The sequence below is a fragment of the Miscanthus floridulus genome, chromosome 19, assembly GCF_019320115.1.
Source record: "Miscanthus floridulus cultivar M001 chromosome 19, ASM1932011v1, whole genome shotgun sequence".
Classification (NCBI taxonomy): Eukaryota; Viridiplantae; Streptophyta; class Magnoliopsida; order Poales; family Poaceae; genus Miscanthus; species Miscanthus floridulus.
In genome coordinates this window covers 89,611,074-89,683,162 of record NC_089598.1, presented here as the reverse complement: position 1 = coordinate 89,683,162, position 72,089 = coordinate 89,611,074, and the positions used below count along the sequence as shown (strand labels likewise).

The window sequence follows — 72,089 nt, the reverse complement described above, 5'->3', positions numbered from 1 at the left end:
AGTGTCAAACTCTACCACCACAACCCTTGCCCAAGCATGCTAGACCCTTTGCTTTCAATGCTCACTACATGCTTAGAAAAGATTCGAGTGGAAAGATGAAAGTCATGTTCTTAGGTCCCCCCAACAAGAGTAGGCCTAAGAAAATTTGGGTGGCTAAGTCACTTGTTGAGAAGGTGAAGGGCCCTCAACAAGCTTGGATCCCTAAAGCTTGAATTTCTTGTGTGTAGGTGAACTACAAGACCGGTGGAAGTCATTGGGTTATTGATAGTGGTTGCACTCAACATATGACCGGTGATCCTCGTATGTTCACCTCACTAGATGAAGAGGTAGATGGACAAGAGAAAATAACATTTGGAGATAATTCAAAGGGCAAGGTTAAAGGATTGGGCAAAGTGGCAATATCAAATGATCATTCCATCTCCAATGTGCTCTATGTTGCTTCATTGAGTTTCAACTTGCTATCCGTTGGGCAATTGTGTGATCTTGGCTTTCAATGCTTATTCACCGAGAAGGAGGTTGTTGTATCCAAGGTAGATGACAATCAAGTGATATTCAATGGATTTAGATACAACAACTTATATCTAGTTGACTTCACCTCCGAAGATGCAAACTTGAAGACTTGCCTATTCACCAAAACAACACTTGGGTGGCTATGGCATAGAAGACTTGCTCATGTTGGGATGAGCTCACTCAAGAAGCTTATGAAGAATGATTTGGTGAGAGGATTGAAGGATGTGAAGTTTGAGAAGGACAAGCTTTGTAGTGCATGTCAAGCCGGAAAGCAAGTTGCAAACACTCATCCAACCAAAGCTTTCATGTCAACCACAAGAGTGCTAGAACTCCTACACATGGATTTATTTGGACCAACAACATACAAGAGTTTGGGAGGAAATCTCTATTGTCTTGTGATTGTGGATGACTATTCAAGATATACATAGGTGTTCTTCCTTCATGACAAATCCGAAGTTGCATCTTGTTTCAAGAAGTTTGCCAAGAGAGCTCAAAATGAATTTGAAGTGAAGCTCAAGAAGATAAGAAGTGACAATGGCAAAGAGTTTGACAACACAAACATAGAAGCTTATTGTGATGAAGTTGGAATCAAACATGAAGTCTCCGCAACCTATACTCCTCAACAAAATGGTGTAGTTGAGAGGAAGAACCGGACTTTGATCACTCTTGCAAGGACAATGCTAGATGAGTACAACACCCCCGAAGCTCTATGGGCGGAAGCAATCAACACCGCATGTTATGCATCCAACCGCCTATTTCTTCAAAAGTTCTTTGTCAAGACACCATATGAGTTGCTCAATGGGAAGAAGCCAGACGTCTCCTTCTTTAGGGTGTTTGGTTGCAAGTGCTACATCTACATGAAGCGGCAACACCTAGGGAAGTTTCAAAGGCGTTGTGATATAGGTTTTCTTATTGGTTACTCATTAAAGTCCAAAGCATATAGAGTATTTAATCATGCCACTGGCTTGGTTGAAGAAACATATGATGTGGAATTTGATGAATCTAACGGCTCCCAAGGAGCACATGAGAATCTTGATGATGTAGGTGATGAACCATTGAGGGAGGCTATGAAGAATATTCCGGTGGGAGACATCAAGCCAAAAGATGATGAAGATGATGTACAAGTCATTAACCAACCCTCTTCATCAAATGTACCACAAGACGGTGAAAAAGATGGAAGAGTAGAAAATGAAGATACTCATATCTCCCATGAGCAAATGGTGGTACAAGCACAAGATATTGATGCTCCACAACCTCCTCCTCAAGTGGTCAATAGAAGAAATACACCTCTCCTACAAGATCATCCACAAGATCTCATCATAGGGAGTCCAACAAAGGGGGTGATGACTCGATCTCAAAAACTTACCTCATTTATTGCTCATCACTCTTTTGTCTCTTGCTATGAGCCTACCAAGGTAGAAGAAGCTCTAAAAGATCCGGATTGGATCAATGCCATGCATGAAGAGTTGAACAACTTCACTTGCAATGAAGTTTGGAATCTTGAAGAGCGACCAAAAGGTGCAAGAGTAATTGGAACAAAGTGGGTGTTCCGCAACAAGCAAGATGATCAAGGTGTTGTTGTGAGGAACAAGGCAAGACTAGTGGCAAAGGGGTTCTCTCAAGTTGAAGGTTTAGATTTTGGAGAAACCTTTGCACCGGTTGCAAGATTAGAAGCCATCCGTATCCTTCTTGCATATGCATCACATCATGAAATGAAACTATATCAAATGGATGTGAAAAGTGCATTTTTAAATGACTTTATTAATGAACTAGTCTATGCTGATCAACCTCCCGGGTTTGAAGACTCTAGATATCCTAATCATGTTTATAGGTTGTCCAAGGCACTATATGGGCTTAAGCAAGCCCCAAGAGCTTGGTATGAGCGCCTTCGGGATTTCCTTATTGAGAAGGGCTTCACCATTGGGAAGGTCGACACCACACTATTCACCAAGAAGCTTGATGGGCATATCTTCATTTGTCAAGTATATGTTGATGATATCATCTTTGGATCATCAAATGAAGACTCATGCAAAGAATTTGGTGAATTGATGTCTAAGAAGTTCGAGATGTCAATAATTGGTGAGCTTACATTCTTTCTTGGTTTTCAAGTCAAGCAAATGAAAGAAGGCATCTTCATCTCTCAAGAGAAATACACAAAAGATCTTCTCAAGAGATTCAAGATGGATGAATGTAAGCCAATCAAGACACCAATGCCTACCAATGGACATCTCGACCTAGATGAGGGAGGTAACTCGGTTGATCAAACTCTCTACCGTTCTATGATTGGTAGCTTGTTATATTTAACCGCATCTAGACCCGACATCATGTTTAGTGTGTGTATGTGTGCTAGATTTCAAGCTAGTCCTAAGGAAACACATTTAATTGCTGTAAAAAGAATCCTTAGGTATCTTAAGCACACACCAAGCATTGGCCTTTGATATCCCAAAGGAGCTTTATTTGAATTAATTGGCTATTCCGATTCGGACTACGCCGGATGCAAAGTTGATAGAAAGAGCACATCCGGAGGGTGCCATTTGCTTGGTAGATCACTTGTGTCTTGGTCCTCCAAGAAACAAAATAGTGTGGCTTTGTCCACCGCCGAAGCGGAATACATTGCCGCGGGTGCTTGTTGTGCACAAATATTATACATGAAACAAACTTTACTAGACTATGTAGTAGTTCTAGAGAAAGTACCTCTTTTGTGCGACAATGAAAGTGCGGTAAATCTTGCAAATAATCCGGTTCAACACTCTCGCACCAAACATATAGATATCCGCCATCACTTTCTAAGAGATCATGTAGCTAAAAATGATATATCAATAGAAGGTGTAAGATCCGAAGATCAATTAGCGGATATCTTCACTAAACCGCTAGATGAGGCTACATTTTGTAGATTGCGGAATGAGCTCAATGTACTTGATTTTAGTAACTTCACTAAAAATTGAGCTTGTGTTGTCCCTTGCATTCATTGTAATATACAACATGTTTAATTTGTGGCAATGCATATAGGGCTTGTCTAACATGGTTAAGATAACCGCCGAGAAGCATGTGAAGAAGCTTAACCTTGGATCAAACTTGACAAGCAACTAGATTTACTCACAAGCATTACATATGCATGAATGTTGTTTTGTCATTTTATTCCATTTGCCCTCTTGTTGCCTATTTTCTTAAAAAGAATTATAGCCTAAGGCAAAATATTTTGAAAAATATGAGGGTTTGAGAGAGGTCACTCACATCAGTCCCAATTGGTGTTTATTTGGATCTTATTCAAGTTGGGACTTGATTGGGAACAGGCAGCGCGAAGAAAGTTTGAAGATTTGCTGGAAAAGGTGCACCGGACGCTGCTGTCCAGCGTCCGGTCAGTTCACAGGAAGTGAACTGCTGATGAAGGAGTGACCAGACGCTTCGTCTGTGCGTCCGGTCAGGAAGGGTTCAGCGTCCGGTCGATCGGAGGAAGATCAAGTTGTACTGATCGGACCCTGCCTGCGTCTGGTCATGGACCACCGGACGCGTCCGGTCCTGATTCTAGAGGATTTGGACCTCTCTGGAATTGACTGGACGCTGGGTGGTAGCGTCTGGTCGCTACCACCGGAGCGTCCGGTCAGTGGATCTCGCACGTCTTAAGGACTCCTTTCCCGTTTCCTTTTCTGTCATGATTTGGGGGATTACTTAACCTGCCCGCAACCTCTGTCTCCCGTTGTACCCTAGCCCGAGCCGCCGCACTGTCGCGCCGTCGCCTCCTCGCGCCCGCGCCGTCGTGCCCTCGCCTCGCCGCGCCTCCGCGCTCGGCCCCCGCTCGCTAGACGCGCTCCACCTGCTCCGGTCACCTCGCGCCCGCGCCTCCGTGCCCCTGCCTAGCCGCGCCGCCGCAGCCTCGCCGAGCCACCACCTCCTGTGCCTCCTCCGCTCGACAGCCGCCATGCGCCACCGTCCCACGCGCCACCGCGCTCGGCCCCCTCGCTAGCCAAGCGCCGCCGAGCTCTAGCCCTACCTCGCCTCTGCAGCACCGCGCCGGCCACCTCACACCCAAGCTCACCGCTCCACCGTTGCCAAGGCGGCCAATCTTCACGCCGGAGTGCCCTAGCCCTACCATCCCCTTGATTGGTAAGGCAAGCTTTACTTTTCAATCTCCAATGGTGACCTAGATCGATTTGTAGTCTCTGATTCACCATCACATTCAGGACATTTACCCTAACCCTAGCCCGGTTCCGAGGATCCCCCGCGTGATATCTTATCTCTTCTTGGATCGCTGATCGTCAGGTAGAAAGCCACTCGATTCAAATTCGCATCTACATTGCTTTCTCTATTAGGGTTTCGTATCTATTAGACATATGGTATTTATTTGTATATCCATCTATTCTTTCGTGCAGCGAGTCGGTTCCGTTGTGTTTCATCTGGCAGTTGGCAGTCAACTCAGAGCCAAGCTCGTGAGTAAGGATCGAGGCCAAGCCTCGAAAGCGGCAGTTTGACAGTTGATCTTCATCAGCGGTAGTTCACCATCTTGTCAGTTCAGATGGCTCGCACCAAGAATGTTGGTGGTGGCCCAGGTGATGATGATCGGAGGCCCCCGCCTCGTCAGCCAGCCGGATCTAAGGGCAAGTCAACCAAGCAGGTAACATCCAAGAAACGGAAGTACCCCGACGCAGAGATAGCGAGAGCTGCAGCTGTTGTAGAGGCCGCAGAGCATGCCGAGAGAGATGGCTCCCGCAGTGGAGTTGTCATTGCAGATCAGCCAGTTTCACCCGTAGTCAGAGCTATGATTGAGGATGTTGAGCGTCGTCACGGTAGTCCAGCTAGGACTGCCATGCTTGCTGGACAACGGGTTGCCATTAAGGAGGGTCTGTCAGCACAGCAGCAACCCCCACTAGCAGAGCCTCAGCCAGCCCAGGAGACTCAGGAAAGTCAGGAGACCGAGCCGGCACCTCAGCTACGCCGCTCGAGTCATACCAGTGCTGCAGTTCCACCGAGGCCAGTTACACAGCGCAGGGGTTCACGCCCTCCGCCCAGACCACAGGGTCCGCCTCCAGTGGTACACCTCGACTTGAGGGCCGCTACAGCCAGGCAGGTTCAGCAGCTGCGGTTTGTTGAGTTTGAGGTTTGGTTTCCTCCGAGGAGGGATGAGAGAGCAGCTGAGGGGTTCTACATGCCACTGCAGGAGGATTTCTACAATGCATATCTTAACAGTGGGGCAGTGTTCAGATCACAGAGGGTCTGTCAGATAGAGTCCATTGTGGCAGCAGCCGGAGAGAGCATTCGGCAATACTTGTCATATTTGCCAGGACTGACAGGTTTGATTGGACGGACGGGCATATATGTACCTTCTTGGGTCCATCAGTTTTATGCCTTGCTCTACATTGATCCTCATCACAGATTCATTCACTTTGCTTTCAGAGGCAAAGACTATAGAGTGACGAGTGGCAGAGCCAGGGAGATACTGAGACTATAGGAGCAGCCTGTAAAGATGCATGAGGTTTGCTATGGACAGCAGGGACCTCCTAGGCGTCCCCATGGAGGGATGGTGCCCCCTACAGATTTAGTGCGCCATTGCTTCAAGGAGCCCTTTGGTGAGGGGTCGAGCAGGAACCCCAGTGACTTGACTCCTACAGCGAGGATACTAGAGGCCATCATCAGGAGGACACTGCTTCCTAGGTTGGGATACAGGGAGGGCCTGACTTGCTTACAGCTCTGGCTTCTCAATGCCATCATGCAGATGACAGTGTTTGACATCTAGGACCTCCTTCTTTCAGAGATGGAGGATACTATAGCTAAGGGATTCAAGGGTCGTAGGCAGCTTCCCTATGCTCACTGGATCACGTTCCTCATCCGTAGAGTAGTGCTTGATAAGCCCCCTGGCATGATGGATGAGTATACAGGTGCCACTACAGAGTTTCCAGCCTACAACCTGTCACAGAGGATCAGACACACCACTCCTCAGGCACCCAGACAGCCTAGCCATCGTCTCGACGTGCCAGAGTCCGCAGCTTAGCAGGATGAGATCATCAGAGGGATTGCAGCTACTGAGGAGGAGGAGCTAGAGGCACAGCAGGAGGTGAGCGAGTACAGTGACAGCTCCGACGACAACTACCAGCCTATACCTCAGATGCCTCCACGCAGACATGATGCAAAGGCCGGTAGCTCTAGTTCTGCTCCACCTGCTCCACAGACAGACCCCGCTCTCATTGCTATTCTTGAGCGGATGCAACAGGATCAGACACGACAGGCACAGGAGACAGCTGCCAACTTCGCACAGTTTCAGGCTCGTCAGGACGAGTTTCAGCGGCAGTAGCAGCTTCTTCAGCACCAGCAGTTACTTATGCAGCAGCAGCTCATGGGATTCATTCAGCATGTAGTGACAGCCATTGGGATCCCACTGCCACAGACTTCGCCCTAGCTTGCACAGCCGCCTACCACTTCGACGACTCTAGCAGTATAGCCCATCGGGCTTCAAAGTCAGGGACAACCTCTGGCTCAGTTCACATCACCTCCCGTATAGGTGTCCTAGTGGTTAGCCTCACCTGGTGTAGCCCCGCAGTTCACTCCTTATCACACGGGTTTCTCACCAGAGCAGTCTTCCTCGCTATTCGTGCCTGAGACGTCAGTCTCTAGGAGTCTTGGAGCATCATTCAGCGAGTTGACCGGCATGCCTACTCCGCCTCACATGCATACTGCCGGTCCGTCTACAGCAGCTCCAGCTATCATGACTACTTAGAGGCTCCCCTCGTCTGTCGCCTTGTTAGATCCTACGATAGACATACTTGCAGCTTCACAGGTAGCACCAGCTCTAGCTCAGACCCAGACCGCTTCAGCGACACTTCTTGCTTCAGAGGGTCAGTCAGTTCAGAGCTCAGGGTCAGATGATGATGGCGCCAAGTTCCATCTTGCTCCACGTACTTCAGCGCCCGACTCATCCGCTGCAGCCCCGCCGTCCGACCCCTAGGTTTTGGTGTTTGACGCCAAAGGGGGAGAGGGTTTGAGTATGTAGACTTAGGGGGAGTGAGTTTTAGGGGGAGCTAGTTATCTAGTATTAGCTTATTATATACATTTGGAGTTTTATTTGTGTGATACACTATTACTTATGCATTCGTGTGTTTACTTTCATGCATACTATTATATATATGTGATAGTGCTATCTACGTGGTTGTGATATTTGACATGTGTGACTTCTACTTTGCTTTATCTATATGTCATATCACTTGTGTAATGCTCATTTGCTTTTGCTTCCGCGTTTATACTTCGAAGCAAATGAGCTTTGTTATTTGTACTCATGCTTAATTCATATCCTCTGAGTACACTGTGTTGGCTTGGGTCATATAAGCTTGACTAACTCTTTTGTTCTTATTGACAAAAGCTTATATGAACCAAGCCCGTCAAAAACCTCACTCCATAACATACTCGAGGTGGTATTGTTATCAATCACCAAAAAGGGGGAGATTGAAAGCATCTAGGTCCCTAGTTGGATTTTGGTGATTAATGTCAATACAAGATTACTATGACTAACGTGTGTTTTGCAGAGACAATTAAGTTAGGTCATGGTAATGGAGATCGATTGGGCAATCGAGGTTGTCATGCCCCTATGATGGAAATCATTTCGGTTTTCAAAGGATGGACGATAAGGTTAAGGATAACTAGTTCTAAGTGTCAATTAGAGTTGGAAAGACACTTAGAGTAGTTTAGGACTTTGTTTTTTCTTTGGCCGTACTATGAAGGGGGGTATGAATGGGTAGCTTGACCTAGTTGAGTCTAGTGAGTTAGGTGTAGTGCACACTTGTTAAAACTAGCTCTAGGTAGCTCCCATGAATGCCTAAGATCCTTTGGAGCAAACTTCATTCACATATGTTCGAAAGTTGGAAGTGAATGGAGGGTCAAACACTGACCGGACGCTGGCTCCGGTGCGACCGGACGCTGGCCACAGGGTCCGGTCAGTTCATTTGACCGTGAAGATCAAGTCTGGTGTGACCGGACGCTGGAAGGTCGTGTGACCGGATGCTGAGGGCTAGCGTCCGTTCGACTCCAGTAAGGGTCCAGACTTGGGAAAGAGTGACCGGACGCGTCCGGTCAGTGGTGACCGGACCCTGGGTATCCAGCGTCCGGTCGTTTACAGTAAGCATCCAAGAGCGACCAGACGCGTCAGGTCGGTACTGACCGGACCCTGACAGCGTCCGGTCATCACTTGAAAACTGTTCGTGGGTTGAACTGACCGGAGCGTCCGGTCAAAACGATCGGAGCATCCGGTCATCCCGCAGAAGCTCATAACGGTTCGTTTTTCAGGCTGCCTTATAAATAGAAGCTCCACTCGTGAGTGGAGAATCTTTTGCTCATTCCAACAGCTAAGAAACACGTTTGTGAGTGCCAAGAAGAGCAAGGTCCTAGTGAGGTGTTTGTGATTTGAGAATCCAAGAGAGTAGCCTCACTAGCAAATCAAGAGTAGCAAAGTGTGCATCCATCTTCTCATTAGGCTTCGCGTGGTCAAGTGAGAGTTTGTGCTTGTTACTCTTGGTGATCGCCATCACCTAGACGGCATGGTGGTGATTGGGAGTTTGGTGTTCACCTGGCGGAGCTTGTGGGTGACCCAACTCAAGTTGTGAGCGGCTTTGGGTGATTCACCGCGACGGAGTGTCGAAGAATCAACCCGTAGAGAGCACTTGATCCTTGCGCGGATCAAGGGGGAGCTACACCCTTGCGCGGGTGCTCCAACGAGGACTAGTGGGGAGTGGCGACTCTCCGATACCTCGGCAAAACATCGCCGTGTTCCTTTCTCTCTCTATTTACTTTGAGCACTTACTTTGAGCATTTACTTTGAGCAATTCAATACTTGTTTTACATCCATAGAATTGCTTGCTAGAGTAAGTTTGGAACTTAGGTTGCGAGGTTGTTGTGCATTAGTTTGATATAAACACTTGTCTAGGAACAAGGGGTTAATTGGGCTATCCGTAGGATTTCATTATTGCAAGAGAATTTAGAATTAGCCCAATTCACCCCCCTCTTGGGCATCTTGATCCTTTCAGCCGTCTCTCTCGGATAGTGAGAAACTTGGCTAGCCCTAACATCATAGTAATTGTATTATGGAATGTGATGGTTCGAATAAGCATGGAATTACTATACCTGCTATGGTTACTATTGTATGCTCTAAAATGATATACCACATGTTTGGCATAGGATAGTTGCTAATCTAGAGATGGATAGTTATAATTAACTTGATGACAGAATTATAATTGTATAATTGAGTTAATCGCTTTTTATGCAAAATGTTATCAAGCTACCTCCACTTATAAAGCCTTGCATACTCCTTGGAGTCAATTTTATTTCTGGTTTATGACGGGTAAGTCTAGCTGAGTACATTCGAGTACTCAGGGTTTATCCCACCATGTTGCAGGTGAAGTTCTTGGCCTGCTAATGATGCTGGTTAACCGCCGGTGGGCTCGGTGACTCTATATTTATTCTCATCTATATGCTTTTATTAGATGATGTCACGTATGCTAGCAATGTATTTAGAACTTATATTAATGTAAGCATTTGAAAGCTATGTTGTCTTAAGTGATCGGTTTTGAAACCCAAACTTGTACTATTATTTGTGAACTCATTTGTAATATTATTTCCGCTGCAACTATGCATATGTGATGTGTATTTGCTTAATCACGCGATCTTGGTTGTGATGTTGATTTACCGAGGTCCTGCGTGACACTCGGCGGACTATCGGGTTTATATAAGTGAAAGTACGCGTGTGTCAACATGTTAGCGGGGACAACCGTACTTGATCTTGTATAAATTGGGCGGTTCTATCACAACCCTACTCCTATGGTATGTTGGTTTGTATTAGCTATCGTATAATATTGCGTGAGTTTGGAGGGGGTCCCTGCCCACCTTATATAGTCCGGGGGCAGGGTTACAAGTCGGTTAGATCTGAGAGATAACCGGAAAGTAATAACAGATTACATGAATCTTGGGATCATATATATCCTAATAGATCTCGTAGTATCTTCAGGATATCTTCCCGGTATCTTGCGGGAGGCGCCGAGTAGAGTCATGCCCCACAAGACTTCGTCTTGTGGGCTGGGCCACCCCTGGGGGCGTAGGCCATGTGGTCTGCCATGGGTATCTGGGGTCGTACCCCCCATAGCTAGTCCCCGAGCGCCTTGTACCCATTGTGCAACACCATCTTGAGCTTGTCCGAGCAAGTGCGAACAAAGCCGAGCAGTCAAACTCATGGTCCGACCACCATGATGAGTTGCCGAGCAGTAGTGAGCAGTTGCCGAGTAGCGTGAACCATCACCGAGCAACATGAACCATCGCCGAGCAATGTGAAACATAGCCGAGCAGCATAACCCAAGTATGGCTTGCCATAAGGGTGTAAGGAGCTCAAGTTTAGAATCAAAAATTTCTTCATAGTGGACCAAGTGTACCCACTTAGAGTCCGACCACGAGAAAAGAAGATAGTCTTCTTCAGCTTCAAGAGGCGTAGAGTCTTCCAAAATAAAACAAACACATTCACCATGAGGTAAAGTGTGCCCACTTAGTCCCTGAGCCTAACAGTAGATGACATAGTCATGTGGTGCCAGGGTCCATAGTAGAAGAAAAATAGAAGACCAGCCGAGCAGGCAGCCAGTCCCTGGGCGTAGCCCCGAAAAGCACATTCACCATGAGGTGAAGTGTGCCCACTTAGTCCCCAAGCCTGATAGTAGGTGACATGGTCACATGGTGCCAGGGTCAGAAACAGTAGTCAACTTGGAGAAAACAGAATCGTGGAGGAAACACCAGAGAAATGGCTGCACAATAGTAATTACTGAGCCGCAATGGATGGCGAAGATGTCGGCCAATATTCGGCGAGGCCATACAAATTGTGGAGATAAATCAGCGATACGGGCCAAGGCTACACGAAGGCCTAGGTAACAGCCCACCTTCAGTTGCGGAGAATTTAGAGAAGCGCAAATCACGGGAACGGTTTCCCAAAAACCCTCGAATGCGAAAAGGTGGGGGGAGTGCTTTATAACTGCGCCGCTGCACCCCGCGCTCATACCTTTGCCCCTTTGCCATTTCATCTTCCTCCTTAGCCGTCACATTTCCAGATTCACATCCACACCTGCTTCCGCTGCCAAACCCTAACCAAATCTGAGAGATGGCGCCGAAGAAAGGAGCTACGAAACCGAAGAAGATGAGCCCCCGGAAGGCAAGCGACGAAAACCGGCGTGATGAAGAGTGGGTGCCATCGCGAACGGGAGAAGCAGAGCTCAATAGATTGGTGGAGACGGGTGTTCTGCCTGACCACATCACCGTCAGATGGCGACCGGCCCTCGGTGAGCCCTTCCCCATGCCTCATACCGATAAAGTGGTGGTATTTGAGGACTATTTTTGGCGCGGGTTGGGATTTCCTGTTCATCCATTCCTGAGGGATCTGTTGGAGCTCTGGGTGGTTAGTTTGTGCAACCTCCACCAAAATACCATATTGCACATATCTATCTTCATCTATTTCTGTGAGGCGCATCTCGAAATCCTTCCACACTTCAATCTCTTCCATCACCTGTTCTGGATGAAGAAGAGAGGTGGCGGTGGTTCTAAGGTGGTTGACGGAGTATATCTTTAGCTACGCGATGGGATGGCGGGGGAATACATGACTGTTCTGCTAAGCACATCACTAAAGGGGTGGAACACTAGGTGGCTCTACATGAAGCAGAGCCACCCTGTAGTCCACTACAACATCGACCACATACCAGAGAGCCAGAAGAGCTGGTCAGAGACGCCAAGCAGCGCTGATATGGTGCAAGTGAGGGAGCTCCTTGGCTTAATAAAGGTTGTGAAGACCAACAGTGGATTAGTGGTGGCAAGCTTTATAGTGCGCCGTATCTAGCCCTACAAGGAGAGGGCCCACCCCGCCTTTGAGTTCAAGAGGGAGATCAACGGTACCCGGGAGAGGTCGAAGATGCTGTCGAGGGATGTTGTGCAGGAGCGGGCCACAGAGCTATTCGCTCCACTTGCCTCATTCAACTTGCTAGGGCAGACGAAACCCTTTCACTACAAAAATCTGCCTCCTCAGGTAAATATCTCAGTTGTGCATTCCTGATGCTTTTTTATCCTTTTGTCATTGTCGAGCAGTTGACTGATTTACTCATACGAAGATCCATTCGCAGGAAAGAACGGTGTACTTCTCGGGCGTGCCGAGGAGCGATTGGCTGAAGGGAGTAGATGCCCAGCCACCGCCGCAGCCTGAGGAGGAAGCCGTTAGCATCTCGTTGGAGAGTCCATCCCCGGTGTCGGAGAAAATCCGAGGGAAGAGGGCAGCGATAGACGAGCCGGCCTAGAAGAAGAGAAAAACGGCGGGTGTCGCTCCCCTCAAGCTGGGCGGCATCTCGTTTGGTGGTGACCAGACCACTCGGACGTGAAGGACTGTGGTATTCGAGTGGTCGGATGATGGCAAAGTTCTGGTTGCTCCTCCACCGAACCCAAAGGAGCCTCCATGCAGCACACGTGTAGAGGAACAGTCGATGGGAGGGGAGGAAGTTCCCCAACAATAGGCGATGGGATTCCCCAAGTAGTAGGTAAGGGGAGCCCTAGAGCGGTAGGCAGAGGAAGTCCCGAGCAGTGGGTGAGAGGAGCCCCAGAGCGGCAGGCGGAGGAAGTCCCTAAGCAGCGGGCAAGGGGAGCCCCAGAGCAACAGGCAGAGGAAGTCCCCAAGCAGCGGGTGAGGGGAGCCCCGGAGCGGTGGGCGGAGGAAGTCCCTGAGCAGCGGGCGAGGGGAGCCCCGGAGCGATGGGAGGAGGAAAGGCCGATGGCAGAGACCACGGGACCTCCACCCCAAGACACAGACGTTGACCCCAAGGTCGTGGCTAGGGGCTCGGGTAGGCAGTGTTGGTTCAAGAAATTGTACCGGCAGACAAAACCGTAAGTATCCTTGCCTTGAAGTTACTTTGCCATTGTTCCTTAGTTTTATTGGCGACTAACAAGCTAATCAGATACAATGCAAAGCGTGCGGAGGATCCGACCCCACCCATCTAGACTATCGAGCAATCGAAGGCTGGTCTCCAGAGCGGAGGAGGTGGCGGTAGACCCCATTCCAGAGTCCCCAGGTGCTCGACGGTCTATGGAGGAGTCAACCGTCGCTACTAGTGAACTTGGTGGCAGTGAACAGTTGGCACCGACAGCAGATGGGTCGGCGATGGTGCCCGAGGCAACGACAGAAGCCGATGGGTCTGGGGTAGCGAAGCCGGTCACGCTCGAGGAGCAGATAGCGTCACAAAAGCGTGGGCAGACCCGTAGTCTATCCACGGAACCCCCTAGTGGTGCCTCTAGCCATGGCGGAGGAGGACGAGGTGGAAGAGATTGAACGTGAGGAGTCTTGACCCTAGGCCATCTGAATCCTCCACAGACACAGCGACGAGGTGGTAGTTGTCGAGGAGGAGGACACCACCAGGGAGATGAGGAGACTAAAGACCACCCTTACCGAAGTGATGAAGCAAATCGAGGTCAGTACTGCATCTAGAATCTTCATCTTTGACATTGGAGATCGGAGTTCATCATTGCCATTCTACACTTGCAGGGGATAACTCAGACTGCCGAGCAGTGCCACCAGCTGATCAAAAGGATGGTGCCCCTCACCGAGGAAAATGAAAAACTCAAGGAGGCGATGAACCTTATGGAGAAAAACATCTAGAAGGCCCAGCGCGAGCGAGACCTTGCTGAATCCAACGTGTGGGACCTAGAGTACCAGAAGGGTGTCCTATCTGAGCAGCTGGCGGCTGCATCCAAGTAGCTGCGTGGCACGTCCGAGCAGCTAGCGAGTGCTTCCACACAACTAGAGCAGAAATCAGAGTAGCTCAGAAGCGTATCCGAGCAGAAAGCAGGTATGGTATATCGGCGAATGTGCTTTATATTGCTGGATAGCTATATCTTTGGTGATGACTGTTGTGCTTGTAGAGCAAGATATAGAGCTCGGCCAGCTGCGCCAAGCCATTGAACAACTCCAAGAGGAGAAGATGAAGGAGATAGGGCGAGCAGACAAACTGGCCGAGGAGCTAAACAGTGAGTACTTCCTAGTCAGAGTTACTACTGAAGTAGTTTCCTTGCTTGATGGAACCTTGCAATGCTTGCAGACTACCGTCAGAGGGTCAAGGCATAGTTTGATGTGCTGGTGCAGGAGGCCAGGACCCAACGGGAGAAGTTTGATGCCGTAGTCGCCGGAGTTAAACCGGTGCTCGACTACGTCGACTTGGAGGTGGCTCCTTAGCCCGACGGTAGGACACTATGTTCAGACACTATCATCCAGAGGTGCAAGGCGGCATGGGAGAGCTTCAAGAGCTTCGACTGCGACGCTGTTGTTACCACCATTACTCATGCCCTTGCGGTGGTTTGGTCCCACAATCAATCTGTTGATGTTTAGGCAATAAGGGCTGGATTCGCTGAAGGAATGGGCGAGGCGGAGACCCAGCAGATGGAGGATGAGGTGGAGGACGCGGTGAAATAGCTAGCCGACAACATAGACCTGTTCGGCGAGACGAACGACGATGGCGGAGCCCATGTAGGGTCGAGATGGTGGACTAGAGGGGGGGTGAATAGTCCTTTCTAAAATTAATTGCGTCGGCTAACCGAAACAAGTGCAGAATTAAAACTATCGGTCTAGCCAAGACTATACCCCTCTATCTAAGTTCTCTAGCACCTTCCAAAGATACAAATTAAGCAACAAAGGTGCCGGGCTAGCTAGAGCTCACCTAACCAATTCTAGAAGCAAGGTCACACAAACCTATGCCACTAGTACTTTAAGCAACAGGGAGCTCCTACACATGCTAGTAAGCAAAAGCACAAAGCCACCTAATGCTCACTAACAATGCTCAATAACAAGGCAATCAATGCCAAATTAGAGAGCGCAATTACTTAGCTACACAAACTAAGCAATGTGACTAACAAGGTCACACAAACCAAATTAGCCACGCAAGGGAGCTACTTCTATGCTACACAAGCAAGAAGGTAACTAGTAAGCTACACAAGCTAACTAATTACAAGAGCAACTACACAAGCACAATGTATGCAATAGTAATTACAAGCTTGTGTAACAAGGATGCAAACCAACAGGAAGAACAAGGTTGACACGATGATTTTTCTCCCAAGGTTCACGTGTTTGCCAACATGCTAGTCCCTGTTATGTCGACCGCTCACTTGGTGGTTCGACGGCTAATTGGCATCACCTACCAAGCCCGCACGTCGGGCACCGCAAAAACCTACCCCAAAAGTGAGGGTAGCTCAATGACACACTTTACTAGAGTTGCTCTTCGTGGCTCCCGCGGGGCGAGCACAATGCCCCTCACAAAGTTCTTCTCCAGAGCACTGCACAAGCTTCTTGCAGGCTTCAACAGAGACCACCACCAAGCCATCTAGGAGGTGGCAACCTCCAAGAGTAACAAGCACCACCGGCTTGCAACTTGATCACCTAGTGCCACTCGATGCAACCTCACGATGCAATCGCACTAGAATCGCTCTCTCACACAATCGGATGATCACTATCAAGCATATGTGAAATAGAGGGCTCCCAAGCACTACTACACAAGCCACCAAGGCTCTAGTGTGCTCAGCTCTAGCCATGGTCGAGGCCACCTTCTATTTATAGCCCCACAGGCTAAACTAGCCGTTACCCCTTCACTGGGCAAAACTCGGGACGACCAGACGCTCCGGTCGTATCGATCAGACGCAGGACGTCAGCGTCCAGTCAACGGATGCTCACCACGTGTCGCCTCCATTCAACCTTAGTCACTTGATCTCAATGGTCAAGTGATGACCGGACGCAGCTACATAAACTGACCGGACACAGCAACCCCAGCATCTGGTCGTTTCCAGTAAGGTACCAGTCGCGACCGGACACGTCCGGTCAGTCATGATCGGACGCAGCATCAGCGTCTAGTCCTTCTCCAACTTTTCTGTGTCACCTACGTCATTGTACGTTAGCTTGACCAGACGCACCCTGTCAGTGTCTGATCACTTTTAGCGCCAGTGTCCGGTCGAAGACCGACACCTGCACGCTCTCTATAGCCACTGACCGGATGCAGGACCCCAGCGTCCGATCAACATGTGACCAGCGTCTGGTCCACTCTGTGAGACCCTGTCTTTTCTGTATAGGGCACCGGTGGCACCGTTGAATTGTCCGCACTCTATGGGCGGACACTCCGCCGGTGGAGTTACGAACCCTTGCCTCCGTTCCATCGCTGAGTTGATCCACATCAACTCCAACTTCATCTCCTTTGTAAATGTGCCAACACCACCAAGTGTACACCACCATGTGTATGTGTGTTAGCATTTTCACAATCATTTCCCAAAGGATTAGTCACTCAACTTGCCACGCCACTCAATCCTAGCAACGATGCAAGGTTAGATCACTCGAGTGGCACTAGATGACCGATATGCAAACAAGTTTACCCCTCTTGATAGTACGGCCATCTATCCTAAACCCGGTCATCAACTTCTCTACACACCTATGACCGGTGAAACGAAATGCCCTATGTTATACCTTTGCCTTGCGCATTCCATTCTATCTCCTCTAATGTCGATGCAACATATGCACCAACATGATCAACAATGATATGATCCACTCCATATCATCATGTGATCATATTGGTTCATCGATCTTGACTTTACTTGCTTTTCACCGTTGCCTTCGTCCATCGGCGCCAAGTCTTGCTCAAGCTTCACTGCCACGTGGTCCATCGCTCCAAAGCCTCTGACTTGCCCTTCACGCTTGCAACCGGCCCATCAAGCCAAGTCTTGTCTTGATCTTCTCCACCTTGATCACATGACTCAATGTCATGTCTCATGTGCAATGAGCTCCTTCGTCATCACATGTGTGAGCTTTGCAACATCTCCAAGCCATTTTCACCTTCATGGCATATGTTGCTCACACATATGTACCTGTGGACTAATCACCTGTGTATCTCACATAAACACAATTAGTCCACCTAGGTTATCACTCAATTACCAAAACCACACAAGGACCTTTTAGCCTAGTGATCTGCCCGGAGAGTATTATCTGTAACATCTGGAGAGGGTAGTTAGAGCACGCGCAGAAAACATTTATGTATTTGTATAAATGTTATAAAGTGCATGTTTATGCAGCTTGCTCATATTTGTGGTGAAAAATCATTGTAGCAATAACCCTAACGCAATTATACGTAGTATAAGTAGCGTCCGAGCAGTTAGTTTGTTACTGAACTCTTTGGCCTTAGCTAGCCCATAGTCCATAACGTCGAGCGCGGAGCCCATGCACGTGTAGGAGGAACATGCGTCACCAAGGAACCGCAGCCGACCACCCATAACACAGAGCACGGAGCCCGTAGCACGTGTAGGGAGAGATCGGAGACTGTGTCTTCTCCATAGAGCATAGAGCGAAACATGTGCTACTCGGCGGTTGGCAAAATAACTTGGGGATAAACGTAGTATAAGTGGCGTCCGAGCAGTTAGTTCTTTACTGAGCTCTCAGCCTTGGCTAACCCATAGTCCATAACGTCGAGCGCGGAGCTCGTGCACATGTAGGAGGAATAGGCGTCACCAAGGAACCGCAGCTGACCACCCATAACGCAGAGCATGGAGCCCGTAGCACGTGTAGGGAGAGATCAGAGACTGAGTCTTCTCCATAGAGAACAGAACAGAACGTATACTGCTCGTTGATCGGCGAAATATCTTGGAGATTTGGAGAAAAGTGTTCGGCGATTTGGAGAAACCTGTTTGGTGAAATATGTTGGAGATTTGGAGAACTTGTTCGATGAAATACGTTGGTGATTTGGAGAAATGTGGTCAGCGATTTGGAGAACTTGTTCGGTGAAATACGTTGGTGATTTGGAGAAACGTGGTCGGCGATTTGGAGAACTTGTTTGGCGAAATACGTTGGAGATTTTGTATTGGAGTTCGTTATGGAGTAGCTTAGAGCTCGGCGACCGTAATGGAGAAAAAACGTAATGGAAACAAATTATGGAGACCAAAACTTTATTCGTCATAAAGTGGAGAGTACATATCTAGAGCGTTTCAAGGATAGAAACGTATAAGGTGCTCAATGTGCCATGAGTTGGGGACATCGATTCTGTCTAAGTCACATAGGCGATAATACCCTAGTCGGGTAACCTCTTTGACGACGTAAGGCCCTTCCCAAGGGGAGGAGAGCTTGTGCATCCCTTCAGTTTTTTGTTTTCTACGGAGAACGAGGTCGCCGATAGCAAATGAATGACCTTTGATGTTGTGGTTGTAGTACCTCCGCAAGCCTTCTAGATACTTGGCTATGCAGACGCAAGTGATTAGGCGTTCTTCCTTGGCCCTGTCGATGTCCTCTGTCCGAACAGCGATGGCTTGCTCTTCATCATAAATTTCCACCCTAGGTGCTCAGAAGGCAATATCCGCTGGTAGTATGTCTTCTGAGCCATAGACCAAGAAATATGGGCACATCGGTGCTGTGACTAGCTTGAGTGTGTAGTCCCTAGACCATAGCGGTAGCTCCTTGAGCCATCTGCCCGAATGCTTTTCTTCTTTCTGATATAGCCTCTTTTTTAGGGCATCAAGGATCATACCGTTCGCCCGTTTGACCTGGCTGTTGGCTCTAGGATGGGCAACGGAGACGTATTTGATGGAGATGCACCGGTCTTCGCATAAGTCCCAAAAGTGATGGCTAGTAAATGTAGTTCCAAGGTCGGTGATGATGTTGTTCGGGAGACCAAATCTGTGGATGATATCTTCGAAGAGCTCGACTGCTTTCTTTGCAGCAGCTAAGACGAGCAGTTTATACTTGATCCACTTGGAGAACTTGTCGATGGTGACGTATACGTACCGAAAACCACCTGGCACTGGCTTGAAACACCCAATCATATCTAGTCCCCAGCATGCGAAGGGCTAGGAGGCTAGGATGGTCTGCAGCTCTTGTGCCGGCATGTGTATTTGCTTGGCAAAAAATTAGCATCCTTCACAACGTCGAATGAGGTCTTCTGCATTGGAGATGGCCGTGGGCTAGTAAAAACCAGCTCGAAAAGCTTTGCCGACTAGGGTTCTCGAGGCCGTGTGGTTGCCGCAGGAACCAGAGTGAAATTCGAGAAGTAGCTTCACTCCTTCTTCTTAGGTGATGCATTTTTGCAGTATCCCTTCCTTGGTACTTTTCCTCATCAAGTTGTTGTCCACCAGCACGTAATGCTTGCTTCGATAGATTAGGCGTTCAGTTTTAGTCTTATTAGCGGGTACTTCGGCATTGGAGAGGTACTTGATGAACTGTTCTCTCCAATCGGCGGCCGGCGAAGGTACCATAAGTACCAGCTGCTCGGCAGGGGGAACTTCCTGAATTTCCTTATCTTCCTTAATGGATGGCGCTAGACGATCTTGAACAAAGACCCCTGGTGGAATCACGGCGCGAGAGGAGCCTAACTTGGATAGCTAGTTGATGAGCTGATTTTGATCGTGTACCACGTGGTGGTACTCGATACCGTAGAATTTCCCTTCATGCTTCCTGATTTTGGCGCAGTATGCATCCATCTTCTCACTGGAGCAAGACCAGACTTTATTGAACTAGTTGATGACCAGCGTGGAGTCCTCGTATACCATGATGCGTTTAACGCTGAGCTCAATAGCTATACGAAGTCCATGGAGACATGCTTCATATTTGACGGCGTTGTTGGAGCTAGAAAATGTATCCGAAGTATGTAACGGAGCTTATCCTTGGTCGGTGTGATGAACAGAATGCCTGCACCAGCACCGTTGATGTTGAGAGCACCATCAAAGTACATCACCAAGTGCTCGAGGCAAGTAGCAGTGATGGGCTCTTGAATCTTAGTCCACTCAGCGATGAAATCAGCAAGCGCCTGAGACTTGATGGTAGGCCTGCTTCTGAATTCAATGGAGTAAGTGCCGAGCTTGACAACCCAATTGATGATACGGTCGTTGGCCTCTTTGTTGCAGAGAATGTCCCCCAGAGGAAACTCGGTGACCACGGTGATCTTGTAATACTCAAAGTAGTGACGGAGCTTACGCGACGTAATCAGGACGGCGTATAGCAGCTTCTAGACCTAAGGATAATGAGTCTTGGGCTCATTGAGAACCTCGCTGATGAAGTATAACGGACGTTGCACCTTATAGGCATGCTTGACCTCCTCACATTTGACCACAATGGCTATGCTGACGACGCGAGAAGTAGCGACAATATAGATTATGGGAGTTTCGTCTGGCTGTGGCGCCGTCATGATCGGAGGATTTGTTAGGAACAACTTGAGCTGCTCGAAAGCTGTGTCTACCTCCTCCGACTAGGAAAAATGCTCGCAGGCCTTGATGTGGGGGTATGACCCCCGGTATCTACAAGACAAGACATGGGCCGCACCATTAGAGGTGGCCCCGCCCACAAGTTCAAGGCGTGCACGGCGCTGCTCGGCATGCACCGCAAGACATTGTATAGTACCAAATTGGATACTTTACTTGTAACCCTACCCCTTCAGAGTATATAAGGAGAGGTAGGGGTCCTCTACTCGACATCATGTATTCAATACAATACACCAAAGACACAAGACGTAGGGTATTACGTCGATCAGACGGCCCGAACCTGTCCAAATCGCTGTCTCTGCGCCTTGTGTCACCATTCGGTTTCTGATTACGCACACCCCCACCGACAAATCTACCATCACGGGATACCCCTCGGTGGACTGCCAATGATATTCTATCTACAATTGGCGTGCCAGGTAGGGGTGTGCGCTTGATCCCATGGTGAGCCAGATGGACCTCAAATCAACAACGTGTTCTCATCGTCTCATGGAGATCCATGCTGGTCGACGACGACAATTCATCGCTGGCTACATCAGCCCCCACGACAGCAGATTCGATCTTGGAACCACCTCCGAGGTCGTCTTCACCAACAACTCACCGCCCGCCGGGTGTTCGCCATCAACGCCGACCAGATAGCGCCATACGTCGCTGACCAGACGCTCCGTCCAAAGCTAAGTCATGCTTTAATATTCTGCTAAATATTCTCCAATCTTCATATATCGCCGCAATGTTTCTCCGAACTGTTTTCTCCATATTTGCTCTCCAAATGATTTTTCGAACCCCTGAACAGTCATGTTGATGCTCGGACGCCTCTAGAGATGGCCCTGTCTCCGGCTCCTCCCTACACGTGCTACGGGCTCCGCGCTCTGCGTTATTGGTGGTCGGCAGCAGCTCCTTAGTCACGCCTGTTCCTCCTACACGTGCACGGGCTTCGCGCTTGACGTTATGGACTATGGGCTAGCTAGGGCTGGAGACTCAGCTACACACTAACTGGTTGGACGGTTTATATTAAATATAAATACATCTTCACTCCAACTGATCGCCAAGCTACATATGCTATTTTTTCTCCAAAGTTCATATATTTTTATGTCATGTACTACCCGTTCTACGTGTTTGTATTACAGGATCGTCGTCCAGGTGATCGGATCACCTGGTGCTCGGACTTCTCCACCGATCAACTAGTCAAACCGCTTGGTTCATGGACTCCATCGCCGACTAGTTGATCGGATTGTTCGCCGATCGCTTCTACTCAATGCTCACTTCACCGCCGACCAGTTGACCAGACTGTTCGTCGCTCATGCTTCATCGCCAGCTACGCCGGTTACTCCTCGATGCACGGATACTTCGTGCTCGAGGACTAAGTGGGCACACTTCACCGCACGGACGTCGTTAGCTATGTCGGTGCTCGGACCTCGCCGCCTACACCGGGGACTCCTCGGTGCTCAAACCTCGCCGCCTACGCCGAGGACTCCTCGATGCTCGGACATCGCTAGCTTCGCCGGGGACTCCTTGTTGCTCGGACATCACCGCCTACGCTGGGGACTCCTCACCACCTACGTCGGGGACTCCTCGGTGCTCGGACCTCACCGCCTACGCCGAGGATTCCTCAGTGCTCGAACATCGCCAGCTTCACCAGGGACTCCTCGGTGCTCGGACATCGCCGCCTACACCGAGGACTCCTCATTCCTCGGTGCTCGGTCATCGCCAGTGATGCCGAGGACTCCTCGCTCGTCGGTGCTCGAACATCGCCAGCGACGTCGGGGACGCCTCGCTCCTTGGTGCTCGGACATCACCAGCGACGCCGGGGACCCCTTGCTCCTCGGTGCTCGGTCATCGCCAGCGACGTCGAGGACTCCTCACTCATCAGTGCTCAGACATCGCAAGTGACATCGGGGACTCCTCGCTCCTCGTTGCTTGGACATCGCCAGCGACGCCGGGGACTCCTCGCTCCTCGGTGCTCGGACATCGCCAGCAACGCTGGGGACTCCTCGCTCCTCGATGCTCGGACATCGCCAGCGACGCCGAGGACTCCTCGCTCCTTGGTGCTCGATCATCACCAGCGACGCCGGGGACTCCTCACTCCTTGGTGCTCAGACATCATCAGCGACGTCGAGGACTCCTCGCTCCTTGGTGCTCGGTCATCGCCAGCAACACTAGGGACTCCTCGCTCCTCGGTGCTCGGACATCACCGCCTACGCCGGGGACTCCTCGCTCCTCGGTGCTCAGTCATCACCAACGACATCGGGGACTCCTCGCTCCTTGGTGCTCGATCATCGCCAGTGACACTGGGGACTACTCGCTCCTTGGTGCTTGGTCATCGCCAGCGACGCCGGGGACTCCTCGATGCTCCCTTGGTGCTCGGACCTTGCTATGTCTCATCGGTGTGCTATCAAGCTGCTCCATGCTATTCGGATCAGGGTGCTGATCTTGGGCAGCGCGTCTAGGGTCTTGATACGCGTATATCAGACGACGTCGGCTAGCTTTTAGACTTCTTTGACCCTGCTACAAGATTCATTCTTCATCTTCCAGCAGGCTCGGGGACTAAGTGGGCACACTTCACCTTATGGTGAATGTGCTTGTTCTCATCTCGAGGCTACGCCCGGGGACTGGCTGCCTGCTCGGCTGGTCTTCTACTTTCTGACCCTAGCACCATGCGACTATGTCACCTACTATCAGGCTCAGGGACTAGCTGTGGGGGTATGACCCTCGGTATCTACAAGACAAGACATGGGCCACACCATCAGAAGTGGTCCAGCCCACAAGTTCAAGGCGTGCACGGCGCTGCTCGGCGTGCACCGCAAGACATTGTATAGTACCAAATAGGATACTTTACTTATAACCCTACCCCTCTAGAGTATATAAGGAGAGGCAGGGGTCCTCTACTCGACATCATGTATTCAATACAATACACCAAAGACACAGAACGTAGGGTATTACGTCGATCAGACGGCCTGAACCTGTCTAAATTGCTGTCTCTGCGCCTTGTGTCACCATCCGGTTCCTGATTACGCACACCCCCACCGACAAATCTACCATCATGGGATACCCCTCGGTGGACTGCCAACAATATTCTGTCGACACTTGAGGAGTTTAAAGAACGGTAGCCCTTTTTTGCCGAGGTGTGATATGAAGCGGATTAAAGCAGCCATGCAGCCTGTAAGCTTCTGTATATCCTTGACGCATGTTGGCCATTTCATGTTGGTGATGGTAGAGACCTTGTCGGGGTTGGGCTCGATGCCACGTGCGCTGACGATGTAGCCCAGGAGTATACCGGATGGAACTCCAAAGATGCACTTTGAAGGATTCAACTTCCATCGGTACCTTTTTAGGTTGGCGAACGTTTCCTCGAGGTCGATGATAAGATTGCCGGCGGTCTTAGACTTGATGACCACATTGTCAATGTAAGCTTCGACATTGCGGCCGATCTGTTGATCGAGGCATGTCTAGATGGCCCTTTGATAAGTCGCCCCGGCGTTCTTGAGTCCGAAGGACACGGTGGTGTAGCAGTACGCACCGAAGGGCGTGATGAATGACATCTTGATCTGATCTTCTTCCTTGAGAGAGATCTGGTGATAGCCGGAGTAAGAATCGAGGAAGGAGAGCAATTTGCAGCCGGCGGTGGAGTCTACAACCTCATGTATACGAGGTAGACCGAAGGGGTCTTTAGGGCAGTGTTTGTTAAGATTAGTGTAATCAACACACATTCTCCATTCTTTATTCTTTTTTTGAATGAGAACAGGGTTTGCTAACCACTCAGGATGATACACTTCTTTTATGAATCCAGTAGCTAGGAGCCATTTTATTTCTATCCTAATAGCCTCCTTGTCTGGTGCGAATCGATAGAGTTTCTGCTTGATCAGTTTGGCGATCGGCGAGACATTCAAGGAGTGCTCGATCTTCTCCCGTGGTACCCTAGGCATGTCTGCAGGTTTCCAAGCAAACATATCGACGTTGGCACGTACGAAGAAGACAAGCGCGCTTTCCTATTTGGGGTTGAGGTGAGCCGCAATCTTCACGGTCTTGGAGGGATCATCGAGGCTGAGGCTGACCTCCTTGGTTTCCTTGGACTTGGTGGAGGCATGAGGAGGCTCCAGCAATGGGATCTCCAGGTCGTCAGCGGGCACCGTCTTGCCATCGGTGACCACACTGGCCATCTAGATGGAGAGGTCGGTGGCTTCGGTGAGCGCAAGACTCTTTGTCTCGTAGGCATAGGCGGTGGAGAGGTTGGCCCGCAAGGCCAGGACTCCTGTGGGCAAGGGCATCTTCAACACCAGATAAGCATAGTGCGGTGCAGCCATGAACTTGGCTAGAGCTGGCCGACCAAGTATGGCATTGTAGGTGGTGTTGAAGTCGGTGACATAGAAGTTGATGTGCTCGACGCGGTAGTTGCTTGCCATGCCAAACTGTACTAGTAGGGTGATCTCTCCAAGCAGTTTGGATGCCCTACTAGGTACCACACCCTAGAAGGAAGAGTCTAAGGGTGTGAGATCTGCTATCCCGAGGCCAAACTCCTTTAGGGCTCCGACGAAGAGGAGATTCAGAGCGCTCCCACTGTCAACGAGCACTTTTCTAAAAAGCACTTTTTGGACGGTTGCGTTGAGGACGAGGGGGAAATGCCCTATGTAGGGGATGTTCGCCCACTGGTCGGCCCTGCTAAAGGTGATTGGGACCTCGGACCATGGGCGATAGCTAGGGTTGGCAGCAGCGTCTTCCATAGTAACGGTGAGCACCCGCCGAGCGGCGAGCTTCCGTTCTCTTCTGCTCTTGGTGGAGGTGAGTCCCCCGAAGATGGTGGCGACCACCTTGTCATGGTCTTGGAAGGCATTGTTATTACCTCCAGGTGGTCGATGGCCTCTGGCTCTGTCATTGGTGTCATCATCCAGCTTTTTGTCCTAGAACTCCTTAGCCAAGCCGAGGCAATCCTTTATCTTATGTCTGACGTTCTTGTGGAGAGGGCATGGTCTATCGAGGATCTTTTTGTATTGCTCGTCGTAGTTGCACTTAGTGCGCGGTTCATTGATGACGGCGACGATGTGGTCTGGCCGGTGGCGGCAATTTTGACCAGACTTGGGTCCTTCTGGCCGATCATGGCCGCTGTCACAATGGTAACTACAGTCATCGTAGTGGCGGTTGTTGTGGCATCGAGGTGGTCGTCGTAGTGGCGTGTTGGGCGATGAGGGCCCGCATCCTCATTGAAGTGAACCTCGGCTTCCTCGGCGTCGACGTACTAGTTGGCGGTCGTGATCATCTCGTCAATCCCTATTGGTGGCTTGCAGTTCAACTTGGAGCAAAGCTCGCGGTGATGGAGTCCTCTGATGAAGGCAGTGATGACCTCCACTTCTATGATGTTGGGAATAGAATTTCTCATCTCGGAAAAGCGTCTGATGTAGCTATGGAGGAGCTCAGACGGCTTCTGGTTGATGCGGTTGAGATCATGCTTGGTACCCGGTCAAGTACATGTAGCCATATAATTATCGGTGAAGACTTTTTTTAGCTCTTCCTAGGATCCAATGGAGTCTAGGGCAAGGCTCGTGAACCAGTTCATGGCAGTTGGTGTAAGCCTATAGCCATTGTGTTGGGTTCATCCTTCCTTCGTAGGGCTCGACCCCTGTGATTTTAAAACCATAGGGCCACTGAAGTGTTCGGAGCACCCTCGTGAATGCTGGGGGGGCCCTCGGGGTTGGTGGCACCGTCGTCTGCAGCGTTGGTGACGTTGAGCGGCTCGAGAGCTGAGTCTGAGTTACCGTACTCTTGCTCGTACTCCTGGCGGCGGCGTACTTCTTCTTCATGGCGACCAAAGCGGTGTTCGTCGATGCGTCGTCGTGCATCTCGGAGATTGTTGAGGTGCACTCGGACGTCCTGGTCGACCTCCTAGTCGTGTTGGCGGTGATGTTCGATGTAGTTGCCCCTAGCTCTACCCTGGAGGGGTTGCCTGTCGTCATGATGCTGGTCGATGAAGCGACTTTGACAACGATCAGTTCTTGTCGCGGCTTATCGGCAAATCAAGGTTGTGGAGTATGAAGGTCTCTGTTCCTGGCGGATCTCATTGACCTGACAGTGTGCCGCTTTAAGCATGGTGGCGACCTTGGCGACCTCGGGTGTCTGCGGAAGCCGGGTGAGCTCATTGGCAGCCACTGCGAGATTGGCGCTTGGTGTCTTGTAGACGTCGTGGCCATCAACGCGGACAAACTCGTTGTTGAGGTTACATTGGAGTGGCCTTCCTTGCGAGTCAAGTTGCTGCTCGACCATCGTGAGAGCAGTCTCGTTTGCTCGGCGTTGTGCACGGTTGACGTTCCGGTTCTCGCGGGCGGCGCGTTCCTCCTCGGTTTCACCGTTCCGAGGGGGCTGTCGACACTGACGTTGAAGATTGCGCTGCCACGGAATGGAGAGGGAAGTAGTTCGGTGGTCGTTTCAGCGATGGTCTCCGTAGAGCCCTGGGACTCGGAGTCCGAATTCTCCAGGATGGTATGGAGGGACGCTCCGGGGCAGCGGACGACGTGCAACATGTTGACGATCGACGAAAGCTGGTCGGCGAGAGGATGGACATCTCCAACCTGGTCGGCGAATTTGCCCCTTAGGGCATCTTGATAAACGGCGGCGGCGTTGGTGAACCCAAAGGATAGGGCCGTAACCCCTGGAGTTTCCCGAGCAGCCTCCGATAGATCTGGATCGGAGGGTGGTTGGCGCTGAACTAGAGTGTCCAGAGCTGATTCAGCGATGGAGAGGCAATCGGCGAGCTTCAGACCGACCCGATCGATGGATGCGATCAGATCATCATTGTTGATCTGCCTCCTCTGGTAGTGACGAAGCAGGCGGCGAGTTGTTGATGAAGGCGACTTCGGAGGCGGTTCCGAGATCAGATCTGCAGTCACAGGTGTTGGGGTGATCGGCGCAGAATCGATCTGCACCGGCTTGATGAGCTCTCCGACTCTATCAGCGTTGATGACCCACGAGATGGATCCGACTGTGAAGATCTAGCCGGGCTACGGGAGGAACGAAGAGCTTGCAGAAAAAGCCATCTTGTTCGACAAGCATGCAAGCCCCTACCTGGTGCGTCAACTGTCGACAAAATATCGTCGGCAGTCCTCCGAGGGGTATCCCACGAAGGTAGATTGATCGGCAGAGAAGGGTGTGATCAAGAATAAGAAGGCAACAGAGACACACGAGTTAGACAGGTTCAGGCCGTCAGTATGACGTAAACCCTACTTCTGTGGTCTGTTGGTTTGTATTAGCTATAGTATGATATTACGTGAGTTTGGAGGAGGTCCCTGCCCCCCTTATATAGTTCGAGGGGTAGGGTTACAAGTCGGTTAGATCTGAGAGATAACCGGAAAGTAATAACAGATTACAGGAATCTTAGAATCATACGTATCCTAACAGATCTCGTAGTATCTTCAGGATATCTTCCCGGCGTCTTACGGGAGGCGCCGAGCAGAGTCGTGCCCCGCAAGGCTTCGTCTTATGGGTTGGGTCACCCCTGAAGGCGCAGTCCATGTGGTTTGCCGTGGATATGCGGGTCGTACCCCCACAAATCCTCATAATCATGGGAACAGGCGCTCATAGGGCACTAACCTAGAACATGCAACGAGCCCATTGACATCGTAATGATAAAAACATGGGGAATCCGGTGAGAAAAAAAGGGAAAATCAATAGAAAAAAGTATATGTTTATGATAGGTTAGTGTCAGTTTTAAGGTTTTACTGGGTTCGTAGTTGTTTACATTATGGTCGTCACCTAAATGAACTGTATAGATGACGTACCTCGTGGCCGGGAGGTTGCCTCGTCGTCGTAACCTAATGACCAAAAGAACTATGTTAGTATGTATTATGCTGTTGTTCGCCCTTTTGGTAGTTTCAAATAGCGTTTCCTTACCTGCGTAGGCGTAGTATTGCTCGCGGACTTCCTCTCGGTGCGCGGTAGCAAGGTCTGATGATCCTGTTAATGTTTGGAGAACAATTGTTAGAAGTAATTTTTTTCCTCTTCCTAGCAGTGCTGTAATTTTAAAAATGTTTACCTCGGCGTTGAGATGCTCTTTCTTCAAGCGGGGACATTCTCCCAAGCATTTCTTCTGTGTATGTTTCGTACCATAGCAGCCAAATGTTTAGGAGATCACCATGCTGAGTTATTTTCTTGACACCTATGTGTGCTATGCTGGGGACAAGCAGATCTTGTCCATAGGCGGAGACCCAGTATGGCCTGGTTTAGATTGCCTCCAAATTCCAAGTTTTTTCATTCTCTTCATCACATCAATTTTTGGACGTATGCATGGAGCATTAAATGTAGGTAAAAAAAATAACTAATTGCACAGTTTGGTTGTAAATCACGAGACGAATCTTTTGAGCCTAGTTAGTCCATGATCGGACAAAGTTTGTCAAATACAAACGAAATGTGCTACAGTGTCCATATTGCAAAAATTTGCAATCTAAACAAGGCCTATGTTAATGTTGCGGCAGTAAATGTTATGTTTCAGATGGTGCAAATTCCCTTGAAGAGATGGTGTATTGCTAGTTCACAGCACAGCCTGTTCGCTTGCTCGTAAACGATCGTAAATTTCCAGCCAGGAACAGTGTTTTTCTCTCACACCAAACCAGCCAGCAGTAAATAATCCACGATACGATACGGCCTCCCGAACAGACGTTGACAGACGTTGACTGGGAGATAGGACAGTTGATCCGGTAAGTTTATGATCGTTGATGGGATCGGAGCTGACCTGAGTGTGCAGAGGCACCGTTGTGGAACCGTAGTCTGGGGTCCATGGCATGAGTGTCAGTGTGTAGGTGGAAACATTAGCGAAGCCTCTGGCAAGCATGCGGGCACTTGCATCCGATGAGTGTGCTCGTATGAAGTAGTCAACACCATACTTTCATATATCTTGTACGTCGATGTCCACCTGGAATTGCTGCTGGACTGCATCTCTTATTCTTTGATGGCCTACTGCATCTGTGGCTGGCAATGGAACTTTTGCTATTACTGCATTGCTGAAGAAATTTGGGTTGGCATCGTGGAGGTCTGATTCGTTGATTATTGTCAGATTTGGGTAGCGGTAGTTGGCCATCTCCTTGAGTGTGTCCTGTATTTTTTTTCCATTTGCATAAAAGGATTAGTATTTGTTGCAAGTAAGGCGATGCATAAATATGATCGCACTAACATTCAGGAATTAGTTGCTATTACGGATTTGGGAAAGGAATCATTCATGGCAATAGGATCTAAACGCTCAGTACTTTTATTTGTGCAAAAGCAATTCTGTCCATACTATTAGCCGATTAGTAGATGTAAAATAGGAGCGGTGTTTAAGTAAGAGCTTTGGCTGTCCTAAATTATTATGCCACATGCCTATAGTAAGCATTATTAATTATTTTCATGCTGAGGTAACTTGGAGCAGTCGTATTTGAATTTGAATCAGATGTAAAGAAGAACACATGGGCTAATATACTGTGTGATTCTGAAGGCTGCGTTGAATCATTACCTGACTTTTAGAATGTCGTGAAGCAGTTTTTCGGTGTAAGCAGTGTGGTCGACGCTGATTTTTTACGGCCGAAAGACTTTGATATGCTACTCTGTGGTCACAGCGGTGAACTCTGAAAGTCAAAGCACTAAGGTTGAGAACTTTGATTTGGGTCTGAACAAAGTAGCCAATAATAAGAGAGAGCAGGGGTCTCAAGAGTTGCTGAATCTTACCTGTCGTTGCTTCGGCTGGGCTGGTGGCTGTCCTGTTGGTTGACTGGGTGCCAAGCGGGGCTGGCGACCGGTGGGGCTGCGAGGTCAGCGGCGCGGCAGGAAACGAAGTCACCAGTATGAAATCACAGGAAACCAGGATAGCAGAATGCGACGTGGAGACAGAACAATATGCGGAGCAGGACATTACCCAGAAACACCTAGATGGGAATCGACCCCAACAGACACAAATCGATGGCGTCGGGACACAGCTTCCCGGTTTGAACCCCTCGACCTCGTTCGCTGGTACCAAACGACCGAAACTGACTGATTTTGCGAGAGGAACACTGTAGCAACACACTGTAGCAACTGGTTGTGTTCGCTGAGGAGGATCAGAGGACTGGTCTGGTATTACCAGACCAGAGTTAAAAATGAGGCAGCGTCTAAGGAAAGCGTTAGAGCGAGCGATGAAGTGCTCCACCATGACGTTGCCTCTCCCAGAACAAGCAATAGCACCCACGTGGCAGCCCTCAAAGCGATAGCATGTGACCGGAAGAGAGAGAGAGTGAGGCGGAGAATAGTACGGAAGCTGAAGTGTTGTGCGACTGCTTTGAAAGAACGGTAGCCTTAAAGGCTCTTTCATTGCACATTAGTTTTTAGGAGAAGGCTAATATTATAGACGGCTACTAGCTATATATAGATTCTTGTAAAGTTACCACCGATCTCTCAGCCAACCATATAGTATTGAACTCTTCACTATTAAATACATAACCCACTTTTATTCCTTATAAAGTTTTTTTTTGTTCTCGTGCATAAGCCAGCTATAAGCTAACAGTCCACTTCCCTTTTCTCTCCTTATCTCTTTTCTCTACCTTAGCATTTAGTCCACGTACATCTTGCTATTATAGCTTAGGTGAGGCTGACACTAACCGCCGCTGGCGTTGATGAAGCCAGGACTAAAGTCTAAAAGGTGTCTCATCAGATGTCACATGGAATATCGTATGTGGTGTTCGGAGAATTCGTCACTAATCCATGAGACGATTTTATTAAACCTAATTAATCCGTCATTAACGTATGTTTCGTTGTCAAATCATAGATTAATTAGGTTTAAAAAATCCGTCTTACAAATTAATCTCAATCTGTATATTTAATTTTATAATTAATTTATATTTAATATTATATATATATATATATATATATATATATATAAATATTTGATGGGACAACGACTAAAGTTTAGACAACCAAACACCCCAGCAGCCTCTGCGGGTCCTCTGACGGTCTGCGAAGCATGTACCGGTGATGATTTAGATAGCAGATGCAGACACGGAGGATGGGTACAAGCTGTAGCGTTGGGGGTGGCCTCAAGGGTGTGGCGCCGACCTCACTGCCAAAACAGTGTGATCGTCCACTTCCATGATGTCGCTCGACACGTTCTTTCTCTGTTGCCGCAGCGACCAACAATCCTGCTTTCTCTCTCTCAAAGTCTGAACCAAATGCTCCCAATGTTCAGATCTGAGCGCCATGGCTGTGTGTGAGGGGATGCGGTGTCCTGGCCATGCTGCTGTCTCCGGTCTCCTATCTGTCAGCCACCTCGCCAGCTTCTCAAGCACTGATTGATAAATTATTACTCTGGGGTACTTAGCCCTTGTTTAGTTCGTAAAAAGTTTTCCCAAAAAGTGCTACAGTATCCATCACATCGAATCTTGCGATATATGCATAGAGTATTAAATGTAGACGAAAAAAACTAATTGCACAGTTTGGTTGAAAATTGCGAGACGAACGTTTTAAGCCTAATTAGTCTATGATTGAACACTAATTGCTAAATAAAAACGAAAGTGCTATAGTAGTCAAATTTCCAACTTTTCGCGAACTAAACCAGAGCTTAAATATCTGTTATTTTCGTTTACTGACAAACAACTTTCACTAAATATATTAAATATTATTTATGGTACATACTCACTTCGTCTAAAAAACAATCCTAAGACCTGGCACGGATACCAAGGCTAAAGATAAAATTACAATAATCTATCTTTTTCAATTTATCTTTTAGTTAAAACAATATTTTTCTTTTACAACAAATCAATCGAAACAGTATTTTAGTTCATTTTTTCAGCGAAACGAACGATACCGGTACTCTTGTGAGGTTGAATTTCAATCCAATTCTCCCAGTTCGGCTGTACCTGGTCCCCAGAAGCTTCCCGACCTCCCTCCCGTTCCCCATGACCAGTGGGCTGCGGCCGATTTTTTATTTTATTTTATGGTGCGGTGGAGAAGCATCTGTGAAAATGGGTGCAGAATTGAGTGCAGTGCATTTCTAAAGCTGGGTCCCACGTACTCTAGGATTTTATTTTTTCTAGGACCGAGAGAGTAATTAATATTATTAGATAGATATTTAAATCTAGTTTTTAATAAATTTATTTAGAGATATAAATTTTTGGTACAGAAAGTGATCAATTATTAAATATTTATAGTTTTGCTGTACGTTGTGATCGGAGATGGCCTAGCACTTAATGACACAGGATTTATACTGGTTCAGGCAACGCGCCCTACATCCAGTTTGGGTCGGTCGGTGACTTTATTCCTGAGCCCAGGTGCTCGAAGTCTGTAGTGGGGTTACAAACGAGAAGGAGAAAGGAGGGGTGTCCAAGAGGCCCGGTCGGGTCCGACCAGAAGGGCCGAGGGTGACCGGAACTCCGCTATGAGCTAGAAATCCAAGCGTGTGCTTGAGGAGTTGTGAGCTATCGATCTAGTGAGTCTGAACTTGAAGAAGTCGACCTCCTCTCGTTGGAGGGAGCGCATCCCCTTTTATAGATAAATAGGATGGCTTTACAGGTGAGAGGGAGAGAGTACGGATGTTTCTATGCCTTGTTGTCCACGTCGACGAGGGTAGCGATGATGGTAGGCGCCCACAATACTGTTGATGTCACTATAGAATATCAGGTGCACATGGGAGGTTGCGTTGGCTTCTTCAGGAAGGGTGGATGTTGGTACCTGCAAAATACTATTGTTATGTGAGGAGCCCTTACCATGAGTACCAGGTATGGTGAACCTTGGCGTCCACTATTGATGCCCAGAGGCATGGGGAGCTCAATGGCGCCTACAATACTATATATACAAATGTCGACGCCTACAACACTGTTTGTGTCAGGGTGGTTGTGAAGCACTGCTCCCGCAGGCATACAGGGTATGGTCCCGGTATCGTGGTTTGACTTTGCGTACTGCTTTCTCCGTTCGCCCCTGGTTCCTTCCGAGTGGGCGTCCCCGGTCGGATGGCCCTAGTCGGCCCTGGCCGCGCCAGTCGAAGAAGAGTAGTAAACAGGCTTCCTACGGGGTCCCCGGTCGAAGGCGCGGGGTCAGAGTAGGAAGCAGTGTTCTTACGTGCCCCGGTCGGAGAGACACGGGGTTGGAGTCGGAAGTAGGGCTCGGGACAGGCCTTCCGATCGGAGAGGCCATTCGAAGGCGGCTAGAGTCTGGAGCGAGTGCTCCGGTTGGATAGGTGGGCCGGAGAAGTTGATGAGCGGGTGTCGCTCTTCTTGGGCCAGACCTTCCGGTTGGCTGCTAGGCCGTCCCTTTGCCCTGTTTTTTTAGACTCTTGGGTTGACCCTTGGCGTGGAAGCCGGTCCCCAAGGGACCTCGGGTTTATGAACCCGACAAGAGCCCCAGAGCCCCTGGGCGATTCGGGTAGAATCGTTCGGGGGATTTTTTTGTCTTGCCGGCTGGTGTAGCCCCCGAGCCCCCGGGCGGTTCGGGCAGAACCGGCCGAGGGTTTTTCTGCGTTGCCAGCGGGGGAGGTTTTTGTTCGACAGATGTGCGCGAGCGCACCCGTGGGTGTAGCCCCCCCGGGCGGTTTAGGCAGAACCGTCTAGGGGTGTTTGGAGCGTGTGTGCGTGTTTTTAGTCTGAGATAGATTTTTAACCACGGCGTCGTTGTGCAGCCGAGGCATTTTTTAGGTGCGGGGATTGGATCGAGACAGAACTTACTGATCCCAGCGTCGATGCGCGCCGGGGATCAAGCGAGGAAGTTTAGTTTGAGACAAAACGTGGCGTCGGTGCGCGCCTTGAATGGAGACAGCTTAGTTTGGATGCGACAGAGCTTACTGATCTTTGGCGTCGATGCGCACCATGGGATCGAGTAAGGTGGAGTCGCGAGTAGACCCAGGCGTCGGTGCGCGCCATGTGATCGGTCAAGGTGGAGTCACGAGTAGATCTAGGCATCGGTGCGCACCGTGGATCAAGGAGATTGGATCGAGACAGAACTTACTGATCCCGGTGTCGGTGCGCATCGGGGATCGGGCGAGGAAGTTTAGTTTGAGACAAAACCTAGCATCGGTGCATGCCGTGAATGGAGACAACTTAGTTTGGATGCGATACAGCTTACTGATCTTTGGCGTCGATGCGCGCCGTGGGATCGAGTGAGGTGGAATCACGAGTAGACCCAAGCGTCAGTGCACGCCATGGGATCGATCAAGGTGGAGTTGCGAGTAGACCCAGGCGTCGGTGTGCGCCGTTGATCGAGAGAGTTAGTTTCAGTTAATGAAGCCGTTACGCGAGTTCGGAGTCACGGTCCCAAGAGCCGTAGCCGGATGTCACCGATCCTGTTGACGCGAGTTCGGGGTCGCGGTCCCAAGAGCCGTAGCCGGATGTCGCCGATCCTGTCGACGCGAGTTCGGGGTCGTGGTCCCAAGATTTCTTTGGAGCGCAGTCAAAAGTGAAGCCGTTACGAAGACATTGTTAGTTAAGTTAAAGATCGGACGAGGCGGTGCTCGCGGATCCTGGCGTCAGTGCGCGCCATGGGACCAAGCGAGTCATAGTCGTTGATCTGGCGAGTTCGAGGTCGCTGTCCTTGGCATTTTTCTTGAGCCCCCGAGCCCTATCGGGCCTTCGTGGGGGTCAATGTGAGTATTGTGCGTTACCCCATCCGGTTCCTCACAACCGGAGGGGCTGAGTTTCATCGCCTGTCCCGATCACTTAGGCTTGAAGACTAGCTCGGTGAGCTCGCTAACGGGTGTGATCGAGTGGAATCCGGGTCCGTCGTTCGTGATGGGGTCGGCATAGCTCTCTTGTGACATTCCACTACTCCTTTACCTGCAACCCGACAGATGCCTAGGTCATTTTGGAGACCGACCCAGGTGGCTTAACGGCCTCCCCTTCGATGAAGATTCTGTGGGCCTAGCGAGAGGTTCAGGATCGAACAAGAAGGTCGAGATGACCCGGTCTGTTGGACCGGGCTAGGGCCGCACGGTGCTCATCTACGGTTTTCTCCTATGGCTCTGTTTGGTTGCTCATGTCGAATGAGGCAAACCGCCGCTTTGTGACGCAACACAGAGCGTTGTGGTGCATTTCGCTGCACGTGCGATGCTTAGTTCCCGAGCCCTCAGGCGGTTCATGCCCTAACCGTCCGAGGGGTTCAGGCGTATGAGATGAATGCACGTATGGATGTATGAATGATTTGTAAAGAAATAGAGGAGGTTTTGGAAATGTTTACCTTGATGACTAGAGTGACGGGGCTCAGAGAGCTTCAGTCGGAAATGTCCGACCGGGACCCGTGCTCGTCGTTTGAGACGGAGTCGGCATGGTGAAAGGACCTAGGATGCCGCCTAGGGGGGGTGAATAGGCGTTTCTCAAAATTAACACCTTTAAAAGCGGAAATAATTAGTAAAGGGAGTTTCCAAATTGGAAACTCCAAATAAGAGTAATACCACCCCTCACAAGTTGGCCACAGAGTATACAAGGTATAAATAATGTAACTAGAAGTTATAACCCTGCAACACAAAGTTAAAACTAAAAGTAAATATTTTCAGCACAGAGCTCTAATACCGGACGTGTCCGGTATGCACGGTTTCTGCAGAACAGCCCCGAACTTGCTCCTTTCGATTTCTATCTTTGAACCAAACTGCAGGTACCTACTAGAGATATCAGTAAACACAGAGAACCTGCACAAGAGCTAGAGCAACACAAATATCGAATGAAATGCAACTTGAGACACGATATTTGTTTTACCAAAGTTCAGACTCGATCGAGTCCTACCCTCCGTTGAGGGGGCTGCGGGCGACCTAGCAAGGTCAGCCCTAGAGGGTACCACGAAGGTCACTCTAGCCGGAGTCTTTTCCAACTCCTTTTCCTCCTTTCACTAAATGATTCCGAGGCGGCGGAATCGACCGTTACAAACTTTCCGAAGCAACCACAATCTCTCGGTTGCTCTCCGGCGACGCCTAGCCGTCTAGGACCAAAGAGTCCAAGAGTAACAAATGCGAATCACGAGATTGACAATATGCACAAGTGCTCAAGTGGTGGCTTGCTTTCTTTTTCAAATTCTCTCTTAACCCACAAATTGATTTTGCAATTTGGATCACACATTCACTAAGAGAGGGTTTAGGAGAGTTGGCAAGGCTCAAAAACGTGTGTCTATCTCAGCAGAATCAGCAACCTCCAAAGGTGGAGGCTTGGGGGTATTTATAGCCTCCTTGGAAAACTAGCCGTTTTATAGCCGTTGCAATACCGGACATGTCCGGTATGCATACCGAACACGTCCGGTATGACTCACACTGCGCCAACGGTAACTAAGTTACAGTGATGTTGTGAGGCGTCGGAACTTCCGAAGAATGCCGGGACTTCCGACCGTCGGAACTCCCGACTCAAGTCGGAACCCCCGACCCTCAGCAATTTTGAAAAACATGTAACTGAGTTAAAGTTAGTGAGGTGACGGAACTCCCGACCGTTGGAACTCCCGACTCACGTCAGAACTCCCGACCCTCAAGGCTTTTGAAAACTAGCCGTTGGCTTCTGGTCATCCATACCGGACACGTCCGGTATGACCAGGACAGTGAACCCTCCAAGTCAATTAGAGTGCGAGACGTCGGAACTCCCGACCCATGCCGGGACTCCCGACCTACGTCGGAACTCTCGACGAACCAACCCGAGAACAACAATTTTACAGCTGCTGGACAAATACCGGACACGTCCGGTGTGAATACCGGACACGTCCGGTATTACCAGACCAGCAACAAATCAGTTAGCTCTTTTGTCGCTCAAACACTCAAAACTCACATGGGTTGGCTTGAGCACTTCTGAATCATTATCTATCAATATGATGCATCCCTCTTAATAGTACGGCATACCTATTAAACTCAAGATCAAAGGAAAAATGAATTTATACCACTTGAGTTGATTTCTTTTGAATTGATGCCGTCCCTTCCAATCTTCATCAAGTAAGGGTGCTAACAAGTTGATGTTGATCTTTTCACTTGAGCATAGCCATCTTGAGCATGTGACTTGATTCCATTCATCAAATTTGAATAATCCCAAATGTATCAAGTCACTTCCATCAAATACTTCATTATAGATTTGATTCTTCACATCAATATGACCATCTTAGCTTGATTAGTACCTCAACTAAATGCAAGTACTTTCTTCTTCACCCTAGCTAGGTTCTTCGACCGCCAAGCCGTCGCTTACCCTTCACCCTTGCTTAGTACCTCAAAGCCTTTCCTTGCTATCTTCACCATCTCAAGCCATCAAGTCACATCTTGTTGTTGAATCATCCATTTATATGTATTGTTATCTTTTTCATTTTAATTTAGCAAGCTTCAAATATGAGACCATTCCATATGCAATCCCTCATGTCTCATTAACTAATAATCACGATCTTGCTTTCACATAGTACATGGAAATCCCACAATAATAAGCTTTCATATGAATTTCATTTGTATTGTTGTCTTATGCTTGAACTAGATTGTTTATACAACAACACATCATTTTAGCTTTCACTAAGTACCTGTGAGATAACCTATTACCTGTCCACACTTAGCAAACGGGTTAGTCCTTTAATCACGTCGTCATTCAATCATCCAAAACCCACTAAAGGGCTAGATGCACTTTCAATCTCTCCCTTTTTGGTGATTGATGACAACTTGATTAAAGCTTATAAAATGATATAAACATTTAAACTTTTGGGTTCAATGATTTATGAGAGGCTCCCCCCTATAGGAGACTCCCCCTAAATCATTGCATCCGTGGGGTGCATGTGTGTATGACAAAGAGAAACCGTGATGCATATGACAAGATATATCATACAAGAATAAATATAAAGGCATCACATCAAATATTTTCATTCTAGCATGCATAGTCCTTATGAAAATAAATATGACACATGTAATTCACACATAGCACTCATTACAAATTTTCTCAAGTCCAGAAACCACTGATATATAGATAAAGATCATGTCTCAAGAGATACATAGATAAAGCATAAGTCTCATCTCTCACAAGATACAATCAATGAAGCTCAAAAACAAACTACAGCCTGCAGTACATATCTTCAGGTACAAAGATAAGCAAATAAAACAATCCTGAAGCTTTAATCAGTCTCTCTCCCCCTTTGTCATCTATCACCACAAAGGTCCAACAAAGACATACTAAGGACAAAGGGGCTACAAGCTGTCACTGAAGGCTGAGATCACTCATCATCATCACCAGCATCCTCGTCATCTGAGCGTGCAACACCGGCTAGACGAGATCCACCCGCACTAGACGGGTCATAGCCACCAGACCCGTAGAAGCTGCCACCACCTGTCAGGTCACTCCACCAATCTGTGGCATAGTCGTCTGCAGTGCTGGGACGTGGCTGAGAGTGAGTAGGCACACAAGCCTAAAGTGGTAGAGTGTCAGGGTGCTCAGGTGCCTGCTGCTGCTGCTGTCGCTGTATGAACTCAACATACTCTCTGTCATATCTAGCCTGCTGCTGCTCCTTAGTCTCCTGCTCACTAGCTGCCTCATCTGATAGAGGAGACCTAGGAGGATCAAGCTCAAGCCTAGAAGCAATTTGCTTCAAGGTTCGAGTGTCCTTCCTCCTAGCCTCCCTCTCCTTCTGCTGCCTGGTCTGGATGTCACGGCACATCCCAAATATGGAGCTGAAAAGCCTACGGATAGGCGAGGGAGGACTACCACGGTGTGAAGTAGAATGTGAAGGAGCACGTGGTGAAGGTGAAGCTCCTGCTAGTGCACCACTCCCAGGTGCATCTACCTCTGGTGCTGCTGCTCCTCCTCCTGGTCCTGCTGGAGGTAACCCTATCTCAGGCAAATCTGCAATAATCTTCAGGGCCTTGTGAATCTTATCATACTCGAATGTGTGCCCTGTCACCTGCTCAATCATATGCATGATATAAGGAGCAAAACCACAGCCCTTGAGGGGCCTCTCTCCAACACTCCTGATCTCGGACCAAATAAAATCAAACACGCTGAAGGGCCGAGCATCAGGTGCCATCCTATGGAGTAGGTTCCTGGAGTAATCAGCAATGTTGCGCTTGTCTTCACCCTTGCAGTCAATAGTCTTCCTGAACATCCTGTCCAGGTACCTATCGGTAGGGTGAAGACCTAGAACCTTCCCCATAACTCCTCTCTCACCACTAGGAGGATACATATATGCGAGCTGCTCAGGGGGTAACACCTGCTCGGTGTGGATCCTGTCCCTCTGAAGATCATCCTCTGAGAAGCCAAGGTGGGTGGTAAAAACATCATAGTCAACACTGTACCACTGGCCCTCAAGCATCCAGTGCATCCGCCGCTCATCCTTCTCAACAAATAGAGTAGCATAAAACTGAGCTACTACCTCTGTGTTTCAGTCATGTTGGAACTCCATGATCTCATAAACTCTTGTGCTCTGGCAGATGGCAATGGCATGATCAATTGAGGCCTTCTGCAACTCTCTAATATATTGCCAGTCAATCCACTGAGACCTGGCAATCACTGGGTTCCTGGTGAGAATCACACTGAAGTAAAAATCCAGGTGAAAGGCTGTCTGGAAGCGGTGATCGTACTGAACCTTAGGTAAGCCTCTCGGATCAACTTTCCGCTCATCTCTAGCTCTCCTGGTCATACCCTTTCCCCTGTAGTCAACCTTGGGAACATAGGAGGGCACATTAGGCAGACGTGTCTCAAGAAGACCATAATGCATCCCCTGACCAGGCTGGTGCTGAGCTAGAGGAACTAACTCCTCCTCAATCTCCTGCTCCTCATCTGAGCTATCACCATCTGATCCTCTGTCAGTGCTCTTCTTCTTTCTTTCTTCTCTAGACTCCACTCTGAACTCATCAGTGTTTGTGTCAGAAGAAGAGCTTCCGGACCCCTCTACATACTGAGCTGCTGCACTAGAGGCAGCCCTGGTAGACCTCCTGCTGGTTGGCTTGAATCTAGGATGCATATCCTGTCTCGCCTTCTTGTACTTCTCAAGTGCTGGATCATGCCTGTGTTTGGACCTCGGCTCCTGTCGTCCACTCATGGCTGCTGTCCTGTATCTAAAGATTTTCATAGAATTTTAGATGCATGCCCATAGTTTATTTTTGAATTGTAATTAGACATAGATTCTTTTATCCAAGGTTTTACAATCACCTCGACACACCATTGTCACAAGGTTTGCAAAACATAGATACAGAAGAAACTGTGCCTAATATACAATTCTAGGATAGCATTGAATCAAAGGAAGCAGAGAGCTTGCTCTGCTGGGCCATACCGGACACGTCCGGTATGGGCGACCAGCAACCCTAACCAGGGTTCCTTGATTCAAATAAACACGGATTAATACCAAACTTTGGGCATTGCTTCTACATCACCAATGCAGCATATTGACCAAAGGAATTTCCAAATCATGTATTGACCAAGTAGATCGAACGAGGTCCGTGATTAGGGTACCTTGAGAGGAGAGAAGAGAGAACGATGTGAAATCCAAATCCATGGGCCTTCAATCCTTGATCCAAGCCTTCTCCAATGCAATCTCCCTCTCTCTCTTTTCCTTGATGAAATCCTCGGTCGCCCTAGGTGGGAAGAAGGGCGTCGGCTGGTTGGTTGGAAGGAGACAGACAAGTCTAGGCCAAAGGGATACTTCTGGTTTTATAGTCCCGCTCATATCAGACACGTCCGGTATCATACCGGACACGTCCGGTATACACGGGCTGGCCCAATTTATTCCAAAATGTGTTTTCTCTCTTCCAATTCCCTTTTCTGTTATTTCTTAGTCCAAAAAGGTATATAATGTTGATCCAAACCGAGTAACATTACTTTCCTTATCCAATGCCTTAAATTCATTTTCTCTTTTCCAAATATTTGGCATATACAAGATTTCGCTTGCTTGAGAGAGATAGAGAGAGACAGAGTAGATTGTGGACTTAAGAAAGCCATATCATGTGTGATTAGTCAATCAAACAATCAAGGAGAGCTATAATCATCACATGACAAGGCTAGATCACAAAGACCAAGATTCAAATAATTTTTCAAATTCACACTTCCTACTCATGCTAGTTAGTGGTTTTGAAAGACATCTCTCCTATGTCACACAAATGCACATTCTAACATACAAAGGGCCTTAGATACACTTACAATGTATGTATGTAAACACATACCTTTGCCTTGAGCCTACAAGAATACCACTAAGAGGATAAATAGCATGATGATCTTTATGTTGACCTCAATTGCCAAATAATCATGCTAGATACATTTTCATCCAAAGAACTACAGAGAATGCTAGATAAATTTGTTAGTTCATAATGGTGCAAAATAGAAATTTAGCTCCCCCTAAATAAGTGCTTCAAGTAATTTGAATGACTTTCAACAAGCACTTTATTCTTTTAAGAATTTAGAAGTCAATTTTCTATTTTGACCATAAATCAAATAAAATTGCCATATTTAAAATTAAGTTCGGGAGAAGCTCACAATCCACTTAGATTTAATAAATCACAAGCTTCTTAGTGAATTAGTGATATATGAAAATATATGAATCAAAAACTCAGTTGAAATCCAATAAGTGTTCTGGTTCCTGTAATACCGGACACGTCCGGTAGTATACCGGACACGTCCAGAATACACAGAACAGAAACACTTTCTGTCCCTGGCCATACCGGACACGTCCGATAGTAATACTGGACACGTCCGATAGGTTTAGGACAGAACCAATTAATTCACTGCTTGTAATTTTAGCTCTAGTATTTATTGTAAACTTGCATCTCAACAAATGAATTGGTTTACTAGAGAGCCGTTAAAAGCATCATATGGCAAAGTAAAATTCTTTTTAATTGAATCTAATTAGCCACTTTCATTATTTCATAAATATACCTATTTGTGAACTATAGAACACGAAACGAACAAAGTGGCTATCCTACAAGGTTTAGGTACTTGTTACCAATGGCGAGGATGAAATATATGATATGTTTATTGAATTGTCTTCGGGTCAACCATATAAGGGATTATGATAAGAATTGGTTGATAGATTGAGTGAATATTGTCAAATTGCTTGCTCAACCACCCTGAAGCTTTTCATCTCATCACCAAGTACCTACATCATTAACCTAAGCACACTTTGGTACCCAACTCTTGTTGGGTCCTTTTGAGTTAGTCAACAAGTGCTTAGGCACCCAAATAGCTTTAGCATTAGTTTGTGGTGAATACATCACCTTACTAGTGCTAACTCCATTTGTGGTCTTCCTAAGCATATCATTATAAACAAATGTGTTTGGCTTAGGAGTTTTACCATTTGGGCATTCATAGCTTAGATGCCCCTTTCTTCTACAAGCATAGCATATGCGGCCTTTGTGTGCTCTATGCTTGTTTTGCTTGTATGGACATCTATCAACCTTGTGGCCCATCTCATTGCACCCATAGCATCTTCTAGTTGCAACTTGGGCTTCCTTTCTTGCTTCTTTGTACATTTGGCATTTCTTGGTAGGATGCCCCAATTTCTTGCTCATGAGACAAGCACTTTGTCCATGGCTCTTCATTTACTTGGCCTCCTTGGTAGAAGCCTTTTGATTGGCGGCTTCAACCTTGTCGGCCCAACTCTTGTGTGGACACATAGCCCACTCATGTCCATACAATCCACAACCATAGCACATCCTCTTTCCATGTTTCTTGCTCTTGGTTGTGTTGGCCTTGCTTGAGATGTGATTCTTTTGTTGGGCTTTGGAGGAAGCAAGGTTTGAACCCTTCTCAAGCTTCTTCACCATGTTACCACGGTTATCTTGAGAAGGTTGTGCTTTCTCCTTAACCTTCAACCGAATCACATCTTTCTTTAATCTTTGCACTTCTTCTTTGAGCTCTATGTTTTCTATAAGATTTAGCTCAATCGAAGATTGGCTTGCTTGAGGAGCACACTTATTAGTACAAGAAATATTTAATTGAGATAGTGTACTAGTGAGCGGATGTGTGAGAGGTTGACAAAATTTTATCGATGTAATCACAATCTCATTAGCCACCTTAAGCATAATGCTTGATTCTACTACTTCCTCATGAGAGCACTTTAGATGAACATAATTTGCTTGTAGCACATTATACTTGCTTGATAGTTCATCTAGCCTTGCCTTGAGCTCGAAGTTTTCCTTCTCTAGTTGTGGAACACTAGAAGAGGAGTTAGTAACTAAAGCATGCTCAATTAATAATTTTTCATACCTCTCATTTATTGCCTTTAGCTCTTGCAATTTAGAGATGAGAAACTTTTCTTGATTTTGAAGCGATTGCTCTTGCTTCTCTATCTCTTCTTCAAGCTCGTCATTCTTTTCAACTATCTTCATGATGATGAACTTGTCTTTATGGTTGAGATGATCAAGGTTGTAGTTGTCTTCAACTTCAACATCACTCTCTTTTTGATCATCCACTTGAGCTTTCTTCTTTTCTTGATCTTTCTTGTTACTCTTCTTCTTGCTTTTCTTGACCATGAGACACAAGTGATGAGTATCATGAGATACTAAGATTGGCTCATCACTTGGTTGCCACTGAGCTTGAGCATCGTTGCAAACAGTTGCTTGCTGGTCTGCTGCCTCGGCCATACCGGACACGTCCGGTACATGCAGACAGACAGCAAGTCATGCGCTGCTTGCACTTCTTGCTCCGGCTCGGCACTTTTGAGGTCTTGTGAGGCTTCTTCACTGCATGAAGACACAATGGACATACTTTCCATTGACTCGATCTCAAATGCATCATCACATTTGGATTTTCCATATAAATCAAAAAGTTTAGTCCAAATGAGATGAGCACTCTCCGGAGGTGGTTGTCCATTAAAGATTGCCTCATCTTGAACCTCTACACTCAATGTACTCAAAATAATATTAATAGCTTGAGCATTGAGTTGCACGCATATCTCTTCCTCTTTTGACAAATTTTTATAGTTGCTCCAATCAACTATAGGAAGAGGTATGCTTGCATCCACAATATGCTCAACAAGAGGACTAATATCTCTAAAAGCATTGAGTACATGTATTGACCAAGTTAGAAAGTTTGAACCATCATTTTGGAGAAGCACCGGCTCCAACTCGATAGGCGTCGACATTCTTTTCTCACGGCGGTGAAGCTTTAGGTGAGAACCTCGCTTTGATACCAATTGAAAGGACCTAGGATGCCGCCTAGAGGGGGTGAATAGACGTTTCTCAAAATTAACACCTTTAAAAGCGGAAATAATTAGTAAAGAGAGTTTCTAAATTGGAAACTCCAAATAAGAGTAATACCACCCCTCACAAGTTGGCCACAGAGTATACAAGGTATAAATAATGTAACTAGAAGTTATAACCCTGCAACACAAAGTTAGAACTGAAAGTAAATATTTTCAGCACAGAGCTCTAATACCGAACGTGTCCGGTATGAATACCGGACGTGTCCGGTATGCACGGGTTCTGCAGAACAGCCCCGAACTTGCTCCTTTCGATTTCTATCTTCAAACCAAACTGCAGGTACCTACTAGAGATATCAGTAAACACAGAGAACCTGCACAAGAGCTAGAGCAACACAAATATCGAATGAAATGCAACTTGAGACACGATATTTGTTTTACCGAGTCCTACTCTCCGTTGAGGGGGCTGCGGGTGACCTAGCAAGGTCAGCCCTAGAGGATACCACGAAGGTCACTCTAGCCAGAGTTTTTTCCAACTCCTTTTCCTCCTTCCACTAAATGATTCCGAGGCGGCGGAATCGACCATTACAAACTTTCCGAAGCAACCACAATCTCTCGGTTGCTCTCCGGCGACGCCTAGCCGTCTAGGACCGAAGAGTCCAAGAGTAACAAATGCGAATCACGAGATTGACAATATGCACAAGTGCTCAAGTGGTGGCTTGCTTTCTTTTTCAAATTCTCTCTTAACCCACAAATTGATTTTGCAATTTGGATCACACACTCACTAAGAGAGGGTTTAGGAGAGTTGACAAGGCTCAAAAACGTGTGTCTATCTCAGCAGAATCAGCAACCTCCAAAGGTGGAGGCTTGGGGGTATTTATAGCCCCCTTGGAAAACTAGCCGTTTTATAGCCGTTGCAATACCGGACATGTCCGGTATGACTCACACTGCGCCAACGGTAACTAAGTTACAGTGATGTTGTGAGGCGTCGAAACTCCCGACTCAAGTCGGAACCCCCGACCCTCAGCACTTTTGAAAAACATGTAACTGAGTTAAAGTTAGTGAGGTGTCGGAACTCCCGACCATTGGAACTCCCGACTCACGTCGGAACTCCCGACCCTCAAGGCTTTTGAAAACTAGCCGTTGGCTTCTGGTCATCCATACCGGACACGTCCGGTATGAATACCGGACACGTCCGGTATGACCAGGATAGTGAACCCTCAAGTCAATTAGAGTGCGAGACGTCGGAACTCCCGACCCATGCCGGGACTCCCGACCTACGTCGGAACTCTCGACGAACCAACCCGAGAACAACAATTTTACAGCTGCTGGACAAATACCGGACACGTCCGGTGTGAATACCGGACACGTCCGGTATTACCAGACCAGCAACAAATCAGTTAGCTCTTTTGTCGCTCAAACACTCAAAACTCACATGGGTTGGCTTGAGCACTTCTGAATCATTATCTATCAATATGATGCATCCCTCTTAATAGTACGACATACCTATTAAACTCAAGATCAAAGGAAAAATGAATTTATACCACTTGAGTTGATTTCTTTTGAATTGATGCCGTCCCTTCCAATCTTCATCAAGTAAGGGTGCTAACAAGTTGATGTTGATCTTTTCACTTGAGCATAGCCATCTTGAGCATGTGACTTGATTCCATTCATCAAATTTGAATAATCCCAAATGTATCAAGTCACTTCCATCAAATACTTCATTATAGATTTGATTCTTCACATCAATATGACCATCTTAGCTTGATTAGTACCTCAACTAAATGCAAGTACTTTCTTCTTTACCCTAGCTAGGTTCTTCGGCCGCCAAGCCGTCGCTTGCCCTTCACCCTTGCTTAGTACCTCGAAGCCTTTCCTTGCTATCTTCACCATCTCAAGCCATCAAGTCACATCTTGTTGTTGAATCATCCATTTATATGTATTGTTATCTTTTTCATTTTAATTTAGCAAGCTTCAAATATGAGACCATTCCATATGCAATCCCTCATGTCTCATTAACTAATAATCACGATCTTGCTTTCACATAGTACATGGAAATCCCACAATAAATACGCTTTCACATGAATTCCATTTGCATTGTTGTCTTATGCTTGAACTAGATTGTTTATACAACAACACATCATTTTGGCTTTCACTAAGTACCTGTGAGATAACCTATTACCTGTCCACACTTAGCAAACGGGTTAGTCCTTTAATCACGTCGTCATTCAATCATCCAAAACCCACTAAAGGGCTAGATGCACTTTCACATGGCCTACATGAGGCATCCCTTTGCTCCTTACCTGTCGCCTGGTGTTCCTCCTGGGTGAGTTGATCGACTCAGGGAGGTCCGGTGGTCTCTTCTAGCGGAGATTTCATTTTTGGTGGTGGCGCTTCGGTTCCTGGTACGTCTCATCTGCATTTAAATGGAAAAGAGAGAGAAATGGCCGTAGTGGTATTTATAATAGTAGAAAATGTAATAGTTAAGTTTTGTGGGTAAGTCCCTGTGTAAATAGTTTCTTTGTATCAATGAATACAACCGTACTGCCCTTGTGACGAAACCACCATATATGTTTCCTTGTTTTTTTTTGTCCTAGCATAACCTTTGTTTTTATCCTTTCCTTCTCGTACCTGCCCGTTTGTCCCGTAGGGTGCGATCTTGGGAACCCGGGGCGTGGCCCGCGAGGTTCGGTTGCTCGTATCCATAGGGAAAGGCGGGGTGCGTTCGGTTTGGGAGTAAGAACAGGGTTACGTAGGGTAGTTAAAGGAATGGAATGTGTTTCCGTTCGGGGAGAAAGTTGTCTACCATGTGATAGTAAAGAGAAAGAGAGGTAATACTCAATATTTGTACATTTATGGAGCCCCCGAGCGACCCAGGTTGAAAGTGTTCGGGCGGGGGCGCTCTTACAGGAGCATGTGCTTTAACCGAAAGTGTTTAGACCAAATTTAAGGAAAAAACGACGTAGCTGTTCAATGTTCCAAGTGTTGTTGAAAACATTGCCATTGTTGTCCTTCAGTCGGTAGGTGCCCGGTCGGATTACTTTGGTTACCGTATAGGGTCCTTCCCAGGGTGGAGAGAGCTTGTGTTTTTCCTTCGTCGATTGGGCCCTTTGGAGCACGAGATCACCGACTTCGAGAATCCTTCCTCTGATCTTCCTTTCGTGGTACCTGTAGAGGGTTTGTTGATAGCGAGCGGAGCGGATGACGGTTGTCTCACGGGCCTCTTCGAGCAGGTCGATTGCGTCTTGTTGAGCTTCCGTGGCTCGGTCGTGGTCAAAAGCTTTTACTCTTGGTGCGCCGTGGTCGAGGTCAGAGAGCAACACGGCTTCCGCTCCGTAGGCCAGGAAGAAAGGTGTGAATCCCGTGGATCGGTTTGGGGTCGTTCTTAGGCTCTAGAGGATCGCTGGGACCTCTGCAACCCATCGCCCGACGTGTTTGTTGAGTCGGTCGAAGATGCGCGACTTGAGTCCTTGGAGGACCATGCCGTTGGCGCGTTCGACCTGACCGTTAGTTCGTGGATGTCCGACCGAAGCCCAATCGATTCTGATGCCGTATCCATTACTAAAGTCTAGGAACTTCTTCCCGGTGAAGTTAGTCCCGTGGTCAGTGATAACAGAGTTAGGAACACCAAAACGATAGATGATGTCGAGGAAGAATTTGACGGCCTCTTCCGAGCAGAGATTGGTGATGAGCTTGGCCTCTATCCATTTGGTAAACTTGTCGACTGCTACGAGTAGGTGAGTAAAATCGCCTGGGCCTTTCTTGAGGGGTCCTACTATGTCGAGGCCCCAGACCGTGAATGGCCAGGTGATTAGGATGGTTTGGAGCTCTTACGCCGATAAATGGGTTTGCCGAGCGTAGAACTGGCATCCTTCGCACCTGCGGACGACCTCCTCTGCATCTCGTAGCACGGTGGGCCAGTAAAAATCTTGGCAAAAGGTTTTTCTGACTAGGGACCTTGGGGCCGCATGATGCCCGCAGATCTCGGCATGGACCTCGAGGAGGATCTGCTTTCCTCGGCTGGCGGGAACGCACTTCATGAGGACTCCTGACGGACTTTGTTTGTAGAGTTCGTTACCGAGCACGACGAAGGTCTTGGCACGTCGAGCAATTCGTCGGGCTTTAGTTCTTTTAGGTGGGAGAACCTTCTCGAGGAGGTAGGCGAGTAGTGGTACTCGCCAGTCGGTTTGATCGAGTGCCAATACGGTGACGTCCGTGGGTGACGTCGTTATAGAGGTACTGGGATCGGAGCCCCTGAGCGCCGGCTAGTCATCGGGGTGTGTCTGGGTTGGACCTTCTAGGATGCGGGCGGACGGCTCATGGATGTCGTTGATGAAGACTCCGCTCAGGGATGGATCCCGCCTGGTGGCTAGTTTTGCGAGAAAATCGGTGGTGTCGTTGTCCCTTCGAGGGACGTGATGTAGTTCGATTCCCTAAAATTTGTCCTCGAGCTTACGCACCTCTTGGCAGTATGCTGTCATGAGGGGGCTTTTGCAGGAGGACTCCTTCATGACCTGATCAACGACTAGTTCCGAGTCGTCGCGGAGTCGCGTAGCACCGAGCTCGATGGCGATGCACAGTCCATTGATAAGGGCCTTGTATTCCGCGGCGTTGTTTGAAGCCAAAAAGTGGAGGCGGATGGCGTAGCGGAGCCTACTCCCATCTAGGGAGATCAGAACCACTCCAGCCCCCGTGTCGGGCGCCATTACAGATGCGTCGAAATACATTGTCTAGTACTCGTGGGAGACGTCCGGGGCCGGTAGCTGGACCTCCGTCCATTCGGCGACAAAATTCGCGAGAGCCTGAGACTTAATTGCGGTGCGGGGGGTATACCTGATGTCATGGCCCATGAGTTCAAGGGCCCACTTAGAGATTCGTCCCGTGATGTCACGGTTGCGGATGATGTCTCCGAGTGGGTATGAAGTGACGACTGTGACTTCATGGTCGGTGAAGTAGTGTAGGAGCTTCCTAGTGGCCATTAGCACGGCGTATAGGAGTTTCTGCACCTAGGAGTACCGGACCTTGGGGTCGGTAAGTACTTCTTCGATGAAGTATACGGGTCATTGTACCTTGAGCTGGTGTCCCGGTTCCTCCCTTTCGACGACCACGGCGGCACTCATCACATGGTTACTTGCCGCAACGTAAAGGAGGAGGGGTTCTCCCTGTTTGGGATCGACAAGGATCAGGGCTGACGTCAGGGATGTTTCGAGGCTTTCGAGAGCCTGCTGGGCTTCCTTAGTCTAGACGAAGGTGTCCGTCTTTTTGAGGAGCTTATAAAGTGGCATCCCCCGTTCGCCGAGCTAGGAGATGAAGCGACTAAGGGCCGCTAGACAACCGGTGAGCCTTTGTACGCCTTTTACGTTGCGTATGGGGCCCATGTTGGAGATGGCTGTGATCTTTTCGGGGTTGGCCTCGATGCCGCGCTCGGATACGATGTATCCAAGCAACTTTCCCCTTAGAACCCCGAAAACACATTTTTCGGGATTTAGCTTGACGTTGAACCTTCGGAGGTTCGCGAACGTTGCGGCCAAGTTTGCGATCAGGTCGCAAGCTCAAGCCATTTTGACCACTATGTCATCAACATAGACGACGATTGTTGGTTTCGGCTATTCAGCCTGATCAGGCTGATTAGGCGGGTCGATTTGGTCGGTGAAGCATTGCTGCATGCACCTTTGGTAGGTGGCGCTAGCATTCTTCAGACCGAAAGGCATGGTCACGTAGCAGTATGAACCATACAGGGTGATAAACGAGGTCACGAGCTGATCGAAATCTTTCATCGCGATCTAGTGATAGCCTGAGTAGGCATCCAGAAAGGAGAGGATCTCGCAACCTGAGGTGGAGTCAATTATCTGGTCTATGCGTGGTAAAGGAAAGTGATCCTTCGGACACGCTTTATTAAGTCCGGTGTAATCGACGCACATTCTCCACTTCCCGGTCTTCTTTTTAACAAGGACGGGATTGGCGAGCCAGTCAGAGTGGAAAACCTCCCTAATGAATCTAGCTGCCAGGAGCTTGGCGATCTCTTTGCCTATGGCCCTGTGCCTCTCGTCGTCGAAACGACATAGGCGTTGCTTGGTGGGCCTTGAGCTCGGGATAAGGCATAGTGCATGCTCGGTGACGTCCTGTGGTATCCCCGGCATGTCAGAAGGCTGCCATGCAAAGACATCATGATTGTCGCGCAGGAAGTCGACGAGCTCGCATTCCTATTAGGCCGGGAGCTGGATCCCGATTCGCACCGTCTTGGCTGGGTCGGTAGGGTCGACACCCATCGCCTTGGTTTCCTTGAGCAGACGGAAGGCCATTGAGGAGGTTGGTTGTTGCAGTCTGGGACTACTGGGGTTGACGACTCCCTGAGCTGCAGGAGCTCGGATGAGTTGATGACCGCGGTGGCGAGCTCATAGTGCTCGCGGTCGCACTCGAAGGCATGTGAGAAGGCGCTACTCACGGTGATGACGCCGTTTGGTCATGAATCTTCAGCTTGAGGTAGGTGTAGTTGGGAATCGCCATGAATCTTGCGTAGCATGGCCGCCCCAAGATGGCGTGGTAGGACCTCGAAAAGTCTACCACTTCGAAGGTGAGGACCTCCGAGCGGAAGTTGGCCCGGCTGCCGAACGTGACGGGCAGATCGATCTGTCCGAGCGGGTATGCCTACGCTCCCGGGATTACCCCGTGGAAGGGGGAGCCCACCAGGCGGAGCTCCGATCAGGGGATACGCATGGCATCGAGGGTGTCGACGTACAGGATGTTGAGGTCGCTGCCCCCGTCCATCAGCACCTTGGTGAGGCGCTTCTTGCAGACGATGGGGTCAACGACGAGCGGGTAGCGTCCTGGTCTCGCGACGTAGGAGGGATGGTCCCTCTGATCAAAGATGATCGGGGATTCTGACCAGCTAAGAAAGGAGGGGACGACCATTTTGGCGGCGCACGCCTCCCTGTAGCGTACCTTATGTTGGCATTTGGACCAGATGGCGTCGGACCCGCCGAAGATCATGATGCACTCCTCAGGTTCAGGGAAACCGTCTCCGTCCTTGCCTGTCGTGCCTCCCCTCTTGGCTGCCGGCTCCTTGCCGTCTCCCTCCTTTGGCACGCCGACCTATCGGAGGAAACATTTGAGGAGCTCGCACTCCTTGTAGAGGTGTTTGACGGGGTAGGCATGATTGGGGCATGGACCATCCATGAGTTTGTTGAAGTGGTCAGGCAGTCCCTGTTGGGGCTGCCTGGGTGTGCGATCAGCCGTGGCAACCAATGTGGTGTCGTCCGACCGGCGTCGATCCTTCTTGTTCTTCTTGCCCCTCTGAGTGCAGGGGCCTTCGTCTGGATCCGCGCGCTTGGGCTTGCCTTTGTCCCGGCCTCCGCTGAAGACCGCTCCGACCGCCTCCTCGCCAGAGACGTGGTTGGTGGCGACGTTGAGCAGATCGCGGGTGGTACGAGGTTTTAGGCAGCCAAGCTTGTGGATCAGGGACTCACAGTTTGTCCTAGAGAGGAATGCGCTGATGACGTCTGCGTCGACAACATCAGGGAGGGAGTTGCATCGTTGGGAAAACCTACGGATGTAATCCCTCAGGGACTCGCTGGGCTCCTGCTGGCAGCTCTTGAGGTCCCAGGAGTTTCCCGAGCGGACGTACGTCCCCTGGAAATTCCCGACGAAGACCCTCTTGAGGTCAGCCCAGTCACGGATGATGTCATGTGGAAGGAATTCGAGCCATGCCTGAACATGTTCCCCCACGCAAATGGGAAGATATTAGATGATGAAATAGTCATCATCCACTCCTTCGGCTCGACAAGCGAGCCAGAAGTCTTCGAGCCAAATGCCTGGGTTTATCTCCCCAGTGTATTTGGTGATGTTGGAGGGAGGTCAGAAACGCTGTGGGAACGGTGCTCTCTGGATGCGCCGGCTGAAGGCCCATGGCCCTAGGCCCTCAGGGTTGGGGCTCCTGTCGTCCGGCCGGCGACCACGCCTGGGGCGCGTTTCACCGCTTCCCTCGATGGTTCGGCCGGGATCCGTGTCATCTGCTACCGTATGGCGGACGTCGTTGCCGTGTTGGGCCCGATGCCAATTGCTGATGACGCTACGAGCATCCTGGTGCGGTTGGTGTGGAGCATGCGCCCGGTCGGACCATGGCACGGCTGCCGCACCCCGAGCCGAGCCTGACGACTGCGGCGGCGAGCGGACGGATCGATCCGGCTGGCGCGTCCGCATCCCCCCTGTGGGGAGAGAGGGCGCGGGTCAGAGTCGCGATGTGGAGCTTTCCTCCTGTTGGACGGCGGTGGCCTCTACCAGAACCCGAAGGTTCCGGTAGACTGCCCGCTCCTGAGGGTCGACGGGCTCGGGAACACCACGGAGAAGCATTGCTGCAGCAGCGATATTCTGGCCGGCCCGGGCGAATTGTGGGACAACGTTCCCCTCGTTCACGATGTCGTGCTGGACCTGACGAGCGCGACCCCGGGCGCCACCCGCCGGGCCATGCGCATGGGGCGCAACGTGCCGCACCGACCGTGGCGGCGCAGGCGGCGGTTGGCTCTGCCGCCATTGTTGTAATTCCTCGACGTGCGCTTGCGCAGACACGAGGGCCTCCACACGTGGGTTCAGAGGGGTGTGAGTTTGCGCGGACTCCGAAACCACCGGCGGCTGTCCTGGACCGTCCGCCATAGCGCATTCCCGGGACGGATGGTGGCGGGGCGCCACATCACCAATGCTGGAACCATCACTCTCGCCCTCGTTGTCCGGGAGTTCACGGGAAACGATAGGAGCAAAGCCTGCCATTCCTATGAATTCAGACGTGAGTGGGGATCGTGCCGACACCCTTCAGAGCCCCTGAGCGCAAGCATCAGCAGAGGACGCGAGGCCGTAGGGGAACCGGCCGTACGGTGTTTGTGGTGAAGTCCCCCCGGGTGATCGGTGGAGGGTAGTAAATAAAGGGCGAATAAAAGTACGCATATTACTTAAAGTGGGGTTTGAGCAGAGAGTTTGCTCAGAATGAAGCATAGATGCCGCGCCGTCGAAGTCGCATGTCCTGGAGTCGATGGAGGACGTCCCTCCGACGGGTGCCGGGTCGCGAGCCTTCTCGCGGAGGTGTAGTACGTCGAGTCGATCGGTGACGAAGTCTAGGCTTCCGAAGAGGAAGGCCTGGGATGGCTCGAAGACGGGTGGAACCCGCATCCCGGTGGGTGAGAGTGCGGGGAACTCCAACGAGCCGAAGCGAATTGTATCTCCCGAGCCCGCCATGACGAGGTTAGCGGAAAGGTGGGCCATCCGATGACCAAAAAGTGTTGAACGTACAGACGGCGCCAACTGTCGGTACAGAAAGTGACCAACTAGTAAATATTTGTAGTTTTGTTGTATGTTGTGATCGGAGGTGGCCTAGCACTCAATGACACATGATTTATACTGCTTCAGGCAACGTGCCCTACGTCTAGTTTGGGTCGATCGGTGACTTTATTCGTGTGCCCAGGTGCTCGAAGTCTGTAGTGGGGTTACAAACGAGAAGGAGAAAGGAGGGGTGTTCAATAGGCCCGGTCAGGTCCGACCGGAAGGGCCGAGGGCGACCAGAACTCCGCTATGAGCTAGAAATCCAAGCGTGTGCTTGAGGGGTTGTGAGCTATCGATCTAGTGAGTCTGAACTTGAAGAAGTCGACCTCCTCTCGTTGGAGGGAGTGCATCCCCTTTTATAGATAAAGGGGATGACTTTACAGGTGAGAGGGAGAGAGTACGTATGTTTCTATGCCTTGTTGCCCACGCCGACGAGGGTAGCGATGATGGTAGGCGCCCACAATACTGTTGATGTCACTGTAGAATATCAGGTGCACATGGGAGGTTGCGTTGGCTTCTTCAGGAAGGGTGGATGTTGGTACGTGCAAAATACTATTGTTATGTGAGGAGCCCTTACCATGAGTACCAGGTATGGTGAACCCTGGTGCCCACTATTGATGCCCAGAGGCATGGGGGGCTTTTTGCCGTATGGGAGCTCAATGGCGCCTACAATACTTTAGACACAAATGTCGGCGCCTACAATACTATTTGTGTCAGGGTGGTTGTGAAGCACTGCTCCCGCAGGCGTACAGGGTATGGTCCTGGTATCGTGGTTTGACTTTGCGTACTGCTTTCTCCGTTCGCCCCTGGTTCCTTCCGAGTGGGCGTCCCCGGTCGGATGGCCCCAGTCGGCCCTGGCCGCGCCAGTCAGAGAAGAGCGGTAAACAGGCTTCCTACGGGGTCCCCGGTCGGAGACGCGGGGTCGGAGTCGGAAGCAGTGTTCTTACGTGCCCCGGTCGAAGAGACACGGGGTCGGAGTCGGAAGTAGGGCTCGGGGCAGGCCTTCCGATCGGAGAGGCCGTTCGGAGGCGGCTGGAGTCTGGAGCGAGTGCTCCGGTCAGATAGGTGGGCCGGAGAAGTTGATGAGCAGGTGTCGCTCTTCTTGGGCCAGACCTTTCGATCGGCTGCTGGGCCGTCCCTTTGCCCTGTTGTTTTTTTAGACTCTTGGGTTGAGCCTTGGCGTGGAAGCCGGTCCCCGAGGGACCCCGGGTTTATGAACCCAACACAAATATTATACGTATTTTCTATAAATTGAGTCAAACTTTCCACATAGAAATCAACGACGACAGTTAATTGGGGACAGAGGGAGTACGTTGTTTATGCGGTACAAAAGCCGGAATTTAGAAGATAGTACTCCTACTCCTAGATGCATACGGAGTATATAGGCAGCACAAAAACCAAAGCAGGATATTATATGAATAGTGCATGTTAATAACCCATCCACAAATTCTGAAATCACCCGGCCTTCTTTTCAGACTGGGTGGGCAAAGATTTAATTGTTTTTTCATATAGCTGCCGCCACTCAGGGATGACTATATATGCCCACTACCACACTCTTATCCTAAACGCTAAATGGTAAATAATCGGTCACCCTTTGTTTAGTTTTTAAACGGTTTAGAAGGTGTTTAAATGAATTAAAACATTCGGTTTTACACAATATATTATCAAAATTTGCATATTTTTTTATGTAAAATCAACTATTCTAGCATTTATATATATTTATGCAATAAAAATCTATTATTTTAGTATGTATATATATTTATGTATGTGAAAAGAATCAAATATACATATTTAATCAAGTGCAAAACGACGGCGATCAAAGCTGGCCGGCTAGTTGCACCCAGGACCAGGAGGCCAGGACTCCAAGTCCAATCCCGATCCTACAAGAGCTCCAAAACCTCCAAGGCCAGAGAACCTGCAGGCCGATCGATCATTGCCAGACCGATCGACACAGAGCATTTGTCCTGGGGATGCTCCGTTGCTTGTTCTGGGTCGCCATCATCCTGGCTCCTGGGGATCATGCATTTGTGGCAATCGACTGATGATATTTGTTGTTGGAACCTGCAACTGCAGAATTTACCTCAAACAGGAGGTTTTCCAGAGTCATTTGAGGTTAATGATAATAAGGCGGAATAGCATGCATTGCTCTCTTCGTTCCTTCTGGAAGAAAAAGACGATTTTTTTTGTAGAGTTACTGCTGTTTCTGGTCCGGACTGTACATGATCATCCACATCTCTAAATCCTTGCCCCTCTCATATTCTCTGATGTACTGAGGAATCTCTGCAGGGTCTATCTGCTTTCCAACAAAACCCGGTCCATATCTATCGATCGGATTGCCATGCTCTGCGGATAATAATTGGGATGAAAGGAAACGATTTAGATCACTTGTCAGCGCTCGTTTTGTTAACGAAGCAGAAAGATCTTTGCAAACAATTTACCATCATGAGCTGTGAAGAAACTTCGGAAGTGCGCGTAACCGTTGGCCACGACATCTAATTCGTCTAGACTGAAATTGTACCTCTTCTCCAGGGCCAAGTATAGCACCTACAAAATGCAAACAAGAATCTTGATTCTTCGTTTAAGGCGCCTTAACTCAAGACTTTGGAGCTGAATCCTGAAGAGTAAATGCTGAGTTCAATGGTACCTTCTTGGCACCACTTGACATCAATTTCTTCACCGTGTCGAAGAACAAATCTGTGAGATCATCACTGTAAATAACATCTGCAGCAAACAGGACTGTTGCTTTCTCAGCCTCCTCAACTTCACTTACAGACCATAAATACCGACTGCACCAGAGAACATGGAATTAGCCTTGTGCCAAAGAAACACTTGAATAAAGCAAAGGCTATTGTATAGAGGAGTTAGAGAACTCCATTAATGTCTCTGCTAGGATACTGTAAATTGGGTACTATCAGGTAAACAACCTACGACCTCCCCATTGCCCACACCATGCAAAAGAGTGCGACAAGTTCAAAAGAATTGCATCAGTTCTCCTTTTGTTGCCAACAAAGGTGCTCATACGCCTGAGGCTACGACCAGCTACCATCTTTCTGGAGGATGCTGATGGCTCCTTTGATCGCTACAAGGCTCGGTGGGTTCTCCATGGTTTTACCCAACGTCCAGGAGTGGATTATGATGAGACCTTTAGTCCTGTGGTAAAACCAGCAATGGTCCGCACAGTCCTCTCTTTGGCTCTCTCACAGCAGTGGCCTATTCATCAACTGGATGTCAAGAATGCCTTCCTCCATGGCACCCTCTCCGAGACTGTCTATTGCTGCCAACCCACTGGATTTATTGACACTGCTCTTCCTGATCATGTTTGCCGCCTCAACAAGTCTCTGTATGGTCTGAAGCAGGCACCTCGCGCATGGTACAACCGGTTTGCCACCTACCTCTTGTCTCTCGGGTTTGTTGAAGCAAAGTCTGACACCTCTCTGTTCATTTACCACCGAGGCAATGAGATTGTTTACCTACTACTCTATGTGGATGACATTGTTCTGACTGCCTCCAGTGCCTCTCTCCTCCGCCGCACTATCACTGCCTTGCAACAAGAATTCTCCATGAAAGACCTTGGTCCTTTGCATCACTTCTTAGGCATTTCAGTCACGCAACATTCAGGTGGTCTCTTCCTGTCACAACCGCAGTACACCATTGACATCCTCAAACGTGCTGGTATGATGGATTGCAAACCGTGTAGCACGCCTGTGGACACTCATTCTAAAGTTTCTGCTACTGAAGGTGCTCCTGTCACTGATCCTACCCACTATAGCAGTCTTACAGGAGCCCTGCAGTACCTTACTTTCACAAGACCAAACATTGCTTATGCTGTTCAACAAGTATGCCTTCACATGCATGATCCCCGCGAACCTCACTTGTCTGCTGTTAAGAGGATTCTCCGCTATCTTCAGGGAACTCTCAGCCATGGCCTGCACCTTCAGCCCTCCACTCCTTCTGAACTTGTGGTCTATATTGATGCCGATTGGGCTGGGTGTCCCGACACTCGCCGCTCCACTTTAGGCTATGCTGTGTTTCTTGGAGCCAATCTGGTTTCTTGGTTTTCAAAACGCCAAAACACACCAGCTGAGGTGCAGGGTGACCAGAGCGCCCATCTAGAGGAGGACCACGGGGCTTTCCACCCATGCTGACTGCCCTGGCTTTTTTCATGAACCAGCAGCAGTACCATCAGCAGCAGCCGCAACAGCAGGTGTACCAGGCCCCTTCCCAGTCTCCCTGGACCGGCTCCTGGAATCAGCAGGCTCTGGCCAACTCCTTCAGCACCATGAGCCTCACTCCACCTGTTGTCACTAACTGGGTCATGGATTCCGGCGCCTCTAATCATATGACGCCTGATGCCGATAACATTTCTCTTTTCCGACCACCTCATTTTACTTGTCCTTCATCCATTGTTGTTGGAAATGGTTCCACTCTTCCTGTGACAGCTACGGGTGATGCTGTCATTCCAGGAACCTTTCGTATTAATAATGTTCTTGTTGCTCCCAACATTATTAAGAACCTCATTTCTGTTAGACAATTCACTACTGATAACAACTGTTCTGTTGAGTTTGATCCTTTTGATCTCTCTGTGAAGGATCTTCATTCCAGGAACGAGATCATCAGGTGCAATAGCTCCGGACCCCTTTACTCCTTGATGCCGCCGGCCGCTTCCTCCTCTTCATGTGCCCTCATCGCTCCGATACCATGATAGAGGATGAACTAGCTCTTGTATTCATACATGTTGAGTAAATCAAATTACAGGGATTTATATAGGAGCTAGACTAACACAAGAGAGAGAGGGGGAAGCACATAGGCGACAACCAGGGAAGATTCCTAGGCATCAGCCATTTAGCAGCAAAAGGAGAAGTAAATACTAGCATTAAAGAAGGGGAGTAAGTAGGTGACAGCCAGGGGAGGTTCCTAGGCAGTCAGCTAGTAATAAAGGAAGCAGTGAACATGCTAACATTATGGATCACTGTTTTGTGATGCATGATGATCAATGATGAAAGTGAGATCAATTGGTGTAGAGAAAACCTTGGATCAGAAGGATCATATGTACCCACAGGTGGAGGCCATGATGTTTTCCAGTCCAGTTCCCGTACACAGACTTTAGCTTCATCAAACTTTAGCATACCAGAGTTGGTATGGACATTAGCCAAACAATTATCTAGGATATCAGTGCCTCTATCTGTTCATCCCCATTGGCAAATAAATTTTGTTAGGATTTAAGGTAGCACAGTGGTTAAACATGAAGGCATGGGGGAGGGGAGGGAGCCAAATTGTATCACAGAATGCACAAGATATAAATGTGCATTATTTTCCATTGAAACAAGATAAATGTGAATTCATCCGGTCGTCATATGAATCCACTAACAGGGGATTGACATTTCAACAATACAAATGGCCTAAATATTCTTTTTCTAAAAAATAAATCATATTAAAATTGAGACAATCAGGCAACAGTATATATGCGGATGTGCCTCTGAATTTCATGAAAGTAATCAAGTAATAAGGACTATAACTGGAATCATACTTCCGCAAGGTATTGAATTTGTGATTCCAGCCAAGTTTTCTTATTTCTAGTTGGGACATCTCAAACAAATCTATTTGTCGAACAGAAGCAAAAGGATCAAACTACTATACATATTAGGTTGACATGGAACATGAAATTTATTCAATGAGTAAAATGCGATGCAAATAGTTTTAGCAAATTAAACTCTAAAGGAGAGAAAAGTACCTGTAACAAAAATCCTTCTAGCAACCCGAGCTAGTGCTAAACCTACCAAACCCGACAAACATTCCTGAGTTAGGAAAAGAAACATTCTAGAAACCTATATCCACTAATTTCATGTCAAACTGTCAATTATGATTTGATATGATTAATATATCTTAGAAAAATCATATCTTTTTTTTGCGGAATTAAATGAAGATAATTTTTATATGAAAATTATAGATCTCGACGAGATATACAACTTTCTAGTTTTGAGTTTTTTCATTTGAAGTCATTAAGATGCTCAAAAAAAATTAATGACATATTTAGACTTAAGGGTATTTTTGACTTTTCACACATGTAGTTTGACGACGTTAGAGACCAAACTGACGGCAGTGGCATAGAGGGTACAAAAAAATTTGAGCAGTGGCGCTGAAGACCGCTGAACTTTTCTAGGGACATACATGGCATTGCGATCTTTTTTAATGGCACACGAGGAATTCCCCCAAAGCTTTTATGCAAAACAAAGTCAGCTAATAGTAATGCCGCTTTCCAAACCTGCGCACCAGTAACAACAACGAATCATACACCTACATGACAGAAAAGCACCATCGATCTTTTTTCCAACCTGAAGCCCAACGCTCTTAAGCGAGCTGGTAACGCCATGCTGAATGGTGAGCAGATGGCAGTCACTTCTAACTGCAAGCCAAGAAAGCTTAAATGAGAAGCTCGCCAATCACAACACCACGATACGTAGCAACCAGCAATTGATGTACCATATTTGTTTCTTCTTCTCCGGTCCAGAACGAGATCCCCATCCTCATCCACGGCGACTGCGTCAGGCGAATCACCTCCTCAACAGAGTAAAACATGTTACCCCAACGAACAATTGAACACATACCCACCAAACTAACCTCTACGACAACGCGAACTAACGCAAAGACACATCCGCTGATCCACAGTCCCATTCACTTACAAGAACCGCTCGTTGCTGCGGCTAACTCGCTCCCACCGCCACCAACAGCATCGTTGTCCCCAGATGGCCCTGAAAACACTGAATCAAAGTTCAGGAGAGAATCACACCGTGTCCCGACAATCTCTCCTCGGTTAGCACCAAGAGGCAGTGCAGGGAAGGTGTATGACGAAAAGCGCGCAAAGCGCGTGGCGGGAGCTGCTGGTACCTATTGGCCGTGAGGAGAAGCTGAAGCGGGAGATGTGGAGGCTGGAGAAGTGCGGCGGGCAGCCCAGGGGCACCTCGCTCATCACCTGCTCCTCCTCGGCTCCGCCACCTCCGACTTACATCGTGGTCGGCGGTCGGCCCTCTGACGTTTGTCTACGTCGTCTTCCTCCGTCGAGAGAAGCCGAGAAGTGATGCAGGCAGCCTGAAAAATTGGGCCATACAAATATGGGCCATGTTTCTTCATGGGCCCAGCTGTGGGCTTTCCCTCTCTGCGCTGGTTTTGTGTTATGCAGCGCAGGTGGGCCACCTCTTCCATTGCATTCGCCGTCCCGCATTTGTGCGCGAACTCAAGATGTCTATGGGCCCGTTCCCGATTCCCCGCGGGAAATTCCCTAGGGGCTACTTTGGCAACTCAGGGCCGATTTGCCCGGGGCACGGAATCCGCTACGGGAAAATAATTGGACGATCGTTTCCCCGGGAGCCATTCCTCGTTCTTCCCCCAGTTCATGTCATCGTTTGGAAGCAAGGTGTAGGTACGGCCGAGGTGCAGAATTGCAGGTTTGAGTTTGACAAGGTAGCAGCGTGTGGGCTGGCCTGCCGTAAGTTATATAACGTTAATCAATGTATACAACTTGCATGTTTACTATGGCCATTGACTGAGCTTACTTATTCTAAGCCTGTAGTGTAAATTGCGCAATGTTTTGAATTCCAAATAAACACTGAAACCCAGTTCACAGAAACATTCTGAAGACAAAATAAAGAAACAAAAAAAATGTTATTACTTTAAAATATATTTCCTTAATCCAAACGTGCATAACAATTAAATAGCTCCCCAATGAACTCATGAGTGACACCTCAGCTGAATTTATGCACCTTAGTTCCTAATTTAGTAGTAATAATGAACTTAAGAATGAAACACAAACTTTCGTAATTTCTAAACAAATTTACAAGTTATCGTCAATAATTCCATGGGTCTTTAGCTTTCATGTTGACCTCTAGTTTCAAATACAAGTTGTTGCTGGCCCACGCTGCCTGTTGCAAACTAAGAACTTGTTAGTAAAAGTCAGATAAAATGACAGGCTAAAAGTCTGAACATTTTGTGCGACCACAAAACAAAATTAGCCGAAAAGGATAGACTTGTGTATCAACAACAAACTCACCTGCAACTTGAGGATGTCCTTCTGAATCATCGTGAATACATCTTACACTGCAGTTTCCAATTGCATGAGAGGCTATGAGAGCAACCAAATCAGTGAGAGAAGCAAGAACAAGATATGTGCACCAGCATTTACACTTTTAATTCCAGTCATGTTGGTAAGACAAGTATCTTTTACTGAATGAACAAATGACAATTGTAAACATTCAAGAATGAAGGAAACCAGAGAACAGTTTAGTAAGTAACCTTTGAGCTCCTTGATGTACCAGTTCGAAAACTGGTAGATCTGAAACATCTAAAGTATAGTGTTTGACAAAGACCAATTCAAAAACTGGTAGATCTGACGACAGGAAGAGGTTGCTTACCTCATTGAAGAGAACATTCAGCAGCATAGTATAGTGTTTGACAAAGACCATGACGGATAGAGAAGCTTAAGTTTTTTTGGTCCTCTGCTGGCCGTGGTTCTCATGCTGCTGCTGCATCATAGCGAGCTGATGGTGCCCATCCATCATGTTCTGCATGGCAGATTGCAATGTCAATTGTAGTTTGATCTCACCAACCAAATATATACAGAAGAAAGTGCTTCACGCTTCATCCACCACACCAACATACTTTTCTCAAATCAGTCTCAGTATTAGGTGTGAGTGATGACTGTAGGTCTGTAGTGACTAGCTACTACTGAAATTCCGTGCACTAATTACAATACCCAGCTGCTACTACTGACCATGAATCAGTTCTGAAAGAAAAGAGTTACTAAATGACAATGACTATGGTGCTTTTTCAGCAGCACCTCTCCAATGTTTTCACTCGACTAGATCACATGGGCAAAAATATTATTCTTATGCGACCGAACTAATCACTAATCTCTAACACCACTATCTCCTGACAGTAGAGTAAGTAGACAACAATTAAACTGATCAATCTGATACATCTAAAGTACCAAAGACAGGTAGGAAGATGGGAATCTAAATAAACTTACCTACAGCCTGCGCGGCACCTGTCGATGAATCGAAACAAACTTTTCACAAAGCTTTCTGCAGGCCTATAGTGGACAGAAACGAGACACATGTAAGTGCTTCTGCATTGAAATATGAATGAACAATCAGTGTCATCTAAATTGCTAAAAGCATCAGGAAGAAATGAAGTTAGATTCCAATTCGATCTGATAATAATTGAGTGACATTGAATCGCAAAATGCTAGCAGTAAATCATTTAATCCTGAACAGCTATCCTGAAATCAGATATGTGCTTTAGTAAGTAAGGTAGAGATATAGATCAGGAACAGAACAGTTTTGCATAAGGTTGTATGGACCACACACATATAGGATTGAAAGAAATTTTATGTGGCACAGTTAAAGTTTGACCAAAAACCAGCAAATATGAACAATGTACCTGTGCCTCTAAAAATAAATTTTACATTCAGTTTTGGAAGTTTAGTCTGGAAGCAGTTTTAGGAATAACATGTCTGGAAAATTTGAACAAATCTATAGTATCAATCCAGGTATATCAAATGGCATTTTTTAGGTTAGCTAGCATATGGCGATCAATAGTTTTGAAGACATTCAAATTTGCCAAGAGACAACATTTTGCTAATTCTAAAGTTGAATCTTGAATTATTAATTCTACACCAAATTTATCAAACTTTAGGACCTTATATCTTACAAACTGTTGATAATTCACCATTGATCCTTAGACCAATATAGTAGCTCATTGTACCAGGAATAACTTTTGTTAAAGCCGACTAAATCATTTACACATGAAATCAAGAGATCGGAGGGGGATAATTGAGTGAGATTAATTATGACTGAACTTGAGTTCAGTTAGCACCGGCGCAGCAGTCTGCTCTGCCATACAGCTGCTTCACGCCTTCACCTGCTCATCCCTGAGCGCCATCGCTAAAACGCGCTGCCCTAGTTCCTCCGCCTCAACACACAAACAACCAGCTGTAGCCCAAACCTGGATCTACAAGGGCCAGTGAGAGGAACAGAGAGAAGAAACCCTAGTAGAGGCAGGGAGGTGCGGATGGAGGAGGAGGTTCGGGACTCACCATGCGGAGGCAGAGGTGCTCGTAGAGGAGAACCAGCGGTGGCGACGACAAAGGGACGATCCATGCCTCCATAGTGACGACGGCGGATGGGGTGGTCTCAAGTCTCAACCGAGGCGGAGTCAGGAAGAAGAAGCGATACGTCGTGACTCGTGAAACAGCGGGCGGGGAAGCGCTCCCGGCCTGATGACTCGTGGCTTCCTGTCCTATGGAAAACGAAGGGATGGGGGCTGCAGTTCCACGTTTCATGGGCTTCCAAAGGGCACAAGGCATTGGCGCAGGGGAGCTTGCCCCGCGTTTTCCTGGCCCGGGGAAACTACAGGGAACCTGGCGGGATTCCGTGCTTCCAAAGTAGCCCTAGCAGGGGACGGGGATGAGAGCAAATCTCCTCGTGGGAGATTAAACGAAGGAAATTTCATCCTGGTCGAGTTTCACGGGGTCGGGTCTGGTACGCAGCGCCCTATCCCCGTTCCCCGTGGGGACCCGAGTACAACAAGGCCCAGTAACCCACAATTCTCAAGGCCCAATACCTATTGTACATATAAAATGCAAAACCCTAACTTTCCAGCACCTCTCCTCCCTTCCCAGTTCCCATCCCCAATTCCCCAGTCACGCGCGGCGGCTTGCACAGGTGCACTCACAGTCGCTGTCACGGGTTTTGGGCTCGCGTCTACCGCTTCCATGCCGGCCACCGGTGCTGCAGGCTGCACCGAGGGAGGGGCGACAGGTGAGCGGCGCTACATGGAGGCAGAGGGAGGCCGAAGGCGCGGCACTCCTAGAGATCTAGAAGGCCGTCGACAGCCACCACCCGGCACCCACCATGGCTTCACCTGGCGCTGCACGGAAGTGAATTTGGGAGTCAGGATTCAGGAGCCGCGTAACCACCGCCGATGGCCACCTAGCTTTTGCTTCCCCAACTCATTCGTGGGTGGTCAAAGATGGAAGCAAGAAGCCAATCCTGAAGCTGTAAAGGAGCAGAGCACTAGTGCTTGGCTGATGGATTTCTTGTTTATTTAATTTTTGTTTCTTGAGATTTGTTTATATGGTAACTTAGTACTGTCTCTTCAAATCTGCATTAGATTTGCTTTTACTCATCTTATTGACTATTTTTGACGGGGATGAAATCCCCATACGGGGATGGGGAGAAACTCCCCCCGTGGGCATTCACGGGGATCGGGGAATTTTCCCCCACGGAGATGGGGATGGGCAGCTGCAATTCCCCATTGACATCTCTGAGCGTGAACTATTCGACGAAATATCGTTCTGGATTGAATGATTCAAGCTAAGGCTAGATCATCCGTGCTCTTGATTTTGTTACGGTTTCCATGGGAATATGGGATGATCTGGTCCTAGACTCCTTGAGTCAGTCGGTCTTTGAGCAGCTGATGCGTGTAGGAAACCGAAAGAGCGGAGGAAGAAAGGAATCCATCGCTCAATTCCCTAAGCGCGCAAATCCTAAAGCGTTCGATGTTAAAACCGTGAAACCACACCTCCAATGCACAATGTTTGATGGCCTCCTACTCTTCAAGGGCGCGTTTGCGCACCTAGACCAACACGGCCTAGCCAGCCCAAATGGACCAGGCGTGGGTAGGCCTGCCCCAACTGCTGCAACGCAGCTTGTTTGCGCACCTGTACCGATTCAGCCCGGCCTAGGCGAGCTGGTGTTTGTGACCCAATACTCAGCCGGGCTCAAACGCCAACCGCCACCAACTGCCGAGCACAGATTGCGTTTGCCAGCTGCTATGCTCGGCCTAGCCCAAAAAGAAGGAAGAACAGCATGATCAATAGAGAAGCAAACACTTTGAATGAAAATGTACAAAAGACATAGGCCTCAGACTAATTCCATTTAATCAACACATACATTGCCGGCTACATTGCATAATCAAAGAAGCAAATTAAGAACAGTAGCAGAATTAAGTAGTTTGGCAAGCCGAGAAGGGTAACAAGTTAACAGAAAAGAGAGTACATGAATCAAAGTGGCATGTAGCCAGCTAATGCAGTCATCCTATTGTGTCATCATCGGCCTAATTAAAACAACAGCTGTGGCACATGAACAGTTTGAGTGACAGACCAACTACAACCATAAACAAGATCAAGATGACAGCATTTTTACAACAGCCTTGCAGCCCAGGTGAATGAGGATAGATTTCAGAACCTTGAGCTGTCACCAGTTCATGGGATGCTGATGCATCCCAATGAGGGGCATCAATTGGTAACAGCAAGGGTTCTTGAGGTACCCTTGCATTAAAATCTCTAAGAGCATCATCATAGTTGTTGTACTTCTGATAGATAGCCCCTTCTTCCCTAAGCACTTGCTTAGCACACTCATACCATGTAAAATAAATCCTAGGTTTCTTCTCTTCAAAGACCACATAGCAAGGAGGCATTCTCTGAAACCAACCAAATGTAGAACATGTAAGTGGTCTGAATGACATGCCTCAGTCGACCATTCAGTTTGAATGATGGTGAACATCATCGGCTACTTGATAAAAAAATTAGCCTCAGCTTAGTAGTTTGGTGTTTTTTTCCTTGTTTAGTCATTGGTGGCTACCAAGAATTGTAAGAACCAAATAAAGAGGCAAATAAACAACAGTTGCACTCACTGCCATACAGACATTTTGATCCATTGCACTCACTGCCATCAGCCATCACAAGAGGATGTTGTTGCTATGTAGTACAACTGAGCATAAGTGTAGAATGGAAGGATAGGCAAATAAAGAACAAAGCACAACAACAAAACCATCAAAACAAGAATAAGGTAGCCACCTCATGTTTGTTTTATGCATCATAGGCCTTTAAATACCACAGTTACACCAGGGCATAAACAACACAAATAGGCAACTAGTTATCAAATAAAAAGTAGCCAACAGAGGCTACAAATAAGTTTCTTACAATACCAAGTTCAGCCCAACAGCCAAGGGCTCAAATGTTCCCAAATCCTTGCCTATTGTTAGCCACCCTCCTAGGCAAACTACACCATCAAGGTCAGGTGTCAAAAGAACAAGCAAACTGCACAAAAGCTCCTGTTGTCAAAAGAAGAGAGAGTGGGTGAGGGGGGTGGAGGAACTATACATCTCTACAGTCAACCCCCTCCTGGCCTTCTAGCCCTTCATGTGTAGTGGAACTACACATAGTAGTTTTTGGCCAGGAAGGTCCTAAGCCAAAGGGCCCTGTGGGCATCACTCATGTTCACAAAGCCTCTGCCTTGGGCCTTGTTGTCCAGGAGGAAGGTGTAGGCAACAATAAGTGCCTCCTCACTGAAGCCAGGCATCTCCATCACAGCAAGGTACAGATTGGCATCAACATGGGCAGGTCCAGTCTCCCTAAGAGCATTGGCCACATTGTTCACAGCATCTGACATGTTAGTCAACATGAGCATCTCCTCCTCAGAGAAGTTCCCTCTCTTCCTCTTTGGGCCAGCAGCTGAGGAGGTAGGAAGCAGTTCAGTGGCCTTGCTATCCCCTCCCTATTCACTAGGAACTGTGGTGTGGGTCAAAGGAGGACCATCAGCCTTGGCACCAACACTGTCAGCCTGGTTCTTCCCTAAGGTTTCACCAGACCCAAGTGCAAACTTGCCTGTGGCCATGGCATTAGCAAAGATAGCCTCCATCTCAGTGTAGAACCTAATAGGGCAGTTAAGAAACTCTGCATCTTTATGATGGTCCTGCAGGGTTGGGCAAATGTAGTTTAAGAAAGGCAAATGTAGGTAGTCAAGGCAAAGATGAGATCAAATTGCTACCTTGCAGTGGCCAAGGTAGTGCTCTTGCTCAAGCATGATAGCATGAGCCAAGGTAGAGCTCCCTTGCATTGGTGGGCCTGTTCCTTGGGCCATACTCAGACAAATGGTACCTAACCCCCCTGTAGGGAGGTAGGAAACCATTTTTGCATGCATACCCAGCATCTACCAAGAACATTTTACCTACACAAGACATCTACTGTGAGAGTGTGTGTTAATAGGCCATGGAATATGTAATTAGTGTTGGTGTGCAATTACCTTCTGGCAAACTCAAGCCATCTTCCCTGGCTACAGCATCTGCTAAAACAGTTGCATCATAGGCAGAGCCCTCCCAGCCAGCCAGGACATAAGTGAATTTTAGATCACAATTCACAGCTACCATCACATTTTGGGTGGGATCCTTTTTCCTACCCCTGAAAGCTTGTTGCATGCGCCTAGGAACCCTTGCTAGGAAATGAGTGCCATCTATAAAGCCAATGACATCCTAAAAAGCATGGGTCAGTCATTGCAACAGGTCTAATGTAACTAATGAACCCAGGGTATACAATTACCTTAAAATATGGATTCCATATATGGCTTCCAAGAATCTTTGGGTGAGTGGTAGTGCTAGCTGGCTTTATCATTTCATTCCTAAGCTCACCCACAACATACAACACCTGATGGAAGTGCTTGTAGACAGTTTGGATGGACCTCCTAAAGGACTGGTGGACAACCCTAAATCTTTGGTTGTGCCCTACAAACATGTAAAAACATAGCAACCTGTTCTTCTACTGACACCCCTCCCTATCAGTGACAAGACTCCTCTCTCTAAAAGTTCTCACTAACTTAAAAAAGCAGCTCTCTTCATCGTAATCATAGAAATACACTCTAAATCAGTGGAGTTGTATATCATTCTCAGTGTTCTCTGTCTATGCTGTTCATTTTCATCCCTAATCAGGGCCAGTGCTATAGGATTAGGCAGTGGGGTTTTAGGTTCAGGGGTTTTCCTTTTTAGCCTAGTGGATATAAAGGAAACCATAACAACAGTCAAGGCAGCTACCTTCCTACACAACATGCCATGGCTCAAAGACAGATCCATCTACAAGCATGTAAAAATGTAACATGATTTTAGCTTAATGTACCCTGCTAGGCATCAACATGAATGTGAAATGAATGCATATGAACAAAAGCACGGCTGCATCTTGTATGTGATGCCTCCTAGTGCTAAATTTGGACAACATCATCGACCAATGATGGAACAAAAAACTTAGAGCAATAGTAATCAGAAACAGATCAACATCCCTAACAGATCAAGAACAGCAAGGTACAAGTAACACTAACAACTGCATCAAATAGTTATAAACAGCAAGGTATAATACTAATCTGAAACAGATCAACAACTCTAATAGATCACGATCCCAACAGACCAAGAATAGCAAGGTACAAGTAACCCTAATAGGAGCATGAAGCAGTTATAACAAGTATGAAACCCTAATAGATCATGAACAGCAACGAACAAGAAACCCTAAGAACTTCAAGAAGCACCACAAAAAAGAAGATTGGGGTCGATTTCACCTTGGCTCGGGGTCCAAACAACAGAGAGGAGGCAGATCTAGAAGTAGAGGATGCAGATCAGGAAGATGACGAAGCATATGCGGACGGAGAAGAAGAGGAACACCGCCGCCACGGAGTCCCAGCAGCAGCCGGAGCGGGGACGCGGCGAAGAACCTCGGCGCCGGTGACCGAACCCACAACCAGCCGGAGGTCGCCGCCGCCGCCACGCACCACCACTCACTGCCGGTCTCTCACGAGGGAGGTGGAAGAGCAAGCACCGAGTGGAAGAAGGAAAGAGTGGAGAGTGGGAACCCATATATAAAGGCCAGCGAAATCACCGCCATTTCGCTTCGCGCGCGGCGGCCGGCGCGGGAGCGGGGAGCGGGGACGCGTGCGAAGAAGTTTCCTCTTCCCACCAGAGCCCACGCGAGCCACCCCGCCGCCGCCCAAAATCGCCTGCGTGCGCCGCCACGAGCTCGGCTCCAAAGAAACGAGGGTTTTGGTCGTTTTCAGAGGGCCAGGCGGAGAGGGCATTTTTGGCTCTGGGAAGCTAGGCTCGCTCGTGCGCCACGACCACAAACATGGCAAGTTGCAGCCCATAGGCGCAGCCGGGCCTCCGGGCTAGGGTCGCAAATGCGCCCCAAGTAGGTCAGCTCAATAAGACCCATTAAGTCAATTCAAGTAAGCCCATGTAACAAAAATATTAATTTCAGAATAAAATTAAATGTTCTAGGATAATGTTCTAGAACAAAAATCAAATGTTCCAATATTTATTTTATTCCAAAAAATACATATAAAACATCTAAAATTCAATATTCTATGAAAAGAAAAAAGGAAAAATGAAGCAAGGCGGCGTGAGGCTAGAGGTGGAGCGAGCGGCGGGAGGCCAGGAGGGAGGAGGCGGTGGCGGTGCCTAGGATTGCCAAGGAGGAAGATAAACTCAGGTTGTTGGATAAGGACGTGCACATGAATCTTGTTGAAGTCGTCCACTCTATAGCGATGTATAAGAATCCAATAGTGTTTTTGGATGAAGGCTGCACAAGTGGTGATGTGACCATGCCAGCGTCGAGGACCTCGGTGACCTCTCCAACCACCTCACTGACCTCATCGACCTCACCAGTTGCTTCCCCGACCACTACACCACTCCAAGTCCCTACTGGACCAATCACCCATAGCCGTGCCAAAAAGATACAACAAGAGGTGCACGCGCTACTTTGTGAATTTCAATTAAACATTGATGGTAATTTCGAGCTACCTAAGTCGTGCATGTTGTTATTACTCAGGTTCTCCGAGGAGGAAGACAAGGATACATCAAGGATGGATCAGAAAGAAGAGCTACATTCGAGTCAACCCAGCATGACAGAACCATCTAGAAAAAATAGTCATATCTTTTGTCTCCCAAAAGCTATGAAGGTGAATGAGCACTTGTTGGAGAGATCTTGAAGCCTAGTTTCCAATGCTATCATGCCCGACCAATTTGGAGTGTCCAACATGGCGTTTGACCAGTTTTAGTGAAGACTGCTCCGAAGCTCAACAGTCTGCATGAAGCTAAAGATTCTGTGCAAAACTATACCATTCTACAATAATTCGTGGTGCATAGCATACATGGTTGGGAAGATGATGAAGTTAGCTTTCCAACGCATCCAACGGTTCGTCATTTGGACTTCCCAGGAAGGAGTTATGACCAAAATATTGAAGACTGTACAGAAGCCCAGAAGACACGCGGGAACTGAAGACCACCTCGTGAATGCTCTAGCCAGTTGTCCTTCCACCTCCCAACGTGGCTTCTTCAGTTCACATCTATCTTAGAGATTTCTCATAGTATAAATACCACCTCTAGGCTACTAGAAAAGGACTTTTTGATGATTTGATAATTCAAGTGATATTGCAGCTGAGCTGCCGAGTGCTTACTCAAACCCTTGTTCTTCCTTGTTCTTCCTGGACTTGTGAAGAGATCCCTCTAGGATCCACTAGTTCGTGCTTTACAGGTTCCAGTACGGCTGCCCTGCCTTGTATGGATTAGCTCCGGTTGTGGTTCTACGGTCGTTTGGAGATTGAGTCGAAGTCTTCGTGGTTTCGGTGCCTCTCTCCCCATCGCTTGGCCGCATCCAACCTTGGCCAGGTATAAAGTTAGTTACTTCGCTGTTCTTCAGCAAGTTACCCTTTTATCCCCGCTGCCTTGTTGTAAGTTAACTTGATCGTGACCTACTGTCGTGAAGATCGGACCAACTCCCATACTAAAATAGTTCAGTACTTATCATCTGGTACCAGAGCCCAGGTTGACACGGTAGGTCTTGCTGTCATCCACATCGTTATCCTTGTTTAATCTACTTCATATATTTGTGTTTATTCATATCCTATAGTCCAAAGCCACACACAAAAATACCTATAACCATTTCGTGGTACTATTACATTGTGTTTTGTGTTCATCGAGTTGCTAGTCACCACCGTTTATATAAAAATTGAGTTGTTTTGTTCATTACTGCTGTCAGTGTTATAAAAAAATAGATCAAAAAAAAGAAAGAAAGATTAGTTTCAAAAAAAAGAGAGAGAAGTGAAAAGAATTTGAAGGATCTGTGTTGCGGTGTATTGCCGAAAATTTTAGTTTACATATTTGAGTTGGTGGTAATCTTGTTAGCAACA

At 48.2% G+C, this 72,089-nt stretch overlaps 1 protein-coding gene and 1 pseudogene across 1 annotated transcript; both read right to left on the bottom strand.

Moving 5' to 3' along the window:
* Positions 1 to 28,062: 28,062 nt before the first annotated feature.
* On the bottom strand, positions 28,063 to 29,652 carry LOC136526337 (uncharacterized). The gene is made up of 5 exons (XM_066519034.1): positions 29,400 to 29,652; positions 28,778 to 28,959; positions 28,636 to 28,698; positions 28,524 to 28,556; positions 28,063 to 28,079 (listed from the first exon to the last, which is right to left on the bottom strand). Exons 1-5 carry the CDS (start codon positions 29,570 to 29,572, stop codon positions 28,063 to 28,065), a joined length of 468 nt encoding a protein of 155 aa, XP_066375131.1. The 5' UTR covers positions 29,573 to 29,652.
* A 26,411-nt stretch (positions 29,653 to 56,063) lies between these two features.
* Positions 56,064 to 61,099, bottom strand: LOC136529901 (uncharacterized; annotated as a pseudogene).
* Positions 61,100 to 72,089: the final 10,990 nt, after the last annotated feature.

Bases quoted from the DNA above. Each gene is read 5' to 3' on its own strand.
- LOC136526337 (XM_066519034.1), bottom strand. From the start codon at position 29,572: ATGCTTGCCAGAGGCTTCGCTAATGTTTCCACCTACACACTGACACTC. The intron at 28,699-28,777 runs GTAAACATTTTT...AAACATTAACAG, and splicing joins AAGAGCATCTCAACGCCGAG to GATCATCAGACCTTGCTACC. The intron at 28,557-28,635 runs GTAAGGAAACGC...TTTGGTCATTAG, and splicing joins GCAATACTACGCCTACGCAG to GTTACGACGACGAGGCAACC.